Source organism: Rhinoderma darwinii (genome assembly GCF_050947455.1).
Source record: "Rhinoderma darwinii isolate aRhiDar2 chromosome 2 unlocalized genomic scaffold, aRhiDar2.hap1 SUPER_2_unloc_10, whole genome shotgun sequence".
NCBI lineage: Eukaryota > Metazoa > Chordata > Amphibia > Anura > Rhinodermatidae > Rhinoderma > Rhinoderma darwinii.
In genome coordinates, this window is record NW_027461675.1 from 227,418 (window position 1) to 299,506 (window position 72,089).

Below are 72,089 nucleotides of genomic sequence, written 5' to 3' on the forward strand. Positions count from 1 at the left end.
AGCTTACTGGTCTATAATCACCCGGCGAAGACCTAGAGCCCTTTTTGAAAATAGGCACCACATTTGCCCTGCGCCAGTCCCTTGGCACTATACCACTCATGAGAGACTCTCTAAATATTATTAAGAGGGGGACAGAAATAACTGAACTAAGCTCTTTAAGAACTCTAGGGTGTAACCCATCTGGTCCCGGGGCCTTGTGTACATTTATTTTATTTCATTTAGCTTGGACCATATCTACATTCATCCAATTCAGTATATCAACTGATATATTAACAGCACCGGCAGCGGCTACATCAGCTGCTCCTTCTTCTGTTGTATATACAGAGCGGAAGAACCCATTTAGTAACTCTGCCTTCTCTTGATCCCCTGTGACCAACTCCCCATTACCACTATCTAAGGGTCCTACATGTTCAGACCTGGGCTTTTTTGCATTTATATGCTTGAAGAATTTTTTAGGATTTGTTTTACTGTCCTTGGCCACCTGCCTTTCATTTTGTATTTTTGCTGATTTTATTATCTTTTTACAGATTTTATTAAGCTCTTTATATTTTACAAAGGCTGCAGATGTACCCTCAGATTTGTATTTTTTAAATGCCCTTTTTTTGTCATGTATTGCCCTTTTTACAGAAGGTGTAAGCCATGTGGGGTTTAATTTTAGTCGTTTATACTTGTTACCTGTAGGAATACATTTTGCACTATAATAACTCAAAGTAGATTTGAAAATCTCCCATTTATCATTTGTCCCATTATTTGACATTAGTTCTTCCCAGTCTATATCCTGAATTGCAGCCCTCATCCTGGGGAAATTGGCTTTCTTAAAATTAAATGTTTTTGCCCTCCCAGCCTGCGTTTGTTTTTTACAGTATAGGTAAAATATAACTATATTATGATCACTGTTACCAAGGTTTTCACAAACATTGACATTCCCAACAAGCTCTGCATTATTAGAAATGACCAGATCCAACAGAGCTTCACCTCTAGTCGGGTCTTCCACAAACTGGCACATAAAATTTTCCTGCAACAGGTTGAGGAAATGTCTCCCCTTTGCAGTTGAAGCCGAACCATGACACCAATTAATATCCCGATAATTAAAATCTCCCATTATCACAACAGTACCCGCCTGTGCAGCCCGCTCCATTTGTTTATATATTTGACCTTCTATCTCTTCAGTTATATTGGGGGGTCTATAGATTACACCAAAGTAATTTTTTCAGTGTTTACTTCCCTTTGTAATTCCACCCACAAGGTTTCAACCTCCTCACAGTCTTCACCCTCTAATGTCTCATTTACACTCACCTTCATATCGCTTCTCACATACAGACATACACCACCGCCTTTCCTATTTGCCCTGTCTTTCCGAAACAGTGTAAAACCCTGTAGATTTACAGCCCAGTCATGTGAAGAGTCCAGCCATGTTTCAGCAACACCAACTATATCTATATCTTCTTCCAGTATTAAGGCCTCCAGCTCCCCCATTTTGCTTGCTAGACTTCTGGCATTTGTGAACATACACTTTAAAGAGGCTCTGTCACCAGATTTTGCAACCCCTATCTGCTATTGCAGCAGATAGGCGCTGCAATGTAGATTACAGTAACGTTTTTATTTTTTAAAAACGAGCATTTTTGGCCAAGTTATGACCATTTTTGTAGTTATGCAAATGAGGCTTGCAAAAGTCCAAGTGGGTGTGTTTAAGGGTATGTTCACACGGCCTATTTACGGACGTAAATCGGGCGTTTTTGCCCCGAATTACGTCTGAAAATAGCGCCTCAATAGCGCTGACAAACATCTGCCCATTGAAAGCAATGGGCAGACGTTTGTCTGTTCACACGAGGCGTATATTTACGCGCCGCTGTCAAATGACGGCGCGTAAATAGACGCCCGCGTCAAAGAAGTGACCTGTCACTTCTTTGGCCGTAATTGGAGCCGTTATTCATTGACTCCAATGAATAGCAGCGCTAATTACGGCCGTAATGGACACGGCATTCAAGCGCCTGCACATGCCGGTACGGCTGAAATTACGGGGATGTTTTCAGGCTGAAACATCCCCGTAATTTCAGCCGTAACGGATGCCCTCATGTGAACATACCCTAAAAGTAAAAGTCCAAGTGGGCGTGTATTATGGGCGTACATCGGGGCGTTTTTAATACTTTTGCTAGCTGGGCGTTCTGATGAGAAGTGTCATCCACTTCTCTTCAGAACGCCCAGCTTCTGGCAGTGCAGACACAGCGTGTTCTCGAGAGATCACGCTGTGACGTCACTTCCCCAGGTCCTGCATCGTGTCAGACGAGCGAGGACACATCGGCACCAGAGGCTACAGATGATTCTGCAGCAGCATCAGCAGGTAAGTAGCTACATCGACTTACCTGCTAACGCTGATGCTGCTGCAGAATCAACTGAAGCCTCTGGTGCCGATGTGTCCTCGCTCGTCTGACACGATGCAGGACCTGTGAGTGACGTCACAGATCTGCACTGCCAGAAGCTGGGCGTTCTGAAGAGAAGTGGATGATACTTCTCATCAGAGCGCCCAGCTAGTAAAAGTATTAAAAACGCCCCGATGTACGCACATAATACACGCCCACTTGGACTTTTACTTTTAAACACACCCACTTGGACTTTTGCAAGCCTCATTTGCATAACTACAAAAATGGTCATAACTTGGCCAAAAATGCTCGTTTTTTAAAAATAAAAACGTTACTGTAATCTACATTGCAGCGCCTATCTGCTGCAATAGCAGATAGGGGTTGCAAAATCTGGTGACAGAGCCTCTTTAACTTGCCTTTAAATGTTTCACTTTCAGTATCAGAAATGTGATTATTTGACATTTGGGCCTTTTTATTTTCACTGCTGTTTTGTAACGAAAGGATCTCCTTATCTTGTTGCCTAGTCCTCTCCCCACCGTCTGTTTCTCCCCCCACCAATATAGTCTGACCCCTCTCTAACCTAACTACCCCTTTATTTCCTACATTGGCCTCCCTCCTCAGCCCTAGTTTAAATACTCCGCCACCCCAGCTAGAATTCTCTCCCCCAGCACAGCGGACCCCCTTCCATTTAGGTGCAAATCATCTGCAGAATACAGTTTGTACCCCAATGATGCATGAATGTATGTTTGCATGTATGGTTGCATGTATGTATGTATGTATGTTGTCATGTATGTATGTATGTATATATGTGCATGCATGTTTGCATGTATGTATATATGTGCATGTTTGTATGTATATTTGCATGAATATATATGTATGTATGTATGTTTGCATGTGTGTATGTTTGCATGTATGTAGGTTTGCATGTATGTATGTATGTATGTTTGCATTTATGTATGTTTGTATGTATGTTGTCATAGATGTATGTATGTATGTATGTATGGATGTATGTTGTCATGTATGCATGTATGTATATATGTGCATGTATGTTTGCATGTATGTTGGCATGTATGTATATATGTGCATGTGTGTATGTATATTTGCATGTATATATTTGCATGTATGTATGTTTGCATGTATGTATGTTTGCATGAATGTATGTTTGTATGTATGTTTGCATGTATGTATGTTTGCATGTATGTATGTATGTATGTATGTATGTATGTTGTCATGTATGTATGTATGTATGTATGTATGTATGTTGTTATGTAAGTATTTATGTATGTATGTATATATGTGCATGTATGTTGGCATGTATGTATATATGTGCATGTGTGTATGTATATTTGCATGTATATATTTGCATGTAAGTATGTATGTTTGCATGTGTGTATGTTTGCATGTATGTATGTTTGCATGTTTGTATGTATGTTTGCATGTATGTATGCATGTATGTATGTTTGCATGTATGTATGTTTGCATGTATGTATGTTTGCATGTATGTATGTATGTATGTTGTCATGTATGTATGTATATATGTGAATGTATGTATGTTTGCATTTTTTTTTGCATGTATGTTTGCATGTATGTTTATATATATATGTGCATGTATGTAATTATGTTTGCATGTATTTATGTTTGCATGTATATTTGTGCATGCTTGTATATATGCATGTATGTATGTTTGTTTGTATGTATGTATGTTTTCATGTGTGTGTGTGTATGCATGTATGTATGTATGATAGTTTGCATGTATGTATGTATATATGTGTGTATGTTTGCATGTATGTATATTTGCATGTATATATGTGCATGCTTGTATGTATGTTTGTATATATGCATGTATGTATGTATGTTTGCATGTATGTTTGTTTGTATATATGTCTGTATGGCCATGTATGATACTGTCTGCTGGCGCCCTGTATCTAAGTCAACTTCGCGGCAGGCTTCTATACATGGTATAACCGTCAGTATCACACATTAAACTGAATCTAAGCCTGACAGGTTTGGTGTTTGGACTACGTCGTTTTCGAAGACTACTTAGATGACGGTTTTTTTTTCTACAATAAAATGGTTAATGAGGGTTGTGTTGGGGGTGCTTTATTTCAATAAAATATTTTATCTATATCTTTGTCTTTTTCTTTTCAAATTTTATTACTACCACTTTAGTAATGGCCGCTGTCTGAGTGACAACATCCATTACTAAGGCGAGGCTTAGTGTTAGCCGGTGCAGAGGCTAACACTAACCACCATTATTACCCCGGTACCCACCACCACCAGGGGTGCCGGGAAGAGCCAGGTACGATCCAGTACCCGACCATCTGTTGTGATGGTCGGGCTCTGGGGTGGCCGCAGGCTGGTATTATGAGGCTGGGAAGGGCCAAAAACAGTGGACCTTCCCACCCTTGTAATGCTAGGCTGCTGCTTCTGTGTTGTATCTGGCTGGTTATAAAAGTGGGAGGGACCCCACGTCATTTTTTTTAATTTTTTATTTTTTTTTAAAGACGTGGGGTTCCACCCAATTTATCATAACCAGCCACATACAACAGTGTTATTAGCCTGGGAATGGACAAACCCAGTGGCCCTTCCCACCCATGTAATGCTAGACTGCTGCGGCCTTGTATATGGCTGGTTATTAAAAATGTGGGGGACCCGTCTATTGTTAAATTTGTTAAATTAAAAAAAAAAACGACGTGGGGGTCCCCCCCATTTTTATAACCAGCCCGATACAACACAGCAGCAGCAGCCTAGCATTACAAGGGTGGGAAGGACCACTGTTTTTGGCCCTTCCCAGCCTCATAATACCAGCCTACGGCCGCCCCAGTACCCGACCATCACAACAGATGGTCGGGTACTGGATCGTACCAAGATCTTCCCGGCACCCCTGGTGGTGGTGGGTACCGGGGTAATAATAGGTGGTTAGTGCTAGCCTCTGCACCGGCTAACACTAAGTACCGCCTTAATAATGGACGCTGTCAATCAGCCAACTGTCATTATCTAGGCACTAATAAAGTTTAAAAAAAACACAAAGACAATTCTTTTTTATTGAAATAAGAAATCCCCAACAAAACCCTCGTTAACCATTTTATTAAAATTTGAAAAAACGTAGATCTACGCAGTAGTCCAACGAATCGAAGATGTAGTCCAATCGGTACATCAAAATCTGCAACAACATAAAAAAAACAGTTATCAATGTGAACAATACCAATACTTCTACTCACCTACACACATATATACACGCACACACAAACAAACAACCATACACAAACACACACATATATACACAAACACAACAAGATACACACACACACACACACACACATAAACAGACAAACACACACACATATACACAAACTCACACATATACAAACAAAAACACACATATCCAAACACACACATATACACGAACACACTCATATACACAAACACACACACACACATATACACAAACACATATACACAGTTATACACAAACACAACAAGATATACACAAACACACACATATACACGAACTAACACATATACACAAACACATATACAAACAAAAACACACATACCCAAACACACACATATACACAAATACACACATATACACAAACACATATACACAAACACACACACATAAACACACACCCATATACACACATATACACAAACACACACATATACAAAAACACACACACACAAACATCTACACATAAACATATACACAAATACACCCATAAATACACACACATATACACAAACATATACACAAACACATATACACAAACACACCCATATATACACAAACACACATAAATACACACACACATATACACAAACACACATATAAAAACAAAAACAGACAAAGACACATACCCAATCACACATATATACACAAACACACACATACACAAACACACACACTGTTTCTTTTAAATGCTGCTGGGGAACCCGCTCGATCCACTATATAAGGCTGCGCTACAGTGCAGCATTTAAAAGAAACAGGATCCTGACCTGTCCATAGAGTTTAAGGCAGCACAGAGTATTTCAGGAGATGAGCGTGCAGATTCAGTGCTGCTGTGAACTCTGCTCTTACCATTACGTATCTCTCAGTCTGTTACCTCTCCTCCACTCCTGTCCTCAAGAACACCTTCACATGATTGGCAAGTCACCACGTAATGGTAAGAGCAGAGTTCACAGCAGCACATAGTATTTCAGGAGATGAGCGTGCGGATCTTGTGCGGGGTGGTGACTTGCCAATAATGTGAAGGTGTTATTGAGGACAGGAGTGGAGGAGAGGTAACAGACTGAGCTACGTAATGGTAAGAGCAGAGTTCACAGCAGCACAGAGTATTTCATTAGAGGAGCGTGCAGATTCTATGCTGCTGTGAATTCTGCTCTTACCATTACGTAGCTCTCAGTCTGTTACCTCTCCTCCACTCATGTCCTCAATAACACCTTCACATGATTGGCAAGTCACCACGTAATGGTAAGACCAGAGTTCACAGCAGCACAGAGTATTTCAGGAGATGAGCATGCGGATCTTGTGCGGGGTGGTGACTTGCCAATCATCTGAAGGTGTTATTGAGGACAGGAGTGGAGGAGAGGTAACAGACTGAGCTACGTAAGGGTAAGAGCAGAGTTCACAGCAGCACAGAATCTGCACGCTCCTCTCCTGAAATATTCTGTGCTGCTGTGAACTCTGCTCTTACCATTACGTAGCTCTCAGTCTGTTACCTCTCCTCCACTCCTGTCCTCAAGAACACCTTTAAATGATTGGCAAGTCACCACCCCGCACAAGATCCGCACGCTCATCTCCTGAAATATTCTGTGCTGCTGTGGACTCTGCTCTTACCGTTACGTGGTGACTTGCCAATCATGAAGGTGTTATTGAGGACAGTAGTGGAGGAGAGGTAACAGACTGAGAGCTACGTAATGGTAAGAGCAGAGTTCACAGCAGCACTGAATCTGCACGCTCATCTCCTGAAATACTCTGTGCTGCCTTAAACTCTGTGGACAGGTCAGGATCCTGTTTCTTTTAAATGCTGCACTGTAGCGCAGCCTTATATAGTGGATCGAGCGGGTTGCCTAGCAGCATTTAAAAGAAACAGGATCCTGACCTGTCCACAAAGTTTAAGGCAGCACAGAGTATTTCAGGAGATGAGCACGGCCGGCCACGGGCAGCCATTCGTTTTTGCGAGCCGTGCTCCCATTATGCACACGACCGTAAAAACACCCATTATTGCGGGTCGTAATTACGACCCGCAATAACGGGCTCATAGACTTCTGTTACCCACGGGTACCTTCCCGTTTTCTCACGGGAAGGTGCCCGTTCCATTAAAAAAAATAGAACATGTTCTATTTTACGGGCCGTGCTGCTATAATTATAATGACAGCACGGTTCGCAAAAGCGGCCGGCTGCCCGTGGCCGGCCGTGCCCGGCCGTGCTCGTAATTACGAGTCGTAATTACGAGCACGGCCTGTAAAATGAAAAAATAGAACATGTTCTATGTTTTTAACGGCACGGGCACCTTCCCGTGAGAAAACGGGAAGGTACCCGTGGCTAACAGAAGTCTATGGGCCCGCTATTTCGGGTCGTAATTACGACCCGTAATAACAGGTGTTTTTACGGTCGTGTGCATGAGGCCCCGTAATGACGGGTGGCTACATGTGTGCACCCGTCATTACGACAGCGTTGCTAGGCGACGTCAGTAAATAGTCACTGTCCAGGGTGCTGAAAGAGTTAACTGATCGGCAGTATATGTTTCAGCACCCTGGACAGTGACTACCGATCACAATATAGAGTAACCTGTAAAAAAAAAGACGTTCAAACTTACCGGGAACTCCCTGCTTCCTCCAGTCCGGTCTCCTGGCCGTTGCCTTGGTGACGCGTCCCTCTCGACATCCGGCACGACATTCCTTGATGACGATACAGCCCATGTGAGCGCTGCAGCCAATCACAGGATGCCGCGTCAGAAAAGAAGGTCGGACTGGAGGAAGAAGAGGGACTCGTCCCCAAGACAACGACCAGGTACGTATGAAATGCTTTTTATTTTATTTTTAATCAGCAGCCTCTTTTCTCTATCAGTGATTGATAGAGACAAGTGGCTGCCGATTTGTATAATATTTTTGACCGGGTTCGGTCAAAACGGGTTCGGCCGAACCCGGTGAAGTTCGGATTCGCTGCGAACCAAACTTTTCCAGAAGTTCGGACCGAAACCGGGTTCGGTTGTCCCGGTTCGCTCATCTCTAGTCAAAATGCTCACTATATGCCAAGATGAATTCCTTGTTAGGTGTAGGTTCCAAAATGGGGACTTTTTTGGGGTGTTTCCGTTGTTTTGGCATCGCACCTCTTCAAACCTGACATGGTACATAAAATATAATCTAATAATAAGAAGGCCCCAAGATCCTCTAGGCACTATATTGCTTCTCAGGCCTGTGCTTCAGTAAATTAGCACACTAAAAACTGCAGAATCTGGGCAATAAATATTAAGTTGTGTTTATCTCGTAAAACCTTCCGTGTTACAGAGAAAAAAGGATTAAAAATGTATTTCTGCAAAAAAACCTGAAATTTGTAAATTTCACCCCTACGTTGCTCTAATTCTTGTGAAAGGTCTGTAGAGTTAAGAAAATCTCTAAATGCTGTTTTGAATACTTTGAGGGGTACTGTTTTTAAAATGGAGTGCTTTATGGGGGGTTGTATTGTATGGGCCCCTCAAAGCCACTTCAGAACTGAACTGGTCCCTGTAAAAACAGCCTTTTGAAATTTGTGTGAGAATGTCTGCTAAAGTTCTAAGCCTTGTAACGTCCTAGAAAAATAAAAGGATGTTCAAAAAACTATGCCAATCTAAAATAGAGATATGGGAAATGTTAATTAGTAACTATTTTGTGTGGTATATCCATATGTATTACAAACAGATACATAGAAATTTGTAAAAATTCGCAATTTTCGCAAAATTTTAGTGTTTTTCACAAATAAATACTGAATGTATCTACCAAGTTTTACCAGTAACAAAGTCCAATGTGTCACGAGAGAAGAATCTTACAATCGCTTGGATAGGTAAAAGCATACAAACATTTGCTAAAATAGACATGTTTGGAGGATTGACATGTCCTCATTAAATCCAGTGACTCACAGGTGACGTCTTCGCTGATTGTAGACGTTCTCTTTCCTTTTCTTCCCTTTCCAGCCAAGATTGTTATGACGACTTGCCATAATAAATGCAGAGTCTGCTGCCCAGACTATTTTGGCCGATTGCTTCTGCAGCAATTCCCAGCATTTTAAGTAACAAGAATTAATTCATACCCCAGACCAGACCCCTATATAAATTCAGAATTTAAACAGGACTCCTATATAAATTAAGATTCCAAACCTTACAGCTTTTATAATTCAATTACTAACAAGACCCCTTAATTTTAATGGGACAGGGGTGCAATACCGTGCACAGCCACTAAAAATGTAACAGCACGTGCTAATACGAATGAGAAGGTAAACCATGAAAACAATGAAGAGGCTGCAGCTCTCATACAAGGGTTGCAGACCCTTCAAATAGCTGATCGGCGAGGGTGACAAGAGTCGAACCCACCCCGCTCTAATATTGACAGCCTATCCTAAGTACAGGCCATCAGTTTTAAAAACCCAGATAACCCCTTTGAATAATAAAATTCCTGCTTTCTGCAGCTGTCTCTGTGTACTGTTTGCTGTATATAAATTTATATAACTTCCACTTAGTGCAATGCAACATCCAGTAAATCCATATACAGAAAGCTGCCCTAGTTGTACCTGCAGGCACCCAGAATTTTATTATTTCAATAAAGCTGTGTAAAGGGAAGCAGGGAATGAACTCTCTATCAGAAAAACGGAGCTTGGCTTAGAAAGATAATTGGTGCATTTCTGGGATCACATATAACACCACTAACTTGAGAAATATAGAAACATTTATGCCCGATAAACATTATTATGACAAATTATTCACTTAATTAATGACTAATAAAAGAAACACATTGAACCTTCTACATGCTGTGGATTTCTCAGGTATTAATGGGTTTCATACATACTGTAGTTATATGAGGTTCACTGGCAACCATTGGATGATGAGGACATGAGACATTTGTAAATCACTTAAGCATTTCTTGATGTCGCTCCCTGTCTTTACAGTTTACCTAATGGGCCAGCAATGGTTTTAGGAGTGACCCGGATTAAGGGACCAGGCAGGAATTCTTTGGTCCTCTTGACTTCAAATGCTGCAGAGAATGTGGTATCCATAAAAATATCATGCAGCCATTTTTCATGAATACATCTGGGTGTTGGTCTTCTACCCCCTCTTGGGAGGCCTATGATCTATATACTATTCCAACTTAGTTGGTTCCCGAAGTTATCCGCCTTCTGGTGCCACAGATCTACTTTTTAGAACAGGAGAGCAACTGGCAGAGATTATGTGCAGTTATCTCTGAGCTATTTATGCTGAATACGTTCACATCAGGTCTGACCGTCTCCTCTCAGGATGAATAGATCAATTCTTACCACCTCTTTATTCCCTCGAGAGCTGAGCACAGGAGATGCAGCATGTAGGATGTTCTTACTGGTGCAGAGCCCCAGCACCTTATGAGGGTCTTCAGGTTTTTAGTCATATTTATTACAAAGATTATGTATTTTAATATAATATTAATTGTTTCCTCAATGTCACACAGACAGAAATTATTATCTATCAGATGTTCAGCAGCTGCAGATCCGTCCAGATTGTAATAACTAGACACACACTAAACCAACTGTGAGAGATGAACATTACAAGTTCCATGCACCAAGACTGAACCATATCTCCGACTTTTACAATTTATTATGGGTTTTAATTCTATCCCTGATCTCCTGTCTTGGCAGTACTGGGTAAGAGTCTGTCCACGGAAACATTATGAATATAGAAACTACATTCAAAATATAAATAACAATCAAACATTAAAAATATTGTTAAAGCCATACTGAAATATGCAAATTATGTGTGTGGTCATAAAAGCAGCTCACGCCGGGTATATCTATTGTGATGTCACTACTATTAATGATGGTAAATCTATACTTGAAATATGCAAATTATGGGTGAGGTCATAAAAGCATCTATTGTGATGTCATAGAGCTTGGGTATATGCAATGATGCTGGTCACAGAGCTGTCACTCAGTTGGATGTGACCGGTAAGTTCTCTATCATTTCTCTATCTGTACCTGACTCTGATCGATCCATTATATTAGGAACATTGAATCCATGCCTTCAAGATATGGTTTATTAGAGGTTGTAATATCTTTTTTTGTTTCATTATACAATTGAATTGCTTAAATATCATAGAAAGAACACAGGCTGTAAGAAATGGCAGCCTACATTCAGCCGATAATAGATTTGCAGGGTAACAGCACATCATTTTGGTTCCCTGCAGCCCTGAGAACTTATTTTGTCTCTCGATTGTAAAGGAGAAATTACAGGATGGTGATATTAGGGGACTGTTATGTAGTAAGTCCTTATATTAGTGTAAATTCCCTAAAAATAATTCCATAAATTAACACATTAACACAATGTAATAACATTCAGAATTTTGATCAAGTAATATAAAAAAAACATGTAAAAGCCATTGAAAATGCCATATTAAGATCTGTAAGTTATAACGAGTGTAGTTAGGTAATCCACCTACACTATATGGCCAATAGTATTTGGACACCTCTCCTAATTATTGAGCCAATAATCAGCTGGATGGGTGTAAAACACGTCGCTGTTGAATTTTGGAGCATGGGAAACATGTTCTGTTGAGTAATAAATCACGGTTCACTATCTGGCCATCTAATGGACGAATTTGCGTTTTGTGCCTGCCCGGAGAATGCTACCTACTGGACTGTATAGTGCCTATTATAAAATGGAGTGAAGTTTGTATAATGGTCTGGATTGTTTGTAAGGGGTTGGATTAAATCCCCATTTTTCCAGTAGGGGTTAATAAGACTATTTAAACAATTGTATGCTTCCAACTTTGTGGTAATAGTTTGGGTAAGACCCTTTCCTGTCCTAGTATGACTGTGCCCCTGTGCACAAAGAGGCTCCCTAAAGACATGGTTTGACAAGTTCGATGTGGAGGAACTTGCGTATCTGCACAGAACCCGGACCTCAATCCCAACAAAACCTTTGGAGTGAATTGGAAAGGCAATTGCGAGCCAGACATTTTTGCCCAACATCAGTGTCTCAACCATTGGTGTCCATATACTTTTGGCCATATACTGTAGTGTACCGAGTGTATATCTATTGTGATGTCACCGAGCTTAGGTATAAAGTATAGTGCTGGCCAGAGGGCTGTCATTTATCAGGTGGATGTGATCGGTACGGTAAGTACTTTATCATTGCTACGTCTCTAGAACAGTCTCATCTATCAGTCTCTTTATGAATATTGGATTCTTACATGTAATTCTAGTGTTTGTCGTGTTATTTGTGTTTTTTATTTGGCATACTTATACACTAGGAAATTGCTTAAATAGCAATATTGTGGCCTGTCACATCTGCTCCATAGACAGAATGCAGATTGCAGACAGAAATTGGTGTCTGTATTCTGCTGGTAGATTCATAAAGCAACCACAAAGCAAAGAATGTGAATCTCTGGGAACTTATTATCACACCCTCCAGTTTATAACACCAGTAATTCTCATAATAAATGTTTATAAGGGAATTCATATTTATGAAGTTTAGGTTTTCTGTCTGTAGACTATACTATTTATATATCAGGTCAATCCTGAATATTAGCTGGTATGGCTATGCAACCAACCTACATCAGGTGCCGCTATTGTGATGTCTTGAGATGAGTCTAGATAGCCATGTTTCTTACTGCGTCTATGGTAGTATTGGTTTTATTACAAGATTTAAACTATTTGATGTTTGAATCATGTACATAAATAAATGATTATAAGGAGTATTGCTTTTTTTTTATTTTTTATTTTTTTTAGTAATAAAATATTAGTAAGTCCAGGAATAAACAGCCTAATAGCATTTGTCAGACTAAATTGTAGAAGGATAGGCTAATCCCCTGGAAACGTGTCCTTATTAACAATTGAAATTAATAATTATGTATATAATCATAATAATAATAATAATAACAATAAAAAAGATAACAATAAAAAGTATTTATTACTAACTCCAATTACTTAGGTTCTAAATTCTGGTTATCAATTAATATTAAAAAAAATTCAACCCTTTAAAATGCCATATGGTCAATTTAACAACCAATACATTGTTTCAGCTTCCAAACCTAATACAATGTTATCAACAGGGGCTCCCAGGTCATGTGATCCTCTGACACTTATGATTGACAATATTCTGTTATAGGAATACCCTATTTAATAACTAATTTTTCCAGCTAGTTTCATCACAAGTAACGACTCCCTTATAGTTTTCTGGTCTTTCTAGGTCTTGCTGTTGGATTGACACTGTGTTACTTACTGTGTTGCTTATACGGTTAGCGATTTGTCCTATTTTCGGAGAACTAGAGGCGATTAGTCAAATTCTATCTTGACTGTCTCCTGGTTTTCTACCAAGGACATTGGTGCAGTTTTGCACCCGGGCATTAAACAACCATGCCCTTTTGGAAAAAATCTAAGAAATATCACGTCTCCCAAATTCCTGATGAAGGAAATCTGATGGGAGACATACCAACTATGGAGGAGCCTAACATCTCGCTCCAGAAGTTTTCTGTCATCAAAGATATGGCAGATGAAAAATCCAGCGATCTTAGTCACAGCAAATATTGTGACATTACGTCAAAGAACACCAAGAAGAGCGCATTCAGCCTGCTGACCCGCCTGCGCTCCAAAAATATCCGTAAAAGGTATGTAACTAATAATTCTCATACATTGCTCAGATATCCAGAGCTGTGGTATAACAGTCACTAGATCTTTAATTCTCCCCATATCTTCACAGAAACTTTGGCAGCAGCGCTGTGATCGGCGCTAGAGAACTGGATCGCTATTTCCCAGATAGACGGTTGAGACTATATGTTGCCACCTGGAATATGGAGGGAAAGGTGAGAAGTAATGTACAATATTTATTGTGACCCATCAGTGTGCCCGAGCTCAAGTTGGATGAAATGGGCCAGTAACCATGTCTCTTTAGTTTGTAGTTGAATATCACATAGACAGGTTATATTCTACCCTATGTCAGTTGAGTTGGCGCTCTTTGTATACAATATTAATGTTTGTATATTTTGAACAGGATTACCCGCAAAATGTGGAGGATCTGCTGTTACCATCAGATGATACGAAAGACATTTATGTTATTGGCGTTCAGGAAGGATGTCCAAACAGGTAAGTCTTCTCAGGTTGTCTTACACCAGCCTATGACTGCAGATGGACAGCAGGGCGGCTGATACAAATTCTCTCTCAATGCTCTACTTATTGTATTATCACTCCTTAATTTTCAAAATGTATCCCCAGAGGTTATTATTATATGGAGTGTTGATACAGATGAGTTGAGTATCTTAATCTTGTGTCATTTATTAATATGTAAATCTGAAATTGTGTCTTCTTGTAGACGGGAATGGGAGATAAAATTACAGGAGACCCTTGGACCACACTATGTATTATACCACTCCTCCGGGCTCGGAGTCCTGTATCTCACCATCTTTGTTCGACGGGAACTAATCTGGTTCTGCTCAGGTAAGATTCACATTCCTACGTCTACATAAGAAGTCTTGAATGTAGTCATTAGCTGGAACATCTTATTTAGTTATTAGACTTAGATGCCTAAGAGCTTGGCTCTCAGATTCTTGACTTCTGAGTATTGGAGATCTAAAAGTTCACACCACAGTTACAAAGTATGAAATTATGTTCTAGTAATATTTCCATAGTTTAATTGGAAATAATTGCTATTCCATTGTTGCATGTAGTACTCTTAACCACTGACCCGTCTTTTTGTGTTTAATTTCTTATACAGAGGTAGAGCACACCCATGTAACAACCAGGCTATTCCACCATGTGAAAACTAAAGGAGCCTTGGGTGTTGCCTTCACCGTCTTTGGAACATCTTTCCTTTTTATTAATTCACATCTGAGATGTAAGTATTTACAATATTAATATATGACCATGTACAGTTTTACTTTGTATAAAATTGCTGCTATTTGATAATTAACTGAAATATATGGGATGATATCAAGAGATCTGTACTTATGTTTTGGTAAAAATAAAAGGTTTGTTCCAGTTTGATCAAACTTTTTCTAATCTATCAATCTCATTCTATGTTGTGAGTGGCCAGTAATACAGATACACGCAGGTAGAATTAGTGCAGGAGGGGGTGGCGGCGGCTGGTTTCAGTTGCGCTGCCTCCCCCTCTGAGAGGCAGCAGGGCGGACGGTGCGGCCGTATAATCCCTCACACCCACCCCTCCTCTCCATTAGCGGCGGTGGCGCGCTGCAATGTGTTTTTTTGAAAATAATATGCGATTGGGGCCGCCCATATGATCATCCGCCACTGCTAATATGTATTTTTTTGTTGGCAGTTGGGGCAGTCAACAAGAGGATCCAGGACTATAAAACCATTACTGAGGGTCTCCGTCTGCCTCAAATTATTCCGGAAAGAATCAACTCCAATGCCTGTGAGTATTACTTATGTGGTTGAACCTATGGATCCTTTTATCTCTCTATTTGTCTCCGTTGAGTCTAATGCAGTCATGTGCTATAATTTTTTTATTTATTTTTATTCTACAGTGGACGTCACCAGCCGCTTTGATCGGGTGTTTTGGTTTGGAGACCTCAATTTTCAACTTAAAGAGGACAGAAAAAATGTGGAATCTCTTCTGCAGAAGATCGAAGGAAAAGATATGTCCAGTCTCCTCAAACACGACCATCTGAATGAAGCCAAGAACAATGGTATATTTACTAGTAGACAGATCTCTATCACTCCTCAACCTTCATTAAAGGGGTTCTCCACCTTCTGACAACTGATCACCTATCCACCGGATAGGTCATCAGTATATCATCGGTGCGGGTCCGACACCTGGACGCTGCACCGTTAAGCTGCTCCAGTGGCCTGCGGGCACCGGATGTTATGCCACACAATGCTATGTACGGAGCCGGTAGCAGTTGGCTCCTTACATAGCATAGCTGCCATGATGCATAACTGCAGGTCTGCCTCCTATTCACTTGAATAGGAGCAGAGTTGCAGTACTGCAGCTCGGCTGCAATTCCGTGGCCGGCGCCAACTGCATCCGGCATGTACGTCCGGTGCTCAAAGGCACCGGACCAGCTGATTAGTGCAGGGTCCGGGTGTCGGACCACCACAGATCATGTACTGATGACCTATCTGGTGAGTATGTCATTAGTTGTTAGAAGTTGGAAAACCCCTTTAATACCACAACCACTTCCACAGATTAATACAAATCACTGAAATGATGGTTGATATGTTCCCCAAATTCTTATATAGTGCTAAAATTATCAATTGCTCCTTTTTTTTTTTAATACTGACTACTTTTTTTTCTTTCAACTTAAGGGTCCATATTTCTAGGGTTCAAGGAGCACACCATTGATTTCCTTCCTACATATAAGTTTGACATTGGCACAGACACCTATGATACATCAGCAAAGCAGAGAATTCCATCATATACGGTAAGATATCTTATTTCCAGGTCTACAGAGCTTGAGAGACAATAGAATCCATGGGCCAGAGCACCCATTATATAATGAATCCCCTCCCCCAATGTAATGAATTGTTATTTTTATAGCTGGAAGAGTAATTTCTTATGAACAAAGCTTTCAGTTAATTTTACTTTTATGTAGTGAGTTTGTCATCACAGTTTCCCAGTGTAATATGTCGTTGCCCAGTATGGGTCAAGGATACTTATTTAATGAAATCTGTGTGACCAAGTCAAACCTAAAATGCAATAAAGTCTCAATATTTTGCAATATAAATAAAGTAGGCCCAACATTTAGGTCTGTGTTGTTTTGCAGTTTAATAATCTATTATAATATGATTTCACTAATGATATTTGTTATTTTCATGACCTCTACAGGACAGGGTGTTGTTTAAAAGCCAATGTGAGGGAGATGTGCGAGTCCTGAGATACGACTCTTGCCCTGTTTTGAAGACCTCAGACCACCGACCTGTTTTTGGCATCTTTGAAGTAAAGATCAGGCCCGGTTCAGATGAGTAAGTCATGTTTTCCTCCATGTTGTTGGTATGATACTTTCAGTAGCCGTCATTACTACATGGTCCTTATAGCCAGAGCTCACACTTTGGGGCAGGTGGCTGTACACCTTGGTGACAGTACTGGAGGATTATAGGATGTGAAACTAAGCAAAGTGTGGTTACCTGCTAACATTATCATATGTCTTACATAAATATATTTCTCATTCCAGCATCCCCTTGGCTGGTGGACGCTTTGATCGTAAAATCTATGTAACGGGCATTAGGAGGAAAGGACAAAAAAGTAGCTGCATCTGTTCATGTCCTTACAGGTAAGAGCTTTGTAGTTGTCTATTATGTTTGCGGTGAAAATGTTCTTCCATCTCTTAGGTTTTCCTCTGTATCTGTAATTTATTTTATCAACTAATTTAACTAAAGTGTAAATAAGTATTTTCAATCTTAAAATTCCAACTCCTTGTATTTAGACACGTTTTCATTTCTGAATGAAGGTTGTGGGCTTTGGGGAACAACTTCCCCAACTGTAAGCATGTATGTAGTATAGTACAATGAGTTTCCTAAAGGAACCGGTCATCTGAATGGATGGAACAACTGCATTTTATGATGCATTAGCTTCTAAGCAAAAATGATGGATACAAGAAACATTGCTATTGATGGAAGACATTACTTGGCATCTTGCAGGACTCCTAAGGAACAGTTACAATCTCCGGGGCATAAAACATCGGAATATTAGAAAGTTCCGGTAACATGCTGAAGAGCACAGCTCTAGTATTCGGCACACAGACAAATATGATTCAAAACTTCTTTCGTTTTATTTGTATTGTATTCAAATGCCATGGGCGGAGTGCAACGTTTCGGTCCTAGAAGACCTTCGTCAGGCACTGGAACCCTGTTGGCGTGGATGTATCCTGCTGATGAGCACTGCTGTTCATATCGCGGCTTACCGCTCGTTTTTGGCGCGGTAAGCCGCGATATGAACAGCAGTGCTCATCAGCAGGATACATCCACGCCAACAGGGTTCCAGTGCCTGACGAAGGTCTTCTAGGACCGAAACGTTGCACTCCGCCCATGGCATTTGAATACAATAATGTAGAGGAAGAGTGATCCAGCGCTGATGTTGGTTTAAAAGGGAAGTGAGAGTCCCATGTTTATTAGAAAAAAAATTTGAGTAAAAATGGAACGGGAGACGCAGTCCCAAAGTGCAAGTAGTCAGGGTATATGCCCAAGCCTACGCGTTTCGAACGCGGTCTGCGTTCTTAATCATGGCAATCTTTCTTGCCATGATTAAGAACGCAGACCGCGTTCGAAACGCGTAGGCTTGGGCATATACCCTGACTACTTGCACTTTGGGACTGCGTCTCCCGTTCCATTTTTACTCAAATTTTTTTTCTAATAAACATGGGACTCTCACTTCCCTTTTAAACCAACATCAGCGCTGGATCACTCTTCCTCTACATTATTGTTTCATACCGCGGGCCGTCGCGGGGATCCGATGGACGCTGTTGGAGACGCAGACCGGTGAGCTGGAGGTTCTCTCCCTGTTTCTATTACCCATTTGAATACAATACAAATAAAACAAAAGAAGTTTTGAATCATATTTGTCTGTGTGCCGAATACTTCTCTACATACGATTGGGTTGGGACCCTATTCGTGCACCTCCTATAGGTCTTGTGCACTCTGAACCAATACCGAGCACAGCTCTAGGTCAGACCCACTGCTTGCATCAACCATCTTCAAGGTTTGTAGTGTGACGCCAAGGATCAATTAAGAAATTTATTTACCTCAAATCACCTTAAAAAGTCTTCTAGATTTTGTGTCTGCTAAGAAACACACATTATAGAACATTAATAGCAAATATTTGTCTTGCAGCATAAACATCAATTCCGCAGTACATCTGGCGAGAATAGCGCTCCCTGTCACCGGAGGAGCCACCATCAATGCTGATAGAAAGGTAAGTTCCTCTGGATGTGTCCCCTCTCTATATTTATCAAGCAGCCTGAATGATCAATATTTAATAGGGTTGTGTGCTTCTCCCCCCAGAACAAGTCAGCAGATATCAACAGAACATCAACACCAATAACAACCAAGGGCAGAATCCGCCATCTTACAAGAATTCCAATGGCGAGACTTAACATTTCTACAACATCTGTCACAGAAGAGACATCAATGTGGTCACCAGGGCATCAATATCACCCAGAAGACCAGGTTCAGAACAGGACAATATGTCATCTCTTCTTGTGTCTGTCGAATCCAGATTTTCCACCCCTAACTGATACTACAGTATATACTGTGACATATTCCGTAGTTTTTGCTGGATCTTGTATTACCGTCATCTTTACCATTATATATTTTGATCCACAAAAACCTTAAATAAATCATTAACATCAATCCATAAGTGTGACTGGTAATTGTTATGTGCGCGGCTGCAACTTACACAATACAGAGTGTATGGAACGTGCCGCCATATGTACTGGATTATATACTTTAGGACAAAGAGTGCTAGGAGATGTAAAACATTGATATATTTGATAGTTGCTTAACCACTTAAGGACGCAGCCTAGTTCGGGACTTAGGGCTCAGAGCCCATTTTTCAAATCTGACATATTTAACTTTATGTGGTAATAATGTCGAAATGCTTAAACCTATCCAAGCGATTCTGAGAATGTTTTCTCGTGAGACATTGGGCTTTATGTTAGCTGTAAAATGTTGTTGATATGTTCAGTGTTTATTAATGAAAAATTGCAAAATTTAGAGAAAATGTAGAAAAAATAGAATTTTTCTAAAGTAAAAAATGCATCTGCTTGTAAAACAGATGGTTATACCAACCAAAATATTTACTAGTTCACATTTCCCATAATTCTACTTTAGATTGGCATGATTTTTTGAACATAAACAGCAATTTCTCATATTTTTAAGAAAATTTCAAAAGCCTTTTTTTTAAGGTACCTGTTCAGTTCTGAAGTGGCTTTGAGGCACCTATGTATTAGAAACACCCACAAAACTTCCCGTTTTAAAAACTAGACCCCTCAAAGTATTCAAAACAGCATTTAGAAAGTTTTTTTTAACCCTTTAGGCATTTCACAGGAATTAAAGCAAAGTGGAGGTGAAATTTGCAAATTTCATTTTTCTTGCTGAATTTAATTTTATTCTATTTTTTTCTGTAACACAGGTTTTACCAGAGAAACACTACTAAATATGTATTTTACAGATTCTGCCGTTTTTAGAAATGTCCCACATGTGGCTCTAGTGTGCTCTTGGACTAAAACACAAGCCCCAGAAGCAAAGAAGCACCTAGTGCATTTTGGGGCCTCATTTTTATTAGAATATATTTTAGGCAGCATGCCAGGTTTGAAGAGGTGTTTAGGTGCCAAAAAAGTAGGAATCCCTCAAAAGTGACCCCATTTTGGAAACTGCACCCCTCAAGGAATTCATTTATGGTTGTTGTTACCATTTTGACCCCACAGTTTTTTCACAGAGCGTCTTTGAATTGGGCTGTGAAATTAAAAAGATGAAATGTTTTCCAATAAGATGTCATTTTTGATCAAAATTTCTTATTTTCGCATGGAAAATGCCCCATTTTGTTGCCCAATTTGTCCTGAGTGCGGTAATATCCCATTTGTGGTGATAAACTGCCGTTTGGGCCCATGGGAGGTCTCAGAAGGAAAGAAGCGCTATGTGTTCTTTGGAGTCCAGATTTTGCTGGATTGGTTTTCGGGTGCCATGTCGAATTTGCAGAGCCCCAGAGGTATCAAAGCAATGGAAACCCACCAGAAGTGACCCCATTTTGGAAACTAAACCCCTCAAGGAATTCATTTATGGGTGTTGTGACCATTTAGACCCCACAGTTTATTCTCAGAATTTATTTGAAATGGGCTGTGAATTAAAAAAAATGTGTGATAAACTGGGCCCATGGGAGGGCTAAGAAGGAAAGGACCACCATTTGGCCTACTGGGGATTTTCTGGTACTAAGTCATGTATGCAGAAACCCCTGAGGTACCAGTACAGTTGAAACCCCCGAGAAGTGACCCCGTTTTAAAAACGACACCCCTTAAGGCATTCATCTAGAGGTGTAGTGAGCATTTTGACCCCACAGGTATTGTGTAAAAGATAATGCGCAGCAGATAGTGCAGAGTGAGATTTGCAATTTTCTATACATATATGCCATTTCAGTGTCCGATATATTGTGCCCAGCATGCGCCACCGGAGACATACATCCCATAAACAGTAATGTGGGTTCTCACGGGTACAGCAATACCCTACATGTGGATGTTAACAGCTGCCTGGGCAGACAGCAGGGCCCAGAGTGTAAAGATGAGGGGGATAAGCTGTGCGGAGTGCATCATGGTAAGTAAAACTGGGGTAGATTGAAAATCAAGGGATGTATGATACATTTTAAAACACTTTCATACAGAGCCCTGGTTTTTCGGGACACGTGTCATATTGATATATTGTGTCTTACCCTATCCCCCTCTTATAGCATACTTTGCACTTCTTTTGACTTTTTCCCTTCTTGCCAGTTTGGGGAACTCCTCCTGGAAAGTATTGCCCTGGTACGATGTGTGTTGCCTTGCTTCCAGAAGTACTTGGTGCCCCCCTTCATGGTCCCTAAAGATTAGGTTCTTGATAACCACCTCTTGAAATTCCAGGAAAGTTCCCATCTGGCCTTTACATCGATGTAGTAGGTACGCATTAAACAATGCAATCTGAATGATGTGCACGGCCAGCTTCTTATACCACACCGCATGGCGCTGTAGGGCTTCAGGACTTGATCTGACAAGTCCACCCCTCCCATGCACCTATTGTAGTCCAGGATGCAGTCTGGTTTGGGGCTCTCTGTACTGGTACCTCGTACAGGTACATGGGCACTGGTATGGCCATGTATTGTTGTCAATACAACGACATCTCTCTTGTCCTTGTACTTAACACACAATATGTTGCTGCTAGAATGTGCCCTGCTTCCACCCCTTCTTGTTTGCCCAAGCAGTGTCTTAGGGAGGTGTAATGTCAGGATAGGGAGACAGACAGGTGAGCCCTAATCTATCCGCCACTCAGACCCTGCCTACTTTCACAGCCCGTCCTAGGCGACGGTGTACAAATGGGCGACGGTCCATATGCTCAATATGTGCACGACAGACAAACAAGACAAGGGTACACAAAAGCAAAGGGAAGTGGGGCAGTTGTCCACGGCAAAACCGTGAGCAACAGAGTAGTGGATGAGCCGAGTCAAACCAGGAGTGTACGTGTTAACAAATGCAGAGCAGGAGAATAGTCAGTCAAGCCAGGGTCAATATGAAGCAGAGGTCAATGGTAACAGCAGAAACAGCAGAGCCAGGAAACAAGAGAATCACAGGCAAAGGACAAGCATCAAATGAAGTTATAAGTAGACCAAGGGCGGGAGCTAGAACCGTCTGGCCAGGCTGCGATAGGCTCTCCCACTCCTCAGCCTACCAGCCTGAGTGGTAGCAGATCGAGTCACTCTAGCAGACCTAGACACAGATGCAGGCTTATTAACCACGGGCATTGACACAGAAGCTGTGTCAGGCAAATCCTTCACAGGAGGCCTCTCCGATTTCTTCTAGCAGTGCCGCATGCCACAGTACTTCTGGAAGCGAGGCACTTGAAGAGTAGGACGCTGGTATAAAAATTATCCAGTTAGAGGTGGTAAACCTGGTCCAGCAGTGGGTGCACCAAATCCCACCCAATTTTTGCGTTAACTCCCAGTAAGGGGGGGCATTCTAAGGGCTGAATACTGCTGTCCTTGTAAGTATACCCTGATGCACTCTCGCACAACTTATACATCTTCACGCCATACCTTGCCCTCTTACACGGCAGGTACTGGTGGAATTGAAGCCTCCTGTTAGGGATCTGCCAGGTACTTCATCTAGCTATACTCCTGGGATTAATCAATCCACACCTGAGGCCAGACCTGCTCGACTGACACCATCTCCCACCAACCAGGGTGGCAGGCTCAGGAGTGGGAGAGCCTATCGCGGCCTGGTCTCTCGGAGTTAGCTCCGCCCCCTGCCCTTTATTACCTGCCCTGTGCTCTCCCTCAGTGCTTGTAATTCTTTTGGATTCCTGGCCCCACTGCTGCTTGCTCCAGCCTGCTTCTGCCGTGCTTCTGCCTTGCTGCAGTTCTGCTTTACCTGCTTGCTTGCCCTGGCTTGCTTCTGTCTCCGTGCCTGCTCGGGTGTACTCACTTCGTCCTGGTCCTGACTGTTCGTTCGCCGCCCCGTTTCCTCGTGGCGTTCCGTGGCTACTGCCCCTTCCCTTGCGTGTTCCCTGTTTGTCTTCCTGTGCACTTAGCCAGCGTAGGGACCGCCGCCCAGTTGTACCTCGTCGCCTAGGGCGGGTCGTTGCAAGTAGGCAGGGACAGGGCAGTGGGTAGATTAGGGCTCACTTTCCCTTCACCTCCTTCCTGCCATTACATAATTACAAGCCCTTACCTAGTCTACCATTTCTCCTACGCTGACGCTATCATGGACCCCCTTGAGACCCTGACCCAGCAGATGCAGGGCCTCTCCCTACAGGTCCAGGCCCTGGCCCAAAGAGTCAATCAGGGTGACGCTGCTTTAGTAGTACCCCTCACCTCACCTCTAGAACCCGACCTCAAGTTACCTGACCGGTTTTCAGGGGACCGTAAGACGTTTCTCTCCTTCCGGGAGAGTTGCAGACTGTATTTCCGCCTAAAGCCCCACTCCTCAGGTTCCGAGAACCAGCGGGTGGGTATCATCATATCCCGACTCCAGGAAGGGCCCCAAGAGTGGGCCTTCTCCTTGGCTCCTGACGCCCCTGAACTTTCCTCTGTTGATCGTTTTTTCTCTGCCCTCGGACTCATTTACGACGAGACTGACAGGACTGCTTTAGCCGAGAGTCAGCTGGTGACCTTACGTCAGGGTAGGAGACCGGTTGAGGAATACTGTTCTGATTTTAGGAAGTGGTGCGTAGCTTCTCAGTGGAACGATCCGGCCCTAAGGTGCCAGTTTAGGTTAGGATTATCTGACGCCCTGAAGGATCTGCTGGTTAGCTACCCCTCGCCTGACTCCCTTGACCAGGTTATGGCCCTAGCAGTACGACTTGACCGACGTCTCAGGGAACGTCAGCTAGAACGCTTCAGTGTGCTCCCCTCTGACTTTTCTGTGATTCCCCCCGAGGTCCCGTCTCCTCGCCCCTCCACGGAGGACTCGGAGGTACCTATGCAACTCGGGGCCTCCATGTCCCCTCGACAACGTAGAGAGTTTCGCAGAATGAATGGTCTCTGCTTCTACTGTGGGGACGACAAGCATCTACTGAACACCTGTCCCAGGCGCAAGAATAAGAAGCCGGAAAACTTCCGCGCCTAAGTGATCATCGGGGAGGTCACTTGGGCGCACAGGTATTTCCCGTTAATGTGAAACGCAATAAAATTTTGCTTCCCTTTCAGGTCTCGTTTGCTGGCCGGTCTGCCACGGGCAGTGCTTTCGTGGATTCTGGCTCATCTGCTAATATCATGTCTGTGGATTTTGCTATGTCTCTAAAGATGCCTTGTATTGATTTACCTTATCCCATCCCTGTAGTAGGAATCGACTCAACCCCCCTTGCTAATGGTTATTTTACTCAGCATACTCCTGTTTTTGAACTCCTGGTTGGCTCCATGCATTTGGAGCAGTGCTCTGTACTGGTGATGCAGGGATTATCGTCTGATCTGGTATTAGGTCTTCCCTGGTTGCAGTTGCATAATCCCACATTTGATTGGAATACTGGGGATCTCACCAAATGGGGTAATGAATGTCTTATGTCATGTCTTTCTGTTAACTCTATTTCTCCCCGGGAGGAGGTAAACACGCTTCCTGAGTTTGTTCAGGACTTCGCCGATGTGTTTTCTAAAGAGGCCTCCGAGGTGTTGCCCCCCCATAGAGATTACGATTGCGCTATCGATTTGGTGCCTGGTGCCAAGCTTCCTAAGGGTAGGATATTTAATCTTTCATGTCCTGAACGTGAAGCGATGAGGGTGTATATCCAAGAATGCCTGGCCAAGGGTTTCATTCGCCCCTCGACTTCTCCTGTAGGTGCTGGCTTCTTCTTCGTGGGGAAGAAGGATGGTGGTCTTAGGCCGTGCATTGATTATCGTAACCTGAATAAGGTCACCGTAAGGAACCAGTACCCACTTCCTTTGATTCCGGATCTTTTTAATCAGGTTCAGGGAGCCCAATGGTTTTCTAAGTTCGATCTACGGGGGGCATATAACCTTATCCGCATCAAAGAGGGGGATGAGTGGAAAACTGCGTTCAACACACCCGAGGGTCATTTCGAATACCTGGTCATGCCCTTTGGGTTGTGTAATGCCCCTGCTGTCTTCCAGAATTTTATTAATGAAATCCTGAGAGAGTACCTGGGTAATTTTCTTGTTGTGTACCTTGATGACATACTGGTGTTTTCCAAGGACTGGTCCTCCCACGTGGAGCATGTCAGGAAGGTGCTCCAGGTCCTTCGGGAGAATAATCTGTTTGCTAAGACTGAAAAATGTGTCTTTGGGGTACAGGAGATACCATTTTTAGGGCAAATCCTCACTCCTCATGAATTCCGCATGGACCCTGCCAAGGTTCAAGCTGTGGCGGAATGGGTCCAACCTGCCTCCCTTAAGGCGTTACAGTGTTTTTTAGGGTTCGCCAACTATTACAGGAGATTTATTGCCAACTTCTCGGTCGTCGCTAAGCCTCTTACGGACCTTACCCGCAAGGGTGCCGATGTCCTCCATTGGCCCCCTGAGGCCGTCCAGGCCTTTGAGACTCTCAAGAAGTGCTTTATCTCGGCCCCCGTGCTGATTCAGCCCAACCAAGAGGAGCCATTTATTGTGGAGGTTGACGCTTCCGAGGTGGGAGTGGGGGCCGTCTTGTCCCAGGGTACCAGCTCCCTCACCCATCTCCGCCCCTGTGCTTACTTCTCTAGGAAGTTTTCGCCCACGGAGAGTAACTATGATATTGGTAACCGCGAACTTCTAGCCATTAAATGGGCTTTTGAGGAGTGGCGGCACTTCCTGGAGGGGGCCAGACACCAGGTAAAGGTCCTTACGGATCACAAGAATCTGGTTTTCCTAGAATCGGCCCGGAGGCTTAATCCTAGACAAGCTCGGTGGGCACTATTCTTTACCAGATTTAATTTCTTGGTTACCTATAGGGCTGGGTCCAAGAATATTAAGGCTGACGCTCTTTCACGTAGTTTCATGGCCAATCCTCCTTCCGAGAAGGATCCCGCTTGTATTTTACCCCCTGGTATAATCGTCTCTGCCACGGATTCTGATTTAGCTTCTGATATCGCGGCTGATCAGGGTGCAGCTCCCGGGAACGTCCCTGGGGACAAACTGTTTGTTCCCCTGCAATACCGGCTGAGGGTACTCAGGGAAAACCATGACTCCGCTCTATCTGGTCATCCTGGCATCTTGGGCACCAAACACCTCATTACCAGAAACTATTGGTGGCCTGGGTTGCCTAAAGATGTTAGGGCTTACGTCGCCGCTTGTGAGGTTTGCGCTAGGTCCAAAACCCCTAGGTCCCGACCTGCGGGCCTACTACGTTCCTTGCCCATTCCCCAGAGACCTTGGACCCATATCTCCATGGATTTTATCACCGATTTGCCTCCATCTCAGGGCAAGTCGGTGGTGTGGGTGGTAGTCGACCGCTTCAGCAAGATGTGCCACTTTGTGCCCCTTAAGAAGCTACCTAACGCCAAGACGTTAGCTTCTTTGTTTGTGAAACACATCCTGCGTCTCCATGGGGCCCCAGTCAATATCGTTTCTGACAGAGGGGTACAATTTGTTTCCTTATTTTGGAGAGCTTTTTGTAAAAAGTTGGAGATTGATCTGTCCTTCTCCTCCGCCTTCCATCCCGAAACTAATGGCCAAACGGAAAGGACCAACCAATCCCTGGAACAATATTTAAGGTGTTTCATCTCTGACTGTCAATTCGATTGGGTCTCATTCCTTCCCCTTGCTGAATTTTCCCTGAATAACCGGGTCAGTAACTCGTCAGGGGTCTCCCCGTTTTTCTGTAATTTCGGGTTTAACCCAAGGTTCTCCTCCGTCTCCCCTGGTTGTTCCAATAATCCTGAGGTAGAGGAGGTTCATCGGGAACTGTGCACTGTCTGGGCCCAGGTTCAGAAGAACCTAGAGGCGTCCCAGAGCGCACAAAAGATTCAGGCGGATAGTAGACGTTCTGCTAACCCCCGGTTTGTCGTCGGGGATTTGGTCTGGTTGTCGTCCAGGAACTTGCGCCTTAAGGTCCCGTCCAGGAAGTTTGCTCCCCGATTTATTGGACCTTATAAGATCATTGAAGTCCTCAACCCTGTATCCTTCCGTCTGGAGCTCCCCCCATCCTTTCGCATACATGACGTCTTCCATGCCTCCCTCCTTAAACGCTGCTCCCCGTCCTGGTCCCCCTCGAGGATACCTCCTGTTCCCGTTCTCACCCCTGAGGGGGTGGAATTCGAGGTGGCCAAGATTATGGACAGTAGGATGGTCCAGGGCTCCCTCCAGTACCTGGTCCATTGGAGAGGATACGGGCCGGAGGAGAGGACTTGGGTACCTGCCCGTGATGTTCACGCTGGGGTATTGATCAGGAGGTTCCACCTCCTCTTCCCCACTAAACCGGGTCCCCTTAGTAAGGGTCCGGTGGCCCCTCATAAAAGGGGGAGTACTGTTAGGGATCTGCCAGGTACTTCATCTAGCTATACTCCTGGGATTAATCAATCCACACCTGAGGCCAGACCTGCTCGACTGACACCATCTCCCACCAACCAGGGTGGCAGGCTCAGGAGTGGGAGAGCCTATCGCGGCCTGGTCTCTCGGAGTTAGCTCCGCCCCCTGCCCTTTATTACCTGCCCTGTGCTCTCCCTCAGTGCTTGTAATTCTTTTGGATTCCTGGCCCCACTGCTGCTTGCTCCAGCCTGCTTCTGCCGTGCTTCTGCCTTGCTGCAGTTCTGCTTTACCTGCTTGCTTGCCCTGGCTTGCTTCTGTCTCCGTGCCAGCTCGGGTGTACTCACTTCGTCCTGGTCCTGACTGTTCGTTCGCCGCCCCGTTTCCTCGTGGCGTTCCGTGGCTACTGCCCCTTCCCTTGCGTGTTCCCTGTTTGTCTTCCTGTGCACTTAGCCAGCGTAGGGACCGCCGCCCAGTTGTACCTCGTCGCCTAGGGCGGGTCGTTGCAAGTAGGCAGGGACAGGGCGGTGGGTAGATTAGGGCTCACTTTCCCTTCACCTCCTTCCTGCCATTACACCTCCCTTTAAAATGGACCAGGGACTCATCAATAGAAATACAATTCTCGGGGGTGTATGCTTTGGAAAACCGGGCACTAAAATGGTCTAATAGGGGTCTCCGTTTATACAAACGGTCAAAACTGGGGTCATCTCGGGGTGGGCGCTGCTCATTATCAGTATAATGTAAGAAGCGAAGTATTGCCTCATAACGCATCCTGGACACGGCCATACAGTACATTGGGGTGTGGTATAAGAAAAAGCCTCTTTTTTTTTTTTTTTAAGTTACCAGTTTAGTTCTGAAGTGGCTTTGGGGGGGCCTATATATTAGAAACCCCTATAAAACACCCCATTTTAGAAACTAGGCCCCTCAAAATATTCAAAACAGCATTCAGAAAGTTTATTAACCTTTTAGGTGTTTCACAAGAATTTAAAGCAAAGTAGAGGTGAAATTTACATATTTCAGTTTTTTTGTAAGAAAATTGTTTTTATTCCTTTTTTTTCTGTAAAACAGAAGGTTTTACCCCGAGAAACATTACTCAATACCTATTGCCCAGATTCTCCAGTTTTGAGAAATATCACAGATGTGGTCCTAGTGTGGTAATGGACTGAAGCACCGGCCTCCGAAGCAAAGAACCACCTAGAGGATTATGAGGCCTCCTTTTTATTAGGCACCATGTCCAGTTTGAAGAGGTCTTGTGGTGCCAAAACAGTGGAAACCCCCCAAAAGTGACACTATTTTGGAAACTAGACCCCTTGAGGAATTCATTGTAGTTTTCATGGGGTGCATGTGACTTTTTGATCAGTTTTTGCTCTATTTTTTTTTTTTTTTTTTTAAAACAATCCAATTTTATTGATACGAACACAGAAATGAAATAACACATTAACATTCACATTACAATTTTCCAACATCGTATACAATAGTGACAGCATATCAGGAAATCCCCAACTTCCCCCCTTTCCCCCCTTTCCCCCCTCCCCGCACAGCCCCCCACTATATCTCCGCCGTTTGTTTCTAGTACCATTCCTGGTCAGAGCACATGTCTCTTATCAAGTTTCCCCACCACCCCTTCTTTACTCCAGACTCTATCACCTCCAGTTCCTCAGACGACTCTCGCCCTTAGTCTGCTCAGTTCAGGTGTCAGCACCTCAGGACAGGCCATCCATCTGCTCCATTGTTTCTCAAATTTTTTTTCCGTGCCCCTTTTAGAAAATATCTTATGCTCCATCAGGATATTATAGTTCAACATTCCTACAATTTCCCTCATCCTTGGTGGCTCCGCGTCCAGCCAGTGTTTAGCAATGCATTTCCTCGTTTGATATAATATCTTGGCAATTGCCAGGCTTGCCATTCTGTCACTCTCCAATTCTCCCACCGCTCCCAACAACATAACTTTAGGGTCTGCCGCCAATTCCCAACCATACACCTGCTTTATCAGGTCCAATATTTCCCCCCATAGGGTCCTCAGGGCCTCACATGACCAAAACATATGCAATATGTCCGCCTTCTCCTCCGTGCACCTACGACATTTAGCATCCGCTCTAATACCCATCTGTTTTAATACCCACGGGGTGCGGTACACTCTGTGTATCAGGAAGAGTTGTGATCTCCTTTGCGCCAGACTGAGCGATAAGTGACATGTGGACGCTAATATCTCCCACTCCTCCTCGGTCAATGGACCGACATCCTGTTCCCATTTCGCTTTTACCAGCACCATTGTGTTTCCCAAGTGTTTGGACAGTAAGCTCCTGTACGCCATTGAGATCAGGCCTTTGGTCGTGTCAGCCCGTCCCACATACTCTAGGACCCCAAGAGCACAGACCGTCAGGTCCACCACATGCGCCTGCGCCTGTAGGGCATGATGGATCTGCAAATATTGGTAAAACATATTGTGCTCCAGTGGAAATAGGTCTTTCAACTGCTGAAATGATCTCAGCCCGTTATCATCATACAGGTGTTGTAATCGCCTAACCCCTGCCGATTCCCATTTTTGCATGCCCTCTAATTGGTATAATTCCCACAAGACCGGATTATGCCATAGGGGAGTATATTTGGTACACATTCCCACTCCCAGGATCTGTTTGCACTGCCACCATATTTTATGTATCAGGAGTAACGTTGGTTTAGCACTCGCCAATCTCTTAAAGGTATGCGCTTCCAGACCCTCTAGTGGGTTGAGTCCTCCCCCCAAATATGACAATAAACGTGCACTGGAGCCCCAGGTCTCTGTGTCCTCCCACCCCTTAAATTGTTGGCTCTGGGCAGCCAGGTAATATATCCAGGCATTTGGCAGCGCTACCCCCCCCCCCTTCGTCTTTAGGCAATTGCAATTTCTCCAATTTAATCCTTGGAACCCATTTTTTCCAGACCAGATCCCGAAAGAGATTGTGCAATCGTCTGAACCAGTGCTTAGGTATCCATACTGGGGAGTTATGAAGAATATATAAAACTTGAGGCATAAGGATCATCTTGATTAGATTAGTCCTCCGCAGAGCAGAGAGCGGGAGCCTGTTCCAGGCATCCACCTTATGTTTCACCTTGAGCAGCAGTGGTGAAACATTCAAAGACATATAGTCTTGGACCCTAGCCGTCACCTTAACCCCTAGGTACGTAAATTCAGAGACTATCGGAATCCGGGGTCCCACTCCAGTATCTACCATATTCACCGTGTCAAGTGGCATCAGAGCAGACTTGGTCCAGTTAATATTTAATCCTGAGAACTCCCCAAACCTTGTGATCGTATCCATTATTACCTTCAGTGTATTCTCAGTGTCCGTCATATATATTAAAATATCGTCTGCATATAGTGAAATTTTTTCCTCCATTTCCCCATATTGCAAGCCTCTTATATGCTCCTCCTGTCTTATGAGGCACGCCAGTGGCTCTACCGCCAAGGCGAATAGCAATGGTGACAGTGGGCACCCCTGGCGCGTACCCCGGGCCAGTGAAAATTTCTCGGACATTGCACTATTCACCCGTATGCGGGCTGTAGGGGCCACATACAACAACTGTACCCACTTCACGAAGTTAGGGCCGAATCCCATCTTTTCTATTACTCGCCATAGGTACCCCCATTCTACGCAGTCAAACGCTTTTGCGGCGTCTAACGTTAGCACCGCCCTTCCTCCTTGATCATCCGGTGTCGCCTGAAGTTTTAAAAACAGCCGCCTGAGGTTGACAGCCGTCGATTTGGAGGGCATGAACCCCGATTGGTCTTCATGCACAACATGCTTTACCACCCTGTTCAGCCGCAGCACCAATATCTTTGCCAAAATCTTGACATCCGATGTCAACAAGGATATTGGTCTGTAGGACTCCGGTAATTGACTGTCTTTCCCCTCTTTTGGGAGAACCACTATCGTAGCCTCATATAGGGAGTCTGGTATTTTACCTCTGTCAAAACTATCCTGCAAAGTACTCAAGTATTCTGGCGCTAGTTCCGTCCCATATTCCTTATAGATTTCCCCCGGTAACCCATCTGGACCCGGAGCTTTCTCATTTGCCATATCCCTTATCGCCTGTTCCAACTCCTCCAGTGAAATAGGTGCCTCCAAGCTTTCACAGTCCTCCCGGCCCAAGGTAGGCAAATTAATGTTTCCCAGGTACTCGTCCAATTGCTGTGTGTCGTAATGCACTTTGGATGTATATAGGTCAGTATAAAACCGCTGAAATATTTGCAAGATTTGCCACGTGTGTGTGTCTCCACCCTCCCCCCCTCCCCCCTAAGGCCATGAATGAAATTATTACTCCCATGCGGCTTTGCCATCCTAGCGAGTATTCTCCCCGCCGTTTCCCCTTCTTCATAATATTTCTGTTTAAGGAATAATCGTTTATTATCCACCATTGTTAGTTAGTTTAACAACGTCTGTGCCTCCACCCAATGTCTAAGTGTCTCCTCGGACCCCTCTTCTACATGTCTCCCTTCTGTTTCTGTCACCCGAACCTCTAAACTTTCTCCCAATTGCCTAGATTTAGTTTTAATTCGTTTAATATGTTGAATGAATACTCCCCTCAACCATGCTTTCATGGCATCCCATAACACCCCTCGCAGCACTGACTCAGTATTAAAATTTAAATATTCTTTAACCAGGTTCCGTATTTCCCCGCCATCCATCAATCTTAGCCAAAACGCATTCAGCTTCCAATTCCCGGGGTTCCTGGTATGCCTTACACCCACTTCCATCGTCACCGCCATCGGAGAGTGGTCTGACAACGCCCTCTGTAGGTATTCAATTTGCGCTATGTACGGCACTGCTGAAGCTGAGCATGCTACCAAGTCTATTCGCGAAAGTGACTGAAATGTGGATGATGCACACGAGTACTGCCTCACCCCTGGAAGTTTATCTCTCGGAATATCCCGCAGACCCAATTCCTCATTTAATCTTCCAAAGGCAGTCAGGTCTCCTCTTTGCCCCCCTCCTCCCCTATGAAACCTATCCAACCCTTCAGACATCACTGCATTAAAATCCCCCATTACGATTAGCGGTACCTCAGGCCACCTAGAGAGTTTCTCCGTAACTCGTTTCAGTACAGTGCTAGAATAAGGCGGAGGGATATACAGCACTACTAGAATACAGTTTTTGTTCTATTTTTAAGAGGCGTGGAGACTAAAAAGCAGCAATTCTTCTATTGTTTTTTATTCTATTTTTTTTACAGCGTTTACCGTGCGCTATAAACAACATATTCACTTTATTCAGCATGGCGATACGATTACGGCGATACCAAATGTTTATAGTTTTTTTTTATGTCTTATGGTGTTTGCACAATAAAATAATTTTTATTAAAAATCATTTACATTTATGTTGCCTTATTCTAGGAGCCATACAGTTTTTGTCTTTTTTTCCATCAGGAAAGCCGTGTGAGGACTTGTTTTTGCGTAACGAACGGTAGTTTCGATCAGTACCATTTTTAGGTACATGCGACTTTTTTATCTCTTTTTATTCCATTTTTTGAGAAGTGAAGTGACCAAAAAACTGTGATTCTGGTATGGTTTATTATTATTTTCTTTTACGGCGTTCACCGCGCGGGATAAATAACGAAATACTTTTGTAGTTCAGGCCGTTACGGATGCGGCGATATCAATTATGTATAGTTTATTTGTTTATTTATTTATTTTTATTAATAATAAAAGACTGATAAGGGAAAAAGGGGGATTTTTACTTTTGTTACTTTTAAAACTTTTATTTTCTTATTTTTACACAACTTTTTTTTAACTTTTTTTAACTTTATTACTTTGTCCCACTAGTGTACTTGAGGGCAGGAGGCCCTGATCCCTATTCTAATACACTGCACTATATGCGTAGTTCAGTGTATTACAGCTGTCAGCTACTCACTGACAGCAAGGATTCCATAAATGGCACAGCTGGATGCCATTGTTAGGCGTCCGGTTGCTATAGCCACCATCGCCGGCCGCTATCGTGTAGCGGGCCGATGATGGCAGCTTAACCCCTAAGAAGCCGCTATCGCTATTGCAAGCGGCTTCCAAGGGGCTAATCAGCGGGGACACAGCGATCAGTCTCCGCAGAAGGAGCTGCGGCGACTGTTGTACGAGTTAGCAGCTGTTACAGCTCCTGTATGTGTCGGGAAGATGGCCGAAATGGCCGTTCCTCCCGCGACATACTATTCCAGCGCTGAGCGCGAACGATGCACTTAGCACGAAGGAATAGTACGTCGCTGAGCGCGAAGGGGTTAAGCATCCGTTTCCTAAAATGTAATATTAGACTCCCTTTACAAGCGGAGACAATACGATTAAGCAAATATTTTCTTTACGTTTCCCAGTATATAATATGGTACAATAAATGGTGCCGTGAAAAAGTACAACTTGTACTTCAAAAAACAATCCCTCATACGTTTTTTTCGGACCAAAAAATAAAAACTTATGGCTTCTGGAAGTTGGGGAGGAAAGAGCGAAAATGAAAAACCAAAAATAACTGTAAAAGTCAGGGGTTAAATATGAGGTTATAGGTAACATAAGTAATAATTCATGGCGTGATATATTTAGTAAAGTCCAGTTCATCTCATTCCACTATTGGACAGGAATAGTTGGTACACTGAAACTTGTAGAATTTCTAATTCTCTTGATGTAGGGATATGAATCTTGGACAATATGGGTGTAAGTATTAAAGGGGTTCTCTGCAAATAAACCTTGATCACTGTAAAATAAAAAATGTTATACAACTTTATAATATCCTTTGTGCTAAAATTTCTGTTTTAACCTTTGCTGTAATGGGATGAAAACACGGAGTGAAAACCCAAAGAAGCCAAATACTTCTCATGGATAGTAATATGCTACAATTGTATCCAGCCTAAGCAATAATCTGTAAACTAAACAGCATGGACTCTAAGGCCTCATGCACACGAATGTAATGGCTTTTATTCTACTCAAATACGCATCCCTATTCATCCAAAGTCATCTGCGACTCATTCGCATATAGGCACGCTGTCCACAAATACGTACCGTCATGTATCCTTAGTTCAGGTCTAATACACTGCACTATGTATGTAGTGTAGTGCAGTGTATTAGAATAGCGATCAGGCTTTCAAGTCCCCTAGTAGAAAAAAATATTTGAAAAAGTTATTAAAAATGTTGAATAAAAAAAAATTGTTTCAAGTTACATAAACAAAAAAACGCCTTTTTTCCCATAATAAAAGTTTTATTATAGGGAAAAATTTAAAACATTAAAAAAGTACACGTATTTGGTATCGCCGCTTCCTTAACGTTCCCAACTATAAAACGTTAACATTAATTTTCCTGCATGGTGAACGCCATAAGTTTTTTTTATAGAAAACAATGCCAGAATCACAGATCACCTTGCCACCCAATTCACTGATTGTGACTAAAGAGTAAAATTTGTAAACTTTATTAATATCTCGTTAAAATCAGGGGTACAATCACCACCGTGACAAAAGCCCAATGTGCTCAAAAATTTCTTTGAAAATGATTTTATATTTTATTCACTGATTCTATTGTAAACCCTGCAAAATGAATATTTTCGTATGATATATGGTGTTAGAACGTTTAAACATTGGTGTAACTGTAAAGGATCTATCAGGCACAACTTCTGTGTATACGCCCATGGGTAATCAGTCTGCACCTCGTTCTATGTCTCTGAGACTGACTCCATCTTCCACCACTCAGGATGGCAGGCTTAGGAGTGGGAGAGCCTATCACAGCCTGGCCAGACGGAGCTAGCTCCCACCCTCTGTCTATTTATACCTGCCTTTCCTGTTCCTCCTTTGCTTGTGATTCTTCTCGTGTGGTTTCCTGGCCTTGCTGCAGCTCCTAGCTATTTGACCTTGCTTCATACTGACCCCGGCTTACTGACTACTCTCCTGCTCTGCGTTTAATACCTCGTACATTCCTGGTTTGACTCGGCTCGTTCACCTCTCTTGTTGCTCACGGTGTTGCCGTGGGCAACTGCCCCATTTCCCTTTGCTTGTGTCCCCTTGTCTGTTTGTCTGTCGTGCACCTACTGAGCGTAGGGACCGTCGCCCGGTTGTACCCCGTCGCCTGGGGCGGGTCGTTGCAAGTAGGCAGGGACTGAGTAGTGGGTAGATTAGGGCTCACTGTCTGTTTCCCTACCCCCCTGCCATTACATAATCACAAGCCCATATACCTAGGCTACCCTGGTCCCTCACTCTATTATGGACCCCCTTGAGACCCTGGCTCAGCAAATGCAGGGTCTCTCCCTACAGGTCCAGGCCCTGGCTCAGAGGGTCAACCAGCGTGACGCTACCATGGTAGTGCCCCTCACCTCACCTCTTGAACCCCACCTCAAGTTGCCTGACCGGTTCTCAGGGGACCGGAGGACTTTTCTCTCCTTTCGGGAGAGTTGTAGGCTCTATTTTCACTTAAAGCCTCACTCCTCAGGTTCTGAGAGCCAGCGGGTGGGTATAATTATGTCCCGGCTCCAGGAAGGGCCCCAAGAGTGGGCCTTCTCCTTGGCTCCTGACGCCCCTGAACTTTCCTCCGTTGATCGTTTCTTTTCTGCTCTCGGACTCATTTATGACGAGACTGACAGGACTGCCTTTGCCGAGAGTCAGCTGGTGACCTTACGTCAGGGTAAGAGACCTGTTGAGGAGTATTGTTCTGACTTTAGGAAGTGGTGCGTAGCTTCTCGGTGGAATGACCCTGCCTTAAGGTGCCAGTTTAGGTTGGGTCTGTCGACCGCCCTGAAAGACCTGCTAGTTAACTATCCCTCTTCTGACTCCCTAGACCAGGTTATGGCTTTAGCGGTACGACTTGACCGACGTCTCAGGGAACGACAACTTGAACGTTTTTGTGTTTTCCCCTCTGACTCCCCCATGATGCCTCCCGAGGTTCCGTTGCTTCGCTCTTCCACGGAAGACTCGGAGGTACCTATGCAACTCGGGGCCTCTGTGTCCCCCCGACAACGTAGAGAGTTCCGCAGGAAGAATGGTCTCTGCTTCTATTGTGGGGATGACAAGCATCAAGTGAACAACTGTCTTAGGCGTAAGAATAAGCAGCCGGAAATACTTCCACGCCTAAGTGATCATCGGGGAGGTCACTTGGGCGCACAGGTATTTCCCGTAAATATGAAACGTAATAAAATCTTGCTTCCCTTTCAGGTCTCTTTTGGTGGTAGGTCTGCTACCGGCAGTGCCTTCGTGGATTCAGGGTCTTCTGCTAATATCATGTCTGTGGAATTTGCTATGTCTCTAGCTATGCCTTTGATTGATTTGCCTAAACCTGTCCCGGTAGTGGGTATCGACTCCACTCCTCTTGCTAATGGTTATTTTACACAGCATACCCCTGTTTTTGAACTCCTTGTTGGCTCCATGCATTTGGAGCAGTGCTCTGTACTGTTGATGCAGGGATTATCGTCCGATTTGGTTTTAGGCTTTCCCTGGTTGCAGTTGCATAATCCCATGTTTGACTGGAATACTGGGGAGCTTACCAAATGGGGTAATGAATGCTTGACGTCATGTTTTTCTGTTAATTCTATTTCTCCCCCTGAGGAGGTGAACACGCTACCTGAGTTTGTTCAGGACTTCGCTGATGTTTTCTCTAAGGAGGCCTCTGAAGTGTTACCTCCTCATAGAGAATACGATTGCGCTATCGAGTTGGTACCAGGAGCTAAGCTCCCTAAGGGTAGGATATTTAATCTTTCTTGTCCCGAACGTGAAGCCATGAGAGAGTATATCCAGGAATGCCTGGCCAAGGGTTACATTCGCCCCTCTACTTCTCCGGTAGGTGCTGGCTTCTTCTTCATAGGGAAGAAGGATGGTGGTCTTAGGCCATGCATTCACTACCGTAACTTGAATAAGGTCACTGTAAGGAACCAGTATCCCCTTCCTTTGATTCCTGATCTCTTTAATCAGGTCCAGGGGGCCCAATGGTTCTCTAAGTTTGATCTACGGGGGGCGTATAACCTTATCCGCAACTAAGAGGGGGATGAGTGGAAGACTGCGTTCAACACGCCCGAAGGTCATTTCGAATACCTCGTCATGCCCTTTGGGTTGTGTAATGCTCCCGCGGTCTTCCAGAATTTCATAAATGAGATTTTAAGAGATTACCTGGGGGTATTTCTTGTAGTGTACCTTGATGACATACTGGTGTTTTCCAAGGACCTGTCCTCCCACATTGAGCATGTCAGGAAGGTGCTCCAGGTCCTTCGGGAAAACAAACTGTTTGCGAAAACCGAAAAATGTGTCTTTGGGGTCCAGGAGATAGCATTTTTGGGTCAAATCCTCACTCCTCATGAATTCCGCATGGACCCCGCCAAGGTCCAGGCTGTGGCGGAATGGGTCCAACCTGCCTCCCTGAAGGCGTTACAGTGTTTCTTGGGGTTCGCTAATTATTACAGAAGATTTATTGCTAACTTCTCGGTCATCGCTAAGCCTCTTACGGACCTCACTCGCAAAGGTGCTGATCTCCTCCACTGGCCTCCTGAGGCTGTCCAGGCTTTTGAGGTCCTTAAGAAGTGCTTTATCTCGGCCCCGGTGCTGGTTCAGCCCAACCAAATGGAGCCATTTATCGTGGAGGTTGACGCATCCGAGGTGGGAGTGGGGGCTGTCTTGTCCCAGGGTACCAGGTCCCTCACCCATCTCCGTCCCTGTGCCTACTTCTCCAGGAAGTTTTCTTCCACTGAGAGTAACTATGATATTGGCAACCGCGAACTCTTAGCCATTAAATGGGCATTTGAAGAGTGGCGCCACTTCCTGGAGGGGGCTAGGCACCAGGTAACGGTCCTTACCGACCACAAGAATCTGGTTTTCCTAGAATCTGCCCGGAGGCTAAATCCGAGACAAGCTCGATGGGCGCTATATTTTACCAGATTCAACTTTTTGGTTACCTATAGGGCTGGGTCTAAAAATATTAAGGCCGATGCACTGTCGCGTAGCGGAGGAAGATCCTGCTTGTATTTTGCCTCCTGGTATAATCATTTCTTCTATTGATTCTGATTTTGTCTCTGAAATTGCGGCTGATCAAGGTTCAGCTCCCGGGAACCTTCCTGAGGACAAGCTGTTTGTTCCCCTGCAATTCCGGCTAAGGGTACTTAGGGAAAATCATGACTCCGCACTATCTGGTCATCCAGGCGTCCTGGGTACCAAACACCTCATTGCCAGAAACTATTGGTGGCCTGGGTTACCTAAAGATGTTAAGGCCTACGTCGCCGCTTGTGAGGTTTGTGCTAGGTCCAAGGCTCCCAGGTCCCGACCAGCGGGTTTACTACGTTCTTTGCCAATTCCCCAGAGACCTTGGACCCATATCTCCATGGATTTTATCACCGATTTGCCTCCGTCTCAAGGCAAGTCGGTGGTGTGGGTTGTAGTAGACCGCTTCAGTAAGATGTGCCACTTTGTGCCCCTCAAGAAACTACCCAATGCCAAGACGTTAGCTACCTTGTTTGTCAAACACATCCTGCGTCTCCATGGGGTCCCTGTCAATATTGTTTCGGACAGAGGGGTAAAATTTGCTTCATTGTTTTGGAGAGCCTTCTGTAAAAAGTTGGAGATTGATCTGTCCTTCTCCTCTGCCTTCCATCCTGAAACTAATGGCCAAACCGAGAGGAGTAATCAATCTCTAGAACAATATTTAAGGTGTTTTATCTCTGACTGTCAATATGATTGGGTGTCATTCATTCCCCTCGCCGAATTTTCCCTTAATAACCGGGTCAGTAACTCGTCAGGGGTCTCCCCCTTTTTCTGTAATTTTGGTTTTAATCCACGGTTCTCCTCCATTTCACCTGGTAGTTCCAACAATCCCGAGGTAGAGGTCGTTCATCGGGAACTGTGCACAGTCTGGGCCCAGGTTCAGAAGAACCTAGAGGGGTCCCAGAGCGTACAAAAAACTCAGGCTAAAAGAAGACGTTCTGCTAATCCCTTGTTTATGGTCGGGGATCTGGTGTGGTTATCGTCTAGGAACTTGCGCCTTAAGGTCCCGTCCAAGAAGTTTGCTCCCCGGTTTATAGGGCCGTATAAGGTCATTGAAGTCCTCAATCCTGTCTCCTTCCGACTGGAGTTGCCCCCATATTTTCGAATACACGACGTGTTTCATGCCTCCCTCCTTAAACGCTGCTCCCCGTCCTTGGCTCCCTCGAGGAAACCTCCTGTTCCCGTTCTCACCCCTGAGGGGGTGTAATTCGAGGTGCCCAAGATTGTGGACAGCAAGATGGTCCAATGCTCCCTCCAGTACCTGGTCCATTGGAGAGGATACGGGCCTGAGGAGAGGACTTGGGTACCTGCCCGGGATGGTCACGCTGGGGTATTGGTCAGGAAGTTCCACCTTCGTTTCCCCAATAAACCAGGTCCGCTTAGAAAGGGTCCGGTGGCCCCTCATAAAAGGGGGGGTACTGTAAAGGATCTGCCAGGCACAACTTCTGTGTATACGCCCATAGGTAATCAGTCTGCACCTGAGTCTATGTCTCTGAGACTGACTCCATCTTCCACCACTCAGGATCGCAGGCTTAGGAGTGGGAGAGCCTATCGCAGCCTGGCCAGACGGAGCTAGCTCCCGCCCTCTGTCTATTTATATCCTGCCTTTCCTGTTCCTCCTTTGCTTGTGATTCTTCTCGTGTGGTTTCCTGGCCCTGCTACAGCTTCTAACTATTTGACCCTGCTCCATACTGACCCTGGCTTACTGACTACTCTCCTGCTCTGCGTTTTGTACCTCGTACACTCCTGGTTTGACTCGGCTCGTTCACCAATCTTGTTGCTCACAGTGTTTCCGTGGGCAACTGCCCCATTTCCCTTAGCTTTGTGTACCCTTGTCTGTTTGTCTCGTGCACTTACTGAGCGTAGGGACTGTCGCCCAGTTGTACCCCGTCGCCTAGGGCGGGTCGTTGCAAGTAGGCAGGGACAGAGTGGCGGGTAGATTAGGGCTCACTTGTCCGTTTCCCTTCCCCCATCATTACAGCTTGGTTCTGATGCTGTAATTACTTAGGATATATTTATAATAACAAAATTGCAGGGCAGATGGAATTGTTTTGAATTTATTGTATATTTAATGGGAACCTGTCAGGTAGTTTTACCCCCTTAAACCGCCGCCATGATGTAATACATGACCTGTCAATATTTCCAAACATTCCCCCGTATGTTTTTTTCAGATGCAGCAAAATCCATAAACTTTTAAAACGACACACATTATATGCTAATTACCCATTAAAGGGTCATGTGGTGGTGCCGCTATCTTGAAAAATCACGTAGTCCTGCCTCCAAACCCATATTTCCATGCTTGATTGACATCCCTCTAGCTGTTACACATCACTACCAGTCTCTTCCAACTTTCTCTTATGAGCCATTGCCTTGTACTCCTTGGGCACGCACTGTGCAGCGATGTGTACTCTGCCCAGCTGCACCGCACATGCCAGAACAAGGCAACGGCGGATCTATAAGAGTTGGAGGAGGCTGCTAGTGATGTAGAACAGCCAGGAGGATGTGAATCAAAATCTGGGAAGCACCATTTCAATTTTCACCTCAGGCAGCAGAAAAGCTAGAATTGGCCCTGGGGGAGGGACAGCATTTGCAGGGCGGGATAGGGCTAGCAGGCATGTGTCACGATAGGCACATCTGCTAGTGGTAGAAGTTAGAACACGCCTCTTAGACGATGCAGGCACCCCCAGAGAGGAACAGGAAAGCAGGGTGGTGGTCATGCGATGTGGTTAGTGTGGTACTCGACTCCTAACTTTAAACTGATCAGCCGACGCTAGGGAGGGATTAATTATACACCAAGGGGGGGTCCATCTAACTTACTGCTGAGGACTCTATGGGGGATAATAATTTCCCCCCTTAGAGCACTCAACAGTCAGACGCTGAACCCCCCCTACTGTATAATAAATAATAATAATACTGAGGACTCTATGGGGGATGGGGGGATTATTCCCCCCTTCATAGTGTCCTCTGCAGTCACTTATATGGTTAAACCCCCTATTCAGAATAATCCCCCTCTTCCCACAGACGTCAGAGTCAGACACTCAGACCCCCCTATAGAGCCCCAAGCAGACAGTCAGACAATCTGACCTCCCCTTGAAATATAATCCCCCCCATACAGCCCTCAGTAGTTATTTTACTACAAGGGGACGGCTGTCTGACTACTTAAAAGGGTTTTTTCATGAGGGACATTTATGACATATCCACAGCATATGTCCTAAATCCTAAATGTCAGATAGATGCGGGTCCCACCTCTGGGACTTGCACCTATCTCTAGAACGGGGCCCCCTAAACCCCGTGCTACATCTTTCTGCTCTCGCTGCCTCCCGTCCACTTTCTTACTTCATGGTCGGGAGTTACGAAACCCTAAATTAATAGGTGAGTAAATAATGCTTCTTTTATTACATAGGTCAGATAATGGGTACGTGAAGAATTTGGAGAATAATATAGCGAGCTATGGTAAATTTACTAGATAAGACTTTTGAACATAACAACACAAGTATTGTTAAGTTCAAATAAAGGCCTCCTCCTCCCCTTCAGCCTTGCCTCTCCATCTCCAAAATTAGTGTCTTTACCAATATATCTTTTGTGTCACTTATTGTAAATAGCAGCAAATAGTAAAGTTCCCATAGTCTAGGACCACATCATCTAGAAAACAAGTCAGTCCAGAATTCTTAAATAAATAATTTTGAAACCCCTGTTGAAATCACATACTACTCTGTCTGGTACACAGAAGTAGAGACTGGTGGCAAATTTACCAACACCAAGTTCCCGTAGAGTCACTGGTTTCAAACACTAAAAAAAAGCTAGTGAACACCATCATGTAAAATCAACTCAGATGACTTCCTAACCAGCAAATGGTGTCATACCACGACACCTACACAGAATTTTGAAAAAAGCAGACCTCTATACTCCCAATACCTTCCCAAGGTTATTGGTCTCTGGCATTTCCCTAAAACAAACATGATACCATCTCAGACCACACAAATGCACCTCGAGAGAGGAGCAATAACATAAGCATTACATCTCTCTTTATTGTCCTGACCAAATCCAGCTAAGGGGACCTGCCCTAAGTTATTCCACTACACATGCAGCACCAATATCCAAGAAGGGCATAATAATTGAACAAAACAAACCACTTCTGACCAGACATCTCTATTGGAAATTAGGTGAAAATAATGGAAATGACACAGTGACATGATAGCAATCTCATAATATTACCATTTTGACCATCATGATTTGAGGTACATCTAACTTCAATGTAACAGAATAACGTAAAGAAAATCTATAAAAAAAAATCTAATCACAGAAGAATTAGTTCACCCAGTAGTGTACAATCTAACTGTTTTATAGCTCTACAGATATAAAATGTATTGCTTCTTTAGTAACACACATGATAGCTACTCATTGGAAAACGTACAAGGCCTGGATATCCTAAATCTACAAAATTTATTTTCACACATAAGCTCTACTAATCTTCTTCAGTCCGGCTCCTTTATCTCTAAACCTATTGAACCACAAGAGGCATTGGCTTTAAAGAGACTCTGTCACCACATTATAAGTGCCCTATCTCCTACATAAGGAGATGGGCGCTGTAATGTAGGTGACAGCAGTGCTTTTTATTTAAAAAAACGATCTTTTTTCACAAAGTTAGGAGCGATTTAAGTTTATGCTAATGAGCTTTCTTAATGCCCAAGAGGGCGTACTTTTACTTTTGACCAAGTGGGTGTTGTACAGAGGAGTGCATGACGCTGACCAATCAGCATCATGCACTCCTCTCCATTCATTTACACTGCACTAGCTATATAGATATATCGCTATGTGCAGCCTCATACACAAACCCTAACATTACTACAGTGTCCTGATAATGAATACACATGAAATTCAGCCTGGACATCATGTGTACTCAGAATCCTGACACTTCTGAATCTTTTTTTGTGAGATTCCAGCAACGGATACGAAATCTCGAGAGATCACGGAGCTAAACGAGATTTGGTTTCACTTGCCGGAATCTCACAAAAAAAGAGTCAGAAGTGTCAGGATTCTGAGTACAAATGACGTCCAGGCTGGATTTCATGTGTATTCATTATCAGGACACTGTAGTAATGTTAGGGTTTGTGTATGAGGCTGCACATAGCGATATATCTATATCGCTAGTGCAGTGTAAATTAATGGAGAGGAGTGCATGATGCTGATTGGTCAGCGTCATGCACTCCTCTGTACAACGCCCACTTGGTCGAAAGTAAAAGTACGCCCACTTGGGCATTAAGAAAGCTCGTTAGCATAAACTTAAATCGCTCCTAACTTTGTGAAAAAAGATTGTTTTTTTTAAATAAAAAGCATTACTGTCACCTACATTACAGCGCCCATCTCCTTATGTAGGAGATAGGGCACTTATAATGTGGTGACAGAGTCTCTTTAAGCACAATATACATATGTGTCTCTAACCATTTATAAAACAGCTCTTGGAATATTAGGTGAATAAATAATGCTACTTCTATTATATTGGTCAGATAGTCGGTACGTAAAAAATTTGGGCAAAGAGATAGCGAGCTATGGGAAATTTACTAAATAAGACTTTTGAACATAACAACACAAGAATTGTTATCTTCAAATAAAGGCCTCCTTCTCCCCTTCAGCCTTTCCTCTCCATCTCCAAAATTGGTGTCTTTACCAATCTTATGTGTCACTTATTGTAAAAAGCAGCAAACAGTAAAGTTCCCATAGCCTAGGACCTTGTCATCCAGTAAACCAGTCAGTCCAGAATTCTTAAAAAAATAGTTTCAAATCAGATATCACATACTACTCTGGTACAAATAAGTAGAGACTGGTGGCAAATTTACTAAAACCAAGTCCCTATGGAGTCACTGGTTTCAAAGACTAAAATAACATAGTGAAGACCATCATGTAAAATAAACTCATATGACTTCTTAACAAGCAAATGGTGCCATACCACGACACCTACATGGAATTTTGAAAAAAACATGTCTCTATTCCCAATACCTTCTGTTACGTCTATGGCCGGGGGTCGTCGTTCTGACTTACCCCTTGACGATCCCTGCCAAGGACGTCTCTCTTCTCTGCGTTCGCTCCCTCCAGTGAGACGCCGGCACTCTCTTCCCGGTCCTCAGACTGTGTCCCGCAGGGAGCGCGCGTTCGCGCGTGCACGGCCTTAAAGGGCCAGTACGCGTCCAGCTGTCTAAGATCAATTATCAGCCCAAATGGCTGCTGCACTATAATAAGGGGCCCTGCCCACTGGTTCCTTGCCTGAGCGTTGTTGTATACCCTAGTTTGTCTTGCTAAAGTTCTCCCAGTGTCTTCCAGTTCCCAGTGTTACCCGTTCCTGCTGCCTGTACCCTGTATCCCAAGCTATCGTTACCTGCTGTGAAAGTCAAGTCGTGTCTTCCCGCTGCATCCGCGGCATCACCTGCTCTGAAAGTCAAGTCATGTCTTCCCGCTGCATCCGTGGCGTCACCTGCTGTGAAAGTCAAGTCTTGTCTTCCCGCTGCATCCGCGGCGTCACCTGCTGTGAAAGTCAAGTCGTGCTCCTGCCACTGTCTACATTGCCTCAGGTACCCATTCAGAACTATAGACATTGTTTTGTACCTTGTTGGCCAGCTGCTACCCCGCTACGCGGTACAGCCCAGTGGGTCCACACCCCGCGCCGTGACACCTTTCAAGTTTATTGGTCTCGGGCATTTCTCCAAAACAAACATGAAACCATCTCAGACCACACAATTGTACCTTGAGAGAGAAGCAATAACATAAGCATTACATCTCTCTTTATTGCCCTGACCAAATCCAGCTAAAGGGACCTACCCTAAGTTATTCCACTTCACATGCAGCACCAATATCCAAGAAGGGCCCAATAACTGAACCAAACAAACCACTTCTGACCGGACACTGTCCTCACTCTGACACTTAGTCCGCACTGAGCGACTGCTTTATAGCAACGTGTCAATCAGTCCTCTCACTGTCAGTGAACATTGGCGAAATTTTAAAAGTGTGTATGTTTTCCTTTCATTGTCCTTTTAGGAATAATTAATAAAAGTTATATTTTAGCCTACACTAATGCAGCTAGCCGTAAAATAGGGCTTTTGTTTGCTTTAATAGCAAATATGTTTACAATTTTGTGGTAATACCCAAGAAGGGCCCAATAACTGAACCAAACAAACCTGTTCTGACCAGACACCTCCTTTGGAAATTAGGTGAAAAAAATGGAAGTTACACAGTGACGTGATAGCAATTTCATCATATTACTAATGTGACCATCATGATTTGAGGTACATCTAACTTCAACGTAACAGAATAACATATACAAATATAATTTAAAAAATCTGAAATATGTGCAAGTTTAAAACAAAATTGAAAACTATACAAAAAAATCTCAACTTTTTTACAGTACACAGGAAAATGCAGATGAATTAATTTAGCCAGAAGAGTACACCCCTTTACAATCTAACTTTTTTTTATAGCTCTACAGATACAAAATGTATTGATTCTTTAGTAACACACATGATAGCTACACATTGGAAAACAAACAAGGCCTGGATATCCTAAATCTACACAATTTATCATCACACAAAAGCTCTCAAAATCTGCTTCATTCCTGGTTCATTATCTGTAAACCTATGACACCACTACAGGCATTGTCTTTAACCCCTTCCCGCTCCTTGACGTACTATTACGTCATGGCAGCTGTATCGTTCGCGCTCCATGCCGTAATAGTACGTCTCGGGAGTAACGGCCGTTTCGGCCGTCCTCCCGACACATACAGGAGCTGTGACGCTGCTGTCTTGTTCAGCAGCTGTCACAGCTCCTACAGCGGGGACCGATCGCTGTGTCCCCGCTGATTAACCCCTTAAAAGCCGCGTTCTATAGAGATCGCGGCTTTTTAGGGGTTAAGCTGCCATCGCCGGCCTGCTACGCGATAGCGGCCGGCGATGGTGACTATGGCAACCGGACACCAAACAATGGCGTCCGGCTATGCCATAGACGGAAGCCTAGTGGGTCCTGACAACGTCAGGACCCACTATGCTTGCTGTCAGTGAGTAGCTGACAGTTCTAATACACTGCACTACGCATGTAGTGCAGTGTATTAGAATAGCGATCAGGGCCTCCTGCCCTCATGTCCCCTAGTGGGACAAAGTAATAAAGTAAAAAAAAAGTTAAAAAAAGATGTGTAAAAATAAGAAAATAAAAGTTTTAAAAGTAATAAAAGTAAAAGTCCCACTTTTTCCCTTATCAGGCCTTTATTATTAATAAAAATATATAAACAAACAAATAAACTATACATAATTGGTATCGCCGCGTCCGTAACGGCCTGAACTACAAAAATATTTTGTTATTTATCCCGCACGGTGAACGCCGTAAAAAAAAATATTAATAAACCGTACCACAATCACAATTGTTTGGTCACTTCACCTCCCAAAAAATGGAATAAAAAGAGATCAAAAAGTCGCATGTACCGAAAAATGGTACTGATGGAAAATACAGTTCGTTACGCAAAAAATAAGTCCTCGCACGGCTTTATTGATTGAAAAATAAAAACGTTCTGGCTCTTAGAATAAGGGAACACAAAAAGTGAATGATTGTTTACAAAACGTACTTTATTGTGCAAACGCCATAAGACATAAAAAAAAACTATAAACATCTGGTATCGCCGTGATCGTATCGCCCCGCAGATTAAAGTTAATATATCATTTATAGCGCACGGTGAACGCTGTAAAAAAAAAAGTATACAAAAACAATAGTACAATTGCTGTTTTTTAGGCACCACGCCACCTAAAAATGGAATAAAAACTGATCAAAAAGCCGCATGCACCCCATGAAAACTACAATGGATTCCTCAAGGGGTCTAGTTTCCAAATTGGGGTCACTTTTGGGGGGTTTCCAATGTTTTGGCACCACAAGACCTCTTCAAACCGGACATGGTGCCTAATAAAAACGAGGGCTCAAAATCCGCTAGGTGCTCCTTTGCTTCGGAGGCCGATGCTTCAGTCCATTACCGCCCGAGGGCCACATGTGGGATATTTCTCTAAACTGCAGAATCTGGGCAATAAGTATTGAGTTGCGTTTCTCTGATAAATCCTTTTGTGTTATAAAAAAAATGGTATAAAAAGAGTAAATGTCACCTCTACTTTGCTCTAAATTTCTGTGAAACACCTAAAGGGTTCATAAACTTTCTAAATGCTGTTGTGAATACTTTGAGGGGTCTAGTTTCTAAAATGGGGTGTTTGATAGGGGTTTCTAATATATGGGCCCCTCAAAGCAACTTCAGAAATGAACTGGAACCTAAAAAAATAAATAAATGAGGCAATACTTCGCTTCTTACATTATACTGATAATGAGCCGTGCCCACTCCGAGATGACCCCAGTTTTGACCGTTTGTATAAACGGAGACCCCTATTAGACCGTTCCAGTGCCCGGTTTTCCCAAGCATACACCCCCGAGAAGTGTTTTTCTATTGATGAGTCCCTGGTACATTTTAAAGGGAGGGTTCAATTCCGCCAGTACCTGCCAGGTAAGAGGGCAAGGTATGGCGTGAAGATGTATAAGCTGCGAGAGTGCATCAGGGTATACCTACAGGTTTAGGATATATGAAGGAAAGGCCACCCCCAAACCAGACTGCATCCTGGACTACAATAGGTACATGGGAGGGATGGACTTGTCAAATCAAGTCCTGAAGCCCTACAGCGCCATGCGGTGAGGTATAAGAAGCTGGCCGGGCACATCATACAGATGGCTTTGTACAATGCGTATGTGCTACGTCGATGTGCAGGCCAGAGGGGAACTTTCCTGGAATTTCAAGATCTAATCTTTAGGGACCAGGAAGGGGGGGCGCATCGTACCAGGGCAACACTTTCCAGGAGAAGGTCCCCAAACCGGTGGAAAGGGAAAGAGTCAAAAGAGGTGCAGAGTCTGCTATAAGAGGGGGATAAGGAAGAACACAATATACCAATGTGACACGTGTCCCGAAAAACCAGGGCTCTGTATAAAAGATTGTTTTAAAATGTATCATACATCCCTTGATTTTCAATTTACCCTGATGCACTCCGCACAGCTTACCCCCCTCATCTTTCCCTTCTGAGCCCTGCCGTATGCCCAGGCAGCTGATAACAGCCACATGTAGGGTATTGTCGTACCCAGGAGAACCCACATTACAATTTAAGGGGTGTATATCTCCGGTGGCGCATGCTGGGCACACTATATTGGACACTGAAATGGCATATACATATATAAAATTGCAAATCTCACACTGCACCATCTGCTGCGCATTATCTTTTACACAGTACCTGTGGGGTCAAAATGCTCACTACACCTCTAGATGAATGTCTTAAGGGGTGTAGTTTTTAAAATGGGGTCACTTCTCGGGGGTTTCAACTGTACTGGTACCTCAGGGGCTTCTGCACACATGACTTAGCACCAGAAAAGCTCCAGTAGGCCAAATGGTGGTCCTTTCCTTCTGAGCCCTCCCATGGGCCCAAACGGCAGTTTATCACCACAAATGGGGTATTGCCGCACTAAGGACAAATTGGGCAACAAAATGGGGTATGTTGTTCCCTGTGAAAATAAGAAAATTTGATCAAAAATGACATTTTATTGGAAAAAATATCATTTTTTTCATTTCACAGCCCAATTCAAATAGGTGCTGTGAAAAAACTGTGCGGTCAAAATGATAACAAAAACCATAAATGAATTCCTTGAGGGGTGTAATTTCCAAAATGGGGTCACTTCTGGTGGGTTTCCATTGTTTTGATACCTCAACGCCTCTTCAAACCTGGCATGCTGCCTAAAATATATTCTAATAAAAAAGAGGCCTCAAAATGCACTAGGTGCTTCTTTGCTTCTAGGGCTTGTGTTTTAGTCCACGAGCGCAGTAGGGCCACATGTGGGACATTTCTAAAAACTGCAGAATCTGGACAATACATATTTAGTAGTGTTTCTCTGGTAAAACCTTCTCTGTTACTAAAAAAAATTTGAATAAAATTGAAATTCAGCAGAAAAAATGAAATTTGCAAATTTACTTTCCACTTTGCTTTAATTCCTGTGAAATGCCTGAAGGGTTAAAAAACTTTCTATATGCTGTTTTGAATACTTTGAGGGGTCTAGTTTTTAAAATGGGGTGTTTTATGGGGGTTTCTAACACATAGTCCCCTCAAATCCACTTCAGAACTGAACTGGCACCTTCAAAAAAAGGCTTTTGAAATTTTCTTAAGAATATGAGAAATTGCTGTTTATGTTCTAAGCCTTGTAACGTCCAAGAAAAATAAAAGAATGTTCAAAAAACGATGCCAATCAAAAGTAGACATATGGGAAATGTGAACTAGTAACTATTTTGGGTGGTATAACCGTCTGTTTTTCAAGCAGATGCATTTAAATTCTGAAAAATGCTATTTTTTGTAAATTTTCTCTAAATTTTGCAATTTTTCACAAATAAAGACTGAATATATCGACCAAATTTTACCACGAACATGAAGCCCAAAGTGTCACGAGAAAACAATCTCAGAATCGCTTGGATAGGTTTAAGCATTCCGACGTTATTACCACATAAAGTGAAATATGTCAGATTTGAAAAATGGGCTCTGAGCCTTAAGGCCCAAACTAGGCTGCGTCCTTAAGGGGTTAAGCACAATATACATATGTGCCTCTAACCATTTGTAAAACAGCTCTTGGAATATTAGCTGAGAAAATAATGTTACTTCTATTATATTGGACAGATAGTGGGTACGTAAAAAATATGGACAAAGAGATAGCGAGCTATGGGAAATTTACTAGGTAAGACTTTTGAACATAAAAACACAATTATTGTTATGTTCAAATAAAGGCCTCCTCCTCCCCTTCAGCCTTTCCTATCCATCTCCAAAATTGGTGTCTTTACCAATCTTTTGTGTCACTTATTGTAAATAGCAGCAAATATTAAAGTTCCTATAGCCTAGGACCTCATCATCCAGAAATCCAGTCAGTACAGAATTCTTAAAAAAATCGTTTCAAACCCCTGGCTATCAGATATCACACACTACTCTGGTACACAGAAGTAGAGACTGGTAACAAATTTACCAAAACCAAGTACCTGTGGAGTCACTGGTTTCAAAGACTAAACAAACACAGTGAACACCATCACTAAAATCAAATCAGATGACTTACTAACGAGCAAATGGTGCCATACTATGACACCTACACAGAATTTTGAAAAAAGCAGACCTCTTTATTCCCAATACCTTACAAGGTTATTGGTCTGTGGCATTTCTCCAAAACAAACCTGATACCATCTCAGACCACACAATTTTACAGAGAGAGAGAGAGTGAGAGAGAGAGAGAGAGAGAGAGAGAGAGAGGAGCAATAACATAAGCATTACATCTCTCTTTATTGCCCTGAACAAATCCAGCTAAAGGGACCTGCCATAAGTTATTCCACTACACAAGAAGTACCAATATCCAAGGAGTGCCCAGCAACTGAACCAAACAAACCACTTCTGACCAGACATCTCCATTGGAAATTAGATGAACATAATGGAAATGACACAGTGATATGATAGCAATCTCACCATATTACCAATGTAACTATAATGATTTGAGGTACATCTAACTTCAACATAACAGAATAACTTATAAAAATATAGTAAAAGAATCTAGATAAAATCTCCATGATTATATACAACCAATCAAAACCAAATGAGAGGACAACATTAACATAAAATGTGTGCAAGTATAAAACAAAATTGTAAACTATACCAAAAAATCCCTACTTTTTTACAGTAAACAGGAAAATGCAGAAGAATTAATTCAGCCAGAAGTGTACACCCCTTTACAATATAACTTTTTATAGCTCTACAGATACAAAATGTATTGATTCTTTAGTAACACACATGATAGCTACACATTATAAAACTTACAAGGCCTGGATAACCTAAATCTACACAATTGATCATCACACAAAAGCTCTCCCAATCTGCTTCAGTCCGGGCTCTGTATGTCTAAATCTATGGCACCACTACAGGCCAATGCTTTAAGCACAATATACATATGAGTTTCCAAACATTTGTAAAACAGCTCTTGGAATATTAGCTGAGTAAATAATGCTTCTTCTATTATATTGGTCAGATAGTGGGTACGTGAAGAATGTGGACAAAAAGATAGCGAGCTACGGGATATTTACTAGATAAGACTTTTGAACATAACAACACAACTATTGTTATGTTCAAATAAAGGCCTCCTCCTCCCCTTCAGCCTTGCCTCTCCATCTCTAAAATTGGTGTATTTTCCAATCCTCTGGGTCACTTATTGTAAACAGCAGCAAACAGTGTCACGTTGGGTGCGTGGACCCACTGAGCCGTACCGCATTGATGGAATAGCAGCTAGCCAACAGGATACCAAGTCAAAGTCTATAGTTCGGATAGGTGTACCTGTGGTAACTTCAGACAGTAGCGAAGATTGGCTCGGATGGGACATTGGTAGTTGGCCCTTTAAGACCGGGCACGAGCTTGCGCGCACACCCTATGGGACACAGCAGAGTGAAGCAGAAGTGAGTGCTGGTGTCTCGCTAGTAGGAGATGCGGGCCAGAGCTCACTGATCCATGGCTGCGGCCATCAGGAAGTGAGTAATCCTGACGGTCCGTGGCCATGGGTGTTACAAAACGTGGGTTTTACAAACATGGGTGTAAATTTCCCATAGCCTAGGACCTCATTATTCAGGAAACCAGTCAGTCCAGAATTCTTAAAAAAATGATGGCCACGACCGCAGACCTCTCTTCTCCTGCCAAAGTCTCCCTCCCCGGAGACGCCAGCACATGCATTTGCCCTGCCCTGCAGATCAACCTGGACTTTTAAAAGGGCCCTTCTCTTTCATTCCTTGCCTGAGCGTTGTTGTGTATTCCCATGTTAGTCTTAGCAAGTGGTCCCTTAGTCGTATCCTATTACCAGTGTTTCCGTGCCCTGCTACCTGTATCCTGTATCCCATGCTGTGTTTGCTCCTGAGCCTTATTTAGTGTTGGAGTCGTGTTGTGCCACCTGTCACGCCTGCTGTCATACACCATGTATGGTGTCATCTGCCACACTTGATATCATTCGCCACATGTGGCGTCATCTACCTTCAACTTCCATCTGTGCCTACTGTCTGGACTATTTCAGGTAAACTTGTGCTGGGACTTTGTATAGACTGTTGTTTGGCCAGCTTCTACTCTGCTACGGCGGTGCGGCCTAGTGAGTCCACATACCCACATATCGTGGCAGTACACTCAGGCTATGGACCCCACTGGTCAACCGTATAGCATGACGACGTCACAAGTCATGCAGGCAGACATGCGAGACCTCCGGTCATGACAGGATCAAACCATTTAGGCGGTAAATGCCATTTCACATCGGTTGGATGCGCAAGCTGCAGTCTTCACAGCAACTGCTTCTATTGCTCCTGCTGTTCCTCTTGCTATGCCTCATGTCAGTACCAGTGTTTATCCCTTATTCTCTCTGCCACTAGCTCCTTGCTATGACAGAGACCCGAGGACCTGCAGGGGATTTCTGAACCAATGCCAGATCCAATTCAGACTGCATGCAAGGCCTTTGCTTCTGATGATTCAAGGATCGCCTTCATAATCTCTCTCCTTACTGGCAAGGCCCTGGTATGGGCGAAACCCATTTGGGAATGTCAGGGACCAGAGACCCATGACTTACAGTGTTTCTTACAGACTTTTCATACAGTATTTGAGGAACCTGGGAGAGTCTCTTCTGCAGCTGCATCTCTGCTGACCCTTCGCCAGGGAGACATCTCCGTGGGTGAGTACTCCATTCAGTTCCGTACCCTGGCTGCAGAACTAACCTGCAACAACTAGGCCTTGCTGGCTAACATTTTGGCAGGGACATTCTTCAGGCCACCTGGATTGACATGAGGATCCAGTAACGGTCCCAAGAGGTTGGCCGGGAAATAAAATCCCCTCTGTTGGCTCCTACTTTCCAGCAACCCCTGCTGCCCTCATCCGTTGTTCCACCAGAGGAGCCTATGCAAGTGGACCTCCTCAAATTGTCAGTCCAGGAGAGACAACACGGACACACTTCGAGACTCTGTCTGTATTTCGGCCTCGGGGGCCATTATGTGCATTTGTGTCCCCAGAAGCCAAAAAACTCCAGTGCCTAGAATTGGTTGGAGAGACAACTGTAGGCGGAATGGCGCTAAATGAATAAAAATTGCTCCCAAACTGTCCATTCCCGTAACCATAGTGTCCGGCGAGAAGACGCACCGGGTCTCTGCCTACCTGGACTCAGGGTCCGTGGCAAACTTTATCCAACAAGACCTAGTGTATCATCTCCTGTTACCCACAATCCCTTTGGAGACGTCTCTGGCTGTTGCCTCAGTGAAAGGACTTCCTCTGCCTGATACGATCGTGTCTGAGACCAAGCCACTGAAGCTCCAAGTTGGAGCCGTTTATACTGAACTGATTCAATTTCTTGTCTTGCCTAAAGCCGTCAATCCTATTTTGCTGGATCTGCCTTGGCTCCGGTTGCATGCCCCAGCCCTGGACTGGAATTCCGGAGAAGTTCTCTAATGGGGCTCCAAATGTCTCCACCGCTGCCTGTTACAGATTCACCCTGTCCAGCCTCCTCTGTCTCATTCATTAGCAGCATTACCTCCTCATTTTGCTTAGTTTGCAGATGTCTTCAGCAAGAAGGAAGCTGAGATGCTTCCCCCAAATCAGTCTTACGACTGTCCGATTGAACTGGTCCCAGATGCTTCACCTTCCCGTGGATGGGTATACCCTCTCTCCTTGCCGGAGACCCAGTCCATGTCAGCCTTTGTCAAGGAGAATCTGGAGAGGGGCTTCATAGGAGAATCCTTCTCCCCGGCCGGGGCTGGGTTCTTCTTCGTTAAAAATAAAGACGGATCTCTTCGACCCTGCATTGACTACCGTAGTCTCAACCAGTTCACGGTCAAGAATAAATACCCATTGCCACTGATCGCCTCCTCTTACCTGCTGCTGGCCGTGACCACAGACCTCTCTCCTCCTGCCGACGTCTCCCTCCCCAGAGACACCAGCACATGCATCCGCTCTGACCTGCAGTGACTACTAGGGTGCGCGCTCTCGTTCCCGACTTTAAAGGGCCAGCGTGCGCACATGTAATTAATTATCCCCAGATCACCCTAGATTTTAAAAAGGGCCTTGCCCTTTCACTCCTTGCCTGAGCATTGCTGTGTATTCCCATGTTAATTTTAACAAATGGTCCCTTAGTCGTATCCTGTTCCCAGTCTTCCGGTGCCCTGCTACCTGTATCCTTTTGTTCTTGAGCCTTATTTAGTGTTGAAGTTGTGTTGTGCCACCTGTCAAGTCTGGTGTCATCTGCCATGCCTGATATCATCCTCCATGTGTGGCGTGATCTACCTTCAAGTTTGATCTGTGCCTAAGTATCTGCTACTTTCTGGACTATTTTAGGTAATCTTGTGCTAGGACTTTGTATAGACTGTTGTTTGGCCAGCTGCTACTCCACTACTGCAGTGCGGCCTAGTGGGAACACATACCCACAAATTGTGACAACTATCACGTAAATTCAAATCATATGACTTCCTAAATAGCAAAAGGTGTCATGCCACGAAAACTACATGCAATTTTGAAAAAAGCAGACATCTCTATTCCCAATACGTTCCAAGGTTATTGGTCTTGGACATTTCTCTGGCAAATTTCTATGATTATACACAACTAATCACAATCAAATGAGAGGTCAACATTAACATGAAATGTGTGCAAGTTTAAAACAAAATTGAAAACTATACCAAAAATCTCAACTTTTTTACAGTAAATAGGAAAATGCAGATGAATTAATTAAGCCAGAAGAGTACACCCCTTTCTAACCCCAATCTAACTTTTTTTTATAGCTCTACAGATACAAAATGTATTGATTCTTTAGTAACACACATGATAGCTACACAATGGAAAACAAACAAGGCCTGGATATGCTAAGTCTACACAATTTATCATCACACAAAAGCTCTACAAATCTGCTTCAGTCCGGGTTCTTTATCTATAAACCTATGGCACCACTACAGGCATTGGCTTTAAGCCCAATATACATATGAGTCTCTAACCATTTGTAAAAATGCTCTTGGAATATTAGCTGAGTAAATAATAATTATTTTATTATATTGGTCAGATAGTGGGTACATAAAGAATTTGGGCAAAGAGATAGTGAGCTATGGGAAATTTACTAGATAAGACTTTTGAACATTAAAACCCAATTATTGTTATGTTCAAATCAAGGCCTCCTCCTCCCCTTCAGCCTTGCCTCTCCATCTCCAAAATTTGTGTCTTTACCAATTCTTTGCGTTACTTATTATAAAAATCAGGAGACAGTAAAGTTCCCATAGCCTAAGACCTCATCATCCAGGAAACCAGTCAGTCCAGAATTCTTAAAAAAATAGTTTAAAATCCCTGCCTATGAGATATCACATACTACTCTGGGACAAATAAGTAGAGACTGGTGGCAAATTTAATCAAAAAACAAGTCCCTATGGAGTCACTGGCTTCAAAGACTAAAATAACATAATGAACACCATCATGTAAAATAAACTCATATGACTTCTTAACAAGCAAATGGTGCCATACCACGACACCTACATGGAATTTTGACAAAAAAAATATGTCTCTATTCCCAATACCTTCCTATATAAAACTTACTAGATAAGACTTTTGAACATAACATAAGAATTGTTATCTTCAAATAAAGGCCTCCTCCTCCCCTTCAGCCTTGCCTCTCCATCTCCAAAATTGGTGTCTTTACCAATCTTTTGTGTCACTTATTGTAAATAGCAGCAAATACTAAAGTTCCTATAGCCTAGGACCTCATAATCCGGAAATCCAGTCAGTACAGAATTCTTAAAAAAATAGTTTCAAACCCCTGGCTATCAGATATCACATGCTACTCTGGTACACAGAAGTAGAGACTGGTGGCAAATTTATCAAAACCAAGTCCCTGTGGAGTCACTGGTTTCAAAGACTAAAAAAACACAGTGAACACCATCACTAAAATCAAATCAGATGACTTCCTAACCAACAAATGGCGCCATACTATGACACCTACACAGAATTTTGAAAAAAGCAGACCTCTTTATTCCCAATACCTTTCAAGGTTATTGGTCTGTGGTATTTCTCCAAAACAAACATGATACCATCTCAGACCACACAATTTTACTTTGATAGAGAGGAGCAATAACATAAGCATTACATCTCTCTTTATTGCCCTGAGTTGACCAAATCCAGCTAAAGGGACCTACCCTAAGTTATTCCACTTCACATGAAGCACCAATATCCAAGGAGGGCCCAGCAACTGAACCAAACAAACCACTTCTGACCAGACATTTCCATTGGAAATTAGATGAACATAATGGAAATGACAGTGATATGATAGCAATCTCACCATATTACCAATGTAACTATAATGATTTGAGGTACATCTAACTTCAATGTAACAGAATAACATATAAAATATAGTAAAAGAATCTAGATAAAGTCTCCATGATTATACACAGCCAATCAAAATCAAATGAGAGTACAACATTAACATGAAATGTGTGCAAGTATAAAACAAAATTGAAAACTATACCAAAAAATCACAACTTTTTTACAGTAAACAGGAAAACACAGAATTAATTCACCCAGAAGTGTATACCCCTTTACAAGCACTTTTTTTTTACAAAATGTATTGATTCTATAGTACAACACATGATAGCTACGCATTGGAAAACGTACAAGGTCTGGATATCCTAAGTCTACACAATTTATCATCACACAAAAGCTCTCAAAATCTGCTTCAGTCCTGTTTCTTTATCTAAACCTATGGCACCACTACAGGCATTGGCTTTAAGCCCAATATACATATGAGTCTCCAACCATTTGTAAAACAGCTCTTGGAATATTAGGTGAGTAAATAATGCTACTTCTATTATATTTGTCAGATAGTGGGTACATGAAGAATTTGGAAAAAAAGATAGCGAGCTATGGGAAACTTACTAGATAAGACTTTTGAACATAACAACACAAGAATTGTTATCTTCAAATAAAGGCCTCCTCCTCCCCTTCAACCTTTCCTCTCCATCTCCAAAATTGGTGTCTTTACCAATTCTTTGTGTTACTTATTATAAAAATCAGCAGACAGTAAAGTTCCCATAGCCTAAGACCTCATCATCCAGGAAACCAGTCAGTCCAGAATTCTTAAAAAAATAGTTTCAATTCCCTGCCTATGAGATTTCACATACTACTCTGGGACAAATAAGTAGAGACTGGTGGCAAATTTAATAAAAAACAAGTCCCTATGGAGTCACTGTCTTTAAAGACTAAAATAACATAATGAACACCATCATGTAAAATAAACTCATATGACTTCCTAACAAGCAAATGGTGCCATACCACGACACCTACATGGAATTTTGAAAAAAAAATATGTCTCTATTCCCAATACCTTCCTATGGAAAACTTACTAGATAAGACTTTTGAACATAACAACACAATAATTTTTATCTTCAAATAAAGGCCTCCTCCTCCCCTTCAGCCTTGCCTCTCCATCTCCAAAATTGGTGTCTTTACCAATCTTATCTGTCACTTATTGTAAATAGCAGCAAATACTAAAGTTCCTATAGCCTAGGACCTCATAATCCTGAAATCCAGTCAGTACAGAATTCTTAAAAAAATAGTTTCAAACCCCTGGCTATCAGATATCACATACTACTCTGGTACACAGAAGTAGAGACTGGTGACAAATTTACCAAAACCAAGTTCCTGTGGAGTCACTGGTTTCAAAGACTAAAAAAACACAGTGAACACCATCACTAAAATCAAATCAGATGACTTCCTAACCAGCAAATGGCGCCATACTATGACACCTACACAGAATTTTGAAAAAAGCAGACCTCTTTATTCCCAAAACCTTTCAAGGTTATTATTCTGTGGTATTTCTCCAAAACAAACATGATACCATCTCAGACCACACAATTTTACCTTGAGAGAGAGGAGCAATAACATAAGCATTACATCTCTCTTTATTGCCCTGACCAAATCCAGCTAAAGGGACCTACCCTAAGTTATTCCACTTCACATGAAGCACCAATATCCAAGGAGGGCCCAGCAACTGAACCAAACAAACCACTTCTGACCAGACATCTCCATTGGAAATTAGATGAACATAATGGAAATGACACAGTGATATGATAGCAATCTCACCATATTACCAATGTAACTATAATGATTTGAGGTACATCTAACTTCAATGTAACAGAATAACATATAAAATATAGTAAAAGAATCTAGATAAAATCTCCATGATTATACACAGCCAATCAAAATCAAATGAGAGTACAACATTAACATGAAATGTGTGCAAGTATAAAACAAAATTGAAAACTATACCAAAAAATCCCAACTTTTTTACAGTAAACAGGAAAACACAGAATTAATTCACCCAGAAGTGTATACCCCTTTACAAGCCATTTTTTTTACAAAATGTATTGATTCTATAGTACAACACATGATAGCTACGCATTGGAAAACGTACAAGGTCTGGATATCCTAAGTCTACACAATTTATCATCACACAAAAGCTCTCAAAATCTGCTTCAGTCCTAGTTCTTTATCTAAACCTATGGCACCACTACAGGCATTGGCTTTAAGCCCAATATACATATGAGTCTCCAACCATTTGTAAAACAGCTCTTGGAATATTAGGTGAGTAAATAATGCTACTTCTATTATATTTGTCAGATAGTGGGTACATGAAGAATTTGGAAAAAAAGATAGCGAGCTATGGGAAACTTACTAGATAAGACTTTTGAACATAACAACACAAGAATTGTTATCTTCAAATAAAGGCCTCCTCCCCCCCTTCAGCCTTGCCTCTCCATCTCCAAAATTGGTGTCTTTACCAATTCTTTTCGTTACTTATTATAAAAATCAGCAGACAGTAAAGTTCCCATAGCCTAAGACCTCATCATCCAGGAAACCAGTCAGTCCAGAAATCTTTAAAAAAATAGTTTAAAATCCCTGCCTATGAGATATCACATACTACTCTGGGACAAATAAGTAGAGACTGGTGGCAAATTTAATCAAAAAACAAGTCCCTATGGAGTCACTGGCTTCAAAGACTAAAATAACATAATGAACACCATCATGTAAAATAAACTCATATGACTTCCTAACAAGCAAATGGTGCCATACCACGACACCTACATGGAATTTTGAAAAAAAAAATATGTCTCTATTCCCAATACCTTCCTATGGAAAACTTACTAGATAAGACTTTTGAACATAACAACACAAGAATTGTTATCTTCAAATAAAGGCCTCCTCCTCCCCTTCAGCCTTTCCTCTCCATCTCCAAAATTGGTGTCTTTACCAATTCTTTGCGTTACTTATTATAAAAATCAGCAGACAGTAAAGTTCCCATAGCCTAAGACCTCATCATCCAGGAAACCAGTCAGTCCAGAATTCTTAAAAAAATAGTTTCAAATCCCTGCCTATGAGATATCACATACTACTCTGGGACAAATAAGTAGAGACTGGTGGCAAATTTAATCAAAAAACAAGTCCCTATGGAGTCACTGGCTTCAAAGACTAAAATAACATAATGAACACCATCATGTAAAATACACTCATATGACTTCTTAACAAGCAAATGGTGCCATACCACCACACCTACATGGAATTTTTAAAAATAAATATGTCTCTATTCCCAATACCTTCCTATGGGAAACTTACTAGATAAGACATTTGAATAGAGATGAGCGAATCGGGACAACCGAACCCGGTTTCGGTCCGAACTTCAGGAAAAGTTCGGTTCGCAGCGAATCCGAACTTCACCGGGTTCGGCCAAACCCGTTTTGATCAAACCCGGCTACATTTTTGGCGCCTGCCACATGTTACATCTAAAATGGAGGATTTCACAAGATCACCTGACATCAGGCTACCCCATAATGCCTTGCAAACGGCTCTCCCAGCCAATCGGGAGGCAGCATAGGGGCGGGCTCAAGCCTGCAATAAAAGTCTATGCACGGAGCTCAGCGGCCATTTTACAGACAGGAGCTGTAGCGATAGCATCTCTGTGCAGTAAGGGAAAGCTTTAGGAATCTAAAAGGCAGGAATCCAGAAATCGAAGGGGCTCATCCACTACTCACTACTCAGCCAGTGTGTGAATACGTTTTTATAAGGGGCTCATCCCTGTTGCATCCAACTTGCAATACAGGCAGCCTTTGTAGTAGTGGTAGTAGTAGTACTACAAGGCCCAGCATTCCCTGAGTGCACTGCAGCGAGGCTGATTGAAATTCTCATTCATTGCCATTTGCCAAGCCAGTGTCAGTGTGTGAATACGCTTTTAGAAGGGGCTCATCCCCGGCCGTTAACATAACAAACAACCCAACTTGCGATACAGGCAGCCTAGTAGTAATACAAGGCCCAGCATTCCTTGAGTGCACTACAGCGAGGCTGATTGAAATTCTCATTCATTGGCATTTGCCAAGCCAGTGTCAGTGTGTGAATACGCTTTTAGAAGGGGCTCATCCCTGGCCGATAACAGGAATAACAATCCAACTTGCGATACAGGCAGCCTAGTAGTACTACAAGACCCAGCATTCCCTGAGTGCACTGCAGCGAGGCTGATTGAAATTCTCATTCATTGCCATTTGCCAAGCCAGTGTCAGTGTGTGAATACGCTTTCAGAAGGGGCTCATCCCTGGCCGTTAACAGGAATAACAATCCAACTTGCGATACAGGCAGCCTAGTAGTACTACAAGGCCCAGCATTCCCTGAGTGCACTGCAGCGAGGCTGATTGAAATTCTCATTCATTGCCATTTGCCAAGCCAGTGTCAGTGTGTGAATACGCTTTTAGAAGGGGCTCATCCCCGGCCGTTAACATAACAAACAACCCAACTTGCGATACAGGCAGCCTAGTAGTAATACAAGGCCCAGCATTCCCTGAGTGCACTGCAGCGAGGCTGATTGAAATTCTCATTCATTGCCATTTGCCAAGCCAGTGTCAGTGTGTGAATACGCTTATAGAAGGGGCTCATCCCCGGCCATTAACATAACAAACAACCCAACTTGCGATACAGGCAGCCAAGTAGTAATACAAGGCCCAGCATTCCCTGAGTGCACTGCAGCGAGGCTGATTGAAATTCTCATTCATTGCCATTTGCCAAGCCAGTGTTAGTGTGTGAATACGCTTTTAGAAGGGGCTCTGAAATGTCTGGGAAAAAAAAGGTTGTGAAAGGACGGGGTAGAGGAAAAAACACTCATGCCGTCTCCTCTTCCAGTCCAAATGTTGGATCTGTTGGTGCCACACCCAGTACCAGCATTTGTGGCACAAGACATGTGCCCAGTTCCACTAGTAGCAGCTGCCATGTGCCTGCTGGTAGTAGTATCAGCAAGCCAGACTTGTCCATCTCCTCCGGTGGGCAGGTTACTTTAGACAATACGGCCATTGTGGACTGGTTGGCTGGCTCGCGGTCATCTCAGCAGGAAGACTCTGACGATCTGGCTTCAAGCCAGGTTTCGTTGGATTCCAGATCCTCTACAGTTCCTTGGCACGGTGACAGTAGTAATATAGGTATTTCTAGCGTTTCCATTCCTTCATCTATGTCTTCGCTCCCCCTTCCTAGCGGGAAGCCATCTTTCCTGAGAGTCCTAAGAGACATCTCCTCGGGTGCGAAGGAAGATACTGAACAACATAGTGATGATGATGATGATTTGTTTTCCGCGAGTCAGCCAACGGAGTGTGTTGCAGCGGTGGTGGAGGTGGAAGCGGTGACCGAGACGCATAGCTGCGGTAGTGGGGGTGTTGGTGGTGGTAGCCGTGGTGGCAGACGCAGTAATGAGGGGGGGCATGGAGCCCGCCATGATGTCACATCACATTCACAACACAGTGACAGAAGTGGCGGGGATGATGAGGAAGGCTATGATGATGATGTTTTTTAGACAGGACGTGGGAACCAGGTGACGAGGTGATGACGGCGTCAGAGGAGGAGGGTAGTAGTGGCGGCACTGGACGTGATAAACAGCCAAGCCGAGGTAGGGGCAGAAGTCAATCTGCAAAACGTTGCAGCGGTAGGGTCAGCTCAGGAGCCGGTGACGGCGACACAGATGCTGGTGTAGGCTCCCGAAAAAAGCCTGCCAGACAAGGGGCAAGCTTGGGTGGTTGTGGTGGTGGTGGTGGACGTGGTACTACCTCTTTACGGTACTCTGCCGTGTGGCAATTTTTCTGTACCTTCCCGGAGGACGAAAACATGGCACAGTGCCGTATCTGCAAGCAGAAAGTAAGGCGTGGGCAGGGCAGCAATGTAGGAACTACTGCTCTACGTAAACACATGGAACGGCATCACAAGGCCATGTGGGACAATCAACATGCCCCACCATCATGTACATCTAATGAAGACCCCTCTTCCGCTGCTGCTGCTGCTGCTCCGCGTCCCTGTCATCTAAGTAGTAGCCAGGCCTTATCCACCATGTCGTTGTCATCATCATCATCACTGTCATCTAGTGCTCCTCCTACGTCCCGTCACGTATCCATTATGGAATCGTTGTCCAATAAGCAACAATATATACCCAGTCATCCACTTGTCGTGCGGCTTAATTCACACCTGGCTAAGTTGTTGGTGGTGCAGTCGCTGCTGTACCACCTGGTCGACTCCGCCAGCTTCAAGCAATTGATGGCGTGCGCTCAGCCTAGGTGGCGAATACCTAGCCGACATTACTTCTCCAAAACAGCTGTCCCTGCCTTGCACAAGCATGTGGAGGAAAAGGTGTGCCAGTCCTTGCAATTATCCGTGTGCAGCAGGGTACATGCCACCGTCGACACGTGGAGCAGCAACTATGGGCAGGGACAGTACATGTCTTTCACGGCCCACTGGGTCAATATTTTGCAGTCCGATGCACCACCGCAGCAATGCCAGGCATTACCACCTCCACGCTTGTATCTTTCTGGTTCAACTCCGGACACCAGGCGCCTACCATCCTCCTCCTCCTACTCCTCCTCCTCCTCCTTCCCGTCCCCGACAGGACACAGCGTATCTTCCACTCCTCCTCCCTCCTCTTTTCATAGGTGCAAGGTGAAGCGCCACAACGCTGTCTTACACCTGCTGAGCCTGGGCGAGAAAAGCCACACAGGGCAGGAGCTGCTGCTCTGCATCAAGGAGGAAATCGCACGCTGGCTGTCTCCTCTGAAACTCACACTGGGCAATGTTGTCTCTGATAACGGCAAGAACGTTGTGGCTGCACTGGGCCTAGGTCACCTGACACACGCTCCTTGCATGGCACATGTGATCAATCTGGTCATAACACGCTTCTTAAAGTCATATGTTGGTTTGAAGGGTGTGCTGGCCATGTCCAGGAAGGTTTGCGTTCGCTTTAGACGTTAGTATGCATTTAAGCACGCCCTCCTGGACTTGCAGCGTCAAAACAATCTCCCAGAACACAGCCTGATTTGCGACGTTCCAACACGCTGGAATTCCACACTGCACATGTTGGACCGTCTGTACGAACAGCAGAAAACCGTGAATGATTTCCTGATGCAGCAGACGGGCAGCGTTTGGAGCCAGTGTAATTTCGAGCTCAGGCACTGGCAGCTGGTTAGAGACGCATGTCGCGTTTTGAGGCCCTTTGAAGAGGCCACACGATTTGTGAGCCGTGACGCTAGCGGAATGAACGATGTTATACCGCTGATATTCATTATGGAGCAAACGCTCACAGTGATGATTCAGCAAAGGATGGAGGAAGGATCACATCTGGCTATGGATGTTGAGGAGGAGGAGGAGGATGAGGATGAGGAAACAGGACCTGAAGAGGAGCCGGATTTGGAGATGGAATCACAGGAAGGGATAGGGGACGAGGAAGCCGCACAACATGACAGTGATGGTCGTGATGACGAGTCTGACGACGAACTTGATGATGGACAACCATGGCAGTATGGGGCGGAGAAGGAACCAACCGGGCCCTCTGAAACGCTGGCCAGGATGGCAAGCTGTATGCTTCGTTACTTGCGCGCTGACTGTCGTATTGTTAGCATGAAGCAAAGAGATGAGTACTGGATAGCCACATTTTTAGACCCTCGGTATGAAGCCAGAATGGGGGAGTTTTTTGTGCCTTCCGAGAGGGAGGCAAAATTGGCTTATTATCGAGAGAAGCTATGCAGCCAGCTTGTCACGGCTTTCAAACGGCAAACACCTGCTGCAAGCATGTCTGACCGGGGGGCCACTCTCCGCTCCCCACTGTCTCATCGTTCCACCGCCTCTGGCAGAGCTACCTCTGCAATAGGCGGCAGCCGCGGCAGCAGCAGCAGCAGCAGCCAATTCAGTTTGGAAAATATGATGACAACATTTTTACATCCAATACCCCGACCTGACACACATCGTAGTCACCAAAGGGATGTTCACCATCACCAGGTACAGCACCTAAACAACCAGGTTCACTCGTACCTGGACTGTGCCCTTTCTCCGTCAGAAATGCTAATCCCAGACCCCATGGATCATTGGCAAGAACTGGCCCAGTTTGCCATGGGTGTACTGTCTTGTCCACCCTCCAGTGTAGCGTCAGAGAGGGTATTCAGCCTTGCCTCTCCATCTCCAAAATTGGTGTCTTTACCAATCTTTTGTGTCACTTATTGTAAATAGCAGCAAATACTAAAGTTCCTATAGCCTAGGACCTCATAATCCGGAAATCCAGTCAGTACAGAATTCTTAAAAAAATAGTTTCAAACCCCTGGCTATCAGATATCACATACTACTCTGGTACACAGAAGTAGAGACTGGTGACAAATTTACCAAAACCAAGTCCCTGTGGAGTCACTGGTTTCAAAGACTAAAAAAATACAGTGAACACCATCACTAAAATCAAATCAGATGACTTCCTAACCAGCAAATGGCGCCATACTATGACACCTACACAGAATTTAGAAAAAAGCAGACCTCTTTATTCCCAATACCTTTTAAGGTTATTGGTCTGTGGTATTTCTCCAAAACAAACATGATACCATCTCAGACCACACAATTTTACCTTGAGAGAGAGGAGCAATAACATAAGCATTACATCTCTCTTTAGTGTCCTGACCAAATCCAGCTAAAGGGACCTACCCTAAGTTATTCCACTTCACATGAAGCACCAATATCCAAGGAGGGCCCAGCAACTGAACCAAACAAACCACTTCTGACCAGACATCTCCATTGGAAATTAGATGAACATAATGGAAATGACACAGTGATATGATAGCAATCTCACCATATTACCAATGTAACTAGAATGATTTGAGGTACATCTAACTTCAATGTAACAGAATAACATATAAAATATAGTAAAATAATCTAGATAAAATCTCCATGATTATACACAGCCAATCAAAATCAAATGAGAGTACAACATTAACATGTAATGTGTGCAAGTATAAAACAAAATTGAAAACTATACCAAAAAATCCCAACTTTTTTACAGTAAACAGGAAAACACAGAATTAATTCACCCAGAATTGTATATCCCTTTACAAGCACTTTTTTTTTACAAAATGTATTGATTCTATAGTACAACACATGATAGCTACGCATTGGAAAGCGTACAAGGTCTGGATATCCTAAGTCTACACAATTTATCATCACACAAAAGCTCTCAAAATCTGCTTCAGTCCTGGTTCTTTATCTAAACCTATGGCACCACTACAGGCATTGGCTTTAAGCCCAATATACATATGATTCTCCAACCATTTGTAAAACAGCTCTTGGAATATTAGGTGAGTAAATAATGCTACTTCTATTATATTTGTCAGATAGTGGGTACATGAAGAGTTTGGAAAAAAAGATAGCGAGCTATGGGAAACTTACTAGATAAGACTTTTGAACATAACAACACAAGAATTGTTATCTTCAAATAAAGGCCTCCTCCTCCCCTTCAGCCTTTCCTCTCCATCTCCAAAATTGGTGTCTTTACCAATTCTTTGCGTTACTTATTATAAAAATCAGCAGACAGTAAAGTTCCCATAGCCTAAGACCTCATCATCCAGGAAACCAGTCAGTCCAGAATTCTTAAAAAAATAGTTTCAAATCCCTGCCTATGAGATATCACATACTACTCTGGGACAAATAAGTAGAGACTGGTGGCAAATTTAATCAAAAAACAAGTCCCTATGGAGTCACTGGCTTCAAAGACTAAAATAACATAATGAACACCATCATGTAAAATAAACTCATATGACTTCCTAACAAGCAAATGGTGCCATACCACGACACCTACATGGAATTTTGAAAAAAATATGTCTCTATTCCCAATGCCTTCCTATGGGAAACTTACTAGATAAGACGTTTGAACATAACAACACAAGAATTGTTATCTTCCAATAAAGGCCTCCTCCTCCTCTTCAGCCTTGCCTCTCCATCTCCAAAATTGGTGTCTTTACCAATCTTTTGTGTCACTTATTGTAAATAGCAGCAAATACTAAAGTTCCTATAGCCTAGGACCTCATAATCTGGAAATCCAGTCAGTACAGAATTCTTAAAAAAATAGTTTCAAACCCCTGGCTATCGGGGCGTGGCCTAGCGCTGATGGTGGAAAGACGTGTTGAGTGAGAGCTCCGACCACGAGAAAGAAATCTCACTTCATCCGTCCAAGGAAATCACCCCCGGTGTTCCAGATACAACATGACATCTCCCTACCACCATATAACACCATTGCTGGGCCCATAGGAGAAAGTCTTACAACTTACCGCATAAGATTGAAACGGCAGCCTACTCCACACGCGGCTGTGGTAGTGGACTTCTGCAGACGCCAGACACTCGGGTCTCTGCAGCCATCCCCTCCTCCCCGGCAGCTGGTCCCGTACAACCGGAGGTACACTAGATAAGGACATAGTCCCAGCCTAGCGACAGCACACAGAAACGGGCCGGCACGCGTTGCAGGACTTTTCCGGTGAGTGGGGGAAGGGGACTGTAACCGGCGGCCATCTTACAGAGCGGCTGATTTGATTTACCTTGCTCTATACTACAACACTGTCACAAGCTCTAATACAGTGCATTAGCCTTTATACCATAAATCTCTGTGAGAGATTAATCCTGTAAACTTCGCTATACAGATGCTGGCTTGAATACTTACCTGTTACTGAAACCGCCAGAACATTTGATTACTCAGACCTTATTACGCTATAATGGTTAAAACGTCAAAAGATAAAATCCGAGAAGCAGCGCCTACCCCTAAGTCCCATAAAACGCAAGCAGATCTTGATAAATTCTTAAGAAAAAAGTTAACAGCTTCACCAGCTAGTAAATCTAAGCAAGCACAGTTACTATCTGATGATAATCCTATGGAGGACGACTCCGATATGGATAGCACAGGCGGTAACTCTGATACTGGGGATGACTCTCGTGTGGTTCCAGCATCAAGAGGCTTTATAAAAAGGACACTATACCAAGCTCTTACGCCACTAGTAAAAGACCTTGCAGATATCAAATCTGATCTTCGTAGCATGGGCACCAGGGTTGAAACTGTGGAAGATACGCAAAATGCTCTACTGCATTATAATGCAAAAGTCAAATGTGTTCTCGACCATCAACAAGATTGTATTAACGAATCTCTACTACGTATTGAAGACCAGGAAAACCGAAGCCGCAGAAATAACATCAGGCTCAGGGGACTTCCAGAATCAATTCTACACGATAATTTACCTCAACTAGCTCTGGATATCTTTTCTGACCTGTTAAGCCCTGAGGCGGCCAAATCCATCATAATTGAACGTATTCACAGAGCACTACGGGCCAAACCTCGCCCCAATGACCCTCCAAGAGATATAGTGTGCGGTTTGCTAAGTTATACAGATACCGCTGCAATTTTGAAAGCTGCAAGAAATAAGAACACATTGACCTATGGAACCTCTACGATTCAAATATTCCAAGATATTGCTCCTTCAACTCTAGCAAAGAGGAGAGTGCTCAAATCATTATTAGATGCTCTGAGAGAGAAAAAAATGCAATTTAAGTGGCTCTTTCCGTTTGGCATTGCCATATCCAAAGATGGTCACCAAATTATCATTAGAAAACCTGCGGATTTGGCAGCTGCGTGGGAGAAACTGGACATCCCGCCCATAGATATCCCGTCGTGGCTTCCGTCTACTATGATGGCCTTACCACCTTTGCCAAGTCCCTCATTTTGGAACCAAACCTCAAAAGCCTCTTCGCCCAAAACCAAGAAAGCCCAAACCCGTGCTAGACAACTGGACACCTGACTGTCTTCACAAAAGCCACCGAATGGATTCCTGACCGACCCGCTTCCCCGCTAAGTTTGTGGGAGAAGTGTGGTGAGTGACTCTCTTCCATACTATTTCACATTAAGTTTATGGTTCTCCTTCTCTGTTTCTCTTCTACATAATGTGATTTGAGCTTATACATGCATTAATATGTAACCTTTTACCATATGTTCTGGTATGTTCTTTCAGTGTAAGGTATACTTGTTGGTATATGACTAACGTGTATTCAGTTCCACAGGATTTCTATGTACCTCACGATTTTCTACTGTGGATAAGGACTAGCTACAATTTTACTATGTATTATTATTCTTGCAAATTGTTGCTGTCCTTAGGGGTGCTGACAACCCCTGTATTATTTTTCTTTTGTTTATATTCTTCTCCACTGATTCCTTCCCTCCCCTCCTTTCCTACCCCTTTTTTCCTATCAAAGTCAATAGGTGATTTCTACCATAAGACTATTGGTTATAGGTGCCGATCTGTTATTTCATTTACAAAGAACTCATGGCGGAACTAAAAATTACTTCATTTAATGTAAGAGGTCTGAACTATCCAAGGAAAAGAAGCCAAATTTGACACCAAATTCTTGTAGATAAAACAAAAATCGCCCTGTTACAAGAAACACATATTAGACATAACAAAATTCCAAATTTAAGGAAAAACGTTTTTTCGAATGTTTACCATAGCACCTACTCATCCTCGCGTAGAGGAGTAAGTATACTTTTCCATACAAGTGTACCTTTCAAATGGGTTGCTGAAATGGTTGACCCAGAAGGACGCTATTTATTTGTTAAGAGCATCATAGGTAATACCCTTTACACGATTGCAAATTTATATGCACCTAACTCCCAACAAACCCAATGGATAGTTCAGACCTTACAACTGTTCAAACAATTTGCTGAGGGTGTTTTAGTAGTGGGAGGTGACCTTAATGTTCCCATAGACCCACTCTTGGATACCACAGGGAATCCTTCCACTTCATACCGATATACGACTAAATTACGTAAGACTTTAAATGCATTACACCTGTCAGATACTTGGAGACTACTACATCCCTCTGACCGGGACTACACCTATTTCTCTCATACGCACCATAGATACCACAGGTTGGACTATATCTTCATTTCTCAATCCCAAGTTCCTTTTATAATACGTACTGATATAGGAAATATTTTACTCTCAGATCACGCACCGATTCATACTACTCTGACATTAGCAGACATTCCTAAAGGCCAATGGTGTTGGAGGATCAATGATACTCTGTTGGCTGATCCCTCTCACCAATCTTCTATAAAGACACATATACAAAATTACTTTAACACCAATATTACAGCAGATGTCTCACCTGCTATCACTTGGGAAGCACACAAATCAGTTTTAAGGGCGGAGCTTATTTCATTATGTACATATATTAAAAAACAGAAGTCAGAGCTCTTAAATGCTCTCTTCTCACAAATCTCCTCGTTAGAAAACCTTCACAAGCGTACCCAAGCGGAAACCACTAAAGACAAATTATACTCTTTACGTAATAAAGTTAAAGATCTACTGAACATTAAATCAGCCAGACTGTTACAAATATCGAAGTTTAAATTTTATGCACATGGGGACAAAGGCAACCAGACGATGTCCGCTCTCCTTAAAACTTATCAAGATAAAGCACTCATTCACCGTATTGCACAAAAGCCAGGGAATTTTGTTACGGATACAACCTCCATTGCCACGGCATTCCAGAAATTTTATATGAACCTGTATAATCTTACAGATTCTACAGTAGCTGACACATCATCTACACCCACCAAACATGCTATACATTCATTTTTAGACTCCATTGACATTCCACGCATATCAGATGATAATGCCCAAGAACTGCTGGCACCTTTTTTCCCTGCAGAGCTGCTAAAAGTCCTTCATTCTATCCCGTCAGGTAAAAGCCCGGGCCCAGATGGTTACACCATAAACTACTATAAACAATTTAAAGAGTTATTAATAGCACCATTTACTTCTCTCTGTAACTCACTTCTCACTGGCTCGAAACTTCCTGGTCAAGCCCTAGAAGCACATATTACTCTTATCCCTAAAGAGGGTAAGGATGCCTCACAATGTGGAAGCTATAGACCAATATCACTCCTTAACCCCTTAAGGACGCAGCCTAGTTTTGGCCTTAAGGCTCAGAGCCCATTTTTCAAATCTGACATATTTCACTTTATGTGGTAATAACGTCGGAATGCTTAAACCTACCCAAGCGATTCTGAGATTGTTTTCTCGTGACACATTGGGCTTCATGTTCGTGGTAAAATTTGGTCGATATATTCAGTGTTTATTGGTGAAAAATTGCAAAATTTAGAGAAAATTTTGAAAAAATTGCATTTTTCAGAATTTAAATGCATCTGCTTGTAAAACAGACGGTTATACCACCCAAAATAGTTACTAGTTCACATTTCCCATATGTCTACTTTAGATTGGCATCGTTTTTTGAACATTCTTTTATTTTTCTTGGACGTTACAAGGCTTAGAACATAAACAGCAATTTCTCATATTTTTAAGAAAATTTCAAAAGCCTTTTTTTTAAGGTACCTCTTGAGTTCTGAAGTGGCTTTGTGGGGCCTATGTATTAGAAACCCTGATAAAACACCCCATTTTAAAAACTAGACCCCTCAAAGTATTCAAAACAGCAGTTATAAAGTTTTTTAACCCTTCAGGCATTTCACAGGAATTAAAGCAAAGTGGAGGTGAAATTTGCAAATT

The 72,089-nt window shown here is 43.3% G+C and overlaps 1 protein-coding gene and 1 long non-coding RNA gene across 2 annotated transcripts; both read left to right on the forward strand.

Annotated features, from left to right (window-relative positions):
* The first annotated feature begins 6,831 nt into the window (after positions 1 to 6,831).
* On the forward strand, positions 6,832 to 17,811 carry LOC142674704 (phosphatidylinositol polyphosphate 5-phosphatase type IV-like). The gene is made up of 11 exons (XM_075847215.1): positions 6,832 to 6,891; positions 14,128 to 14,189; positions 14,282 to 14,384; positions 14,573 to 14,664; positions 14,891 to 15,015; positions 15,293 to 15,412; positions 15,854 to 15,949; positions 16,062 to 16,223; positions 16,843 to 16,958; positions 17,363 to 17,499; positions 17,709 to 17,811. Exons 1-11 carry the CDS (start codon positions 6,832 to 6,834, stop codon positions 17,809 to 17,811), a joined length of 1,176 nt encoding a protein of 391 aa, XP_075703330.1.
* Positions 17,812 to 19,360: 1,549 nt separating this feature from the next.
* LOC142674702 (uncharacterized) lies at positions 19,361 to 19,881 on the forward strand. Its single transcript, XR_012851806.1, has 2 exons — positions 19,361 to 19,444; positions 19,534 to 19,881. It is a non-coding gene; the product is annotated as an uncharacterized LOC142674702 (long non-coding RNA).
* Positions 19,882 to 72,089: the final 52,208 nt, after the last annotated feature.

Excerpts from the sequence above, each read along its gene's own strand:
- LOC142674704 (XM_075847215.1), top strand. The coding sequence starts at position 6,832 with ATGGTAAGACCAGAGTTCACAGCAGCACAGAGTATTTCAGGAGATGAG. Across the intron at positions 15,413-15,853 it reads TATTAATTCACATCTGAGAT|TTGGGGCAGTCAACAAGAGG; the intron begins GTAAGTATTTAC and ends TTTTGTTGGCAG. Across the intron at positions 16,224-16,842 it reads GAATGAAGCCAAGAACAATG|GGTCCATATTTCTAGGGTTC; the intron begins GTATATTTACTA and ends TTTCAACTTAAG.